General features: G+C 46.4%; 1 protein-coding gene, 1 long non-coding RNA gene and 1 other non-coding gene across 5 annotated transcripts; 2 read left to right on the plus strand and 1 right to left on the minus strand.

Moving 5' to 3' along the window:
* Positions 1–18,543: 18,543 nt before the first annotated feature.
* Positions 18,544–20,345, minus strand: JUN (Jun proto-oncogene, AP-1 transcription factor subunit). Its single transcript, XM_059374909.1, has one exon. The coding sequence runs from the start codon at positions 20,307–20,309 to the stop codon at positions 19,305–19,307; it is 1,005 nt and encodes a 334-aa protein (XP_059230892.1). The 5' UTR covers positions 20,310–20,345; the 3' UTR covers positions 18,544–19,304.
* A 2,222-nt stretch (positions 20,346–22,567) lies between these two features.
* Positions 22,568–53,915, plus strand: LOC132001810 (uncharacterized). 3 transcript variants are annotated; one of them, XR_009399686.1, is made up of 4 exons: positions 22,568–22,923; positions 28,830–28,903; positions 46,126–46,350; positions 53,751–53,915. It is a non-coding gene; the product is annotated as an uncharacterized LOC132001810 (long non-coding RNA). The 3 variants fall into 3 exon arrangements; XR_009399684.1 differs by lacking the exon at positions 53,751–53,915 and adding an exon at positions 47,113–47,374; XR_009399685.1 differs by lacking the exons at positions 22,568–22,923; positions 28,830–28,903; positions 53,751–53,915 and adding exons at positions 45,289–45,401; positions 47,113–47,374.
* Positions 38,782–38,890, plus strand: LOC132002341 (U6 spliceosomal RNA). Its single transcript, XR_009399833.1, has one exon. It is a non-coding gene; the product is annotated as a U6 spliceosomal RNA (small nuclear RNA).
* Positions 53,916–71,313: the final 17,398 nt, after the last annotated feature.

A 71,313-nucleotide genomic window follows, 5' to 3' on the forward strand; every position in this document is an offset into this window, starting at 1 on the left:
CACAGGTGCCACTAGATTTTCTGTTTTAATGCATGTATTTGACTGGTACAAATAAGAGACTCATTGAAAGTGCTGGCAGTGATTAAATAGCATGAGGCCATATACCTAAATGATCCTAAGATTGGTACTTCGATCTCCAAAGCTGGATTTTGAAACTCTGGCGTGCTTGGGGCACATTTGTGGTACTGGAAGTTCTCTGATTCGAATTAGAAAGCTGTTGAGATCATCCAGACTGAAAATGCTTGATGGGAGGAAGGGGACAACAACCTGGCTTCCCACAATGGAGACTTACTAAATGATAGATGATTGATTAATTTAAAGTGGCTGAAAGTATCCCAAGTAATCCTTTCCCCCAGGTTTTTTGAAGAGAATGTAGGATCAGGAAAGTCAGAAATACGCTCAAACTAATAGTTTGTACCTCTGAGAGAGAGAGCAAGCAAAACAAGCATGATTTATCACCCATTTGTGCCTTCATTCTCTTGCTGAACCTTATTTGAACACTATTACAGATAGCCATTGTGCTGGATGTTGGGGGATGGAAGATCAGAGCAGGAATCAATTGGGTAATTCCAAGGTTCTCTATGAGATGAGACATATACCCAAATAATTCTAACAGAAGATAAAAACTATCAACAGAGAGGGAATGATGAAATGCTTTGCACACGTATGGGACAGAGAGATTACTTCTGCATCTTTCTAGCATATGTGGCATCTAATCTGGGCCTTGAATGATTAGATTTTATTCACTGATTCACCAAATGTTTGCCCGGAACCAGTTAACCACAATGCCTCATAGAAGATGCATTCGGAGTTGATTAGTTATGACGGAATGGTTTGCCAGTTGTTATCTTCTAAGATTTGCTCTTCTTCCTCTTCCTTTGACACTCCCCAGTTTGGGGACACTAAACTAGTAGATCACTGGGGGGATGATCCAAAGTGGTCATTGCTAAATGTTGGTGTCTCCAAGCCAGACAAATCCGCCTTCATTCAACATACATTTATCAGGGAGGTACTGTATGCTTGACATTATATAGTGACAAGCCCAGGCACCGTGTGACATAGCTTAGAGGTCAGTTGGAGAGAGAGTGTCAGATGATTTCACAGATACGCGTGGAAATGTAACTGATGAGTGCTGCAAAGGGAAGAAGGCTCTTGTCTCTGAGGGACTTATCTTAAGGAGAGCTGGCCAGTCAGGGGGATCAGGGAAGACCTTCTGAGGTGTAATGCTTGACCCTTCACACACTCAAAGTGTGATTAGGAATTAACAGGCAAAGAAGGAGGACCAGTGTTCAAGGTAGAGAGAAGACTGTGCTCTTGGGGGACATTTCTGAGGCACGGGGGAGAGGAGAGCTGAAAAGAAGACAATGTGAAGTGATTCTGGAAGTGTAGGGAGGGGCCCGAGTCAAGAGTTTCATCATTAATCTAAAAGTCATCAGAAGTCACTGAAAGTTCAAGCAAGACAGAGGTATGGCCATATTTATTTATATTTTGAAAAGATCCTCCAATTTGTTAGCTCTCAGTCTTAAACTCACTGAGTTCCTATACCTTCTGGCTGGGACAACAGGAATAAACACAAGGCAGGACAGAATAGATGGAAGGAAGCCGGTTAGAATGTTAGTGCTAGGGTTCAGAAGAAAGATGTTCTTTTGATCAGGGTGGTGGTAGCCATGGAGAGCACTGGGAACTCTGAGAGGTAAATAGGAACTAAATCAATAGTGTAGTGGGTAGAACATGAGAGATGAAGGTGAGAAAAGGGTCAAGATATAGTCCTGGTTTCTCTCTGCCATGTGTAATTGGATGAAAGGAGTACAATTTACTGAAATGAATCAGCAGTTGGCCTCATCCCAGGGCTGCCACATACAGTTGTTTGAGTTGTGCACTGCATCGGGCATCTGGAGGAATGGGGAAGGCAGGAGCTGAAAGTCAGTCCATGCTCTGTTTGCCAACCATACATCCTGAGTCAGGGCTATCCCTACCCAAGTCTGAGAAGCACCTTCTTATAATTTGCAAAAAGGAACCATCCAGTTGGCCAGATAAAAAACAATTAGGCCTTTTAACTCAGCACTGCAGGAATCCAGGCAAGCCTAGGTGGGGTGCTACACGTTGAGGCCGACTGGAGGTGGTAAGGCCAGGAGCACAGTGCCCGGATGGTGGAGGCAGGGGCTGTAAAGATTGATGAAAAAATGGGAGAGTGCAAAGAACACCAAGTTCGTTTATTTATCCTGCAGTGGCTGTCTCTGGCCTTTCCTGCACTCCTGACCCACAGGGAGGGATCCTGCCTGTGGCTCACCCTTCCTGTTATTTCTATGCTTTTGTTGGATGCCTTTGATGGGAGTAGATATGGAAGTGCAGACTGTCAGAGAGCAGAAACCGTTGAAGAACACTTCTACTTTCTTGTTCTGTAGGTAAGAGCATGGAGACCCAGGCGAAGTGGAAGGATTTGTGTCATGTCCCTGTGCTGGAACTATATCCTCAGTTTCCTGACTTCCCACATCTTGCTCATCTTCCCTCTGATAGGAAATAGATTGAGCTCTGGCAGGCAGCGAAGCACACTTGCAAGAGCATTGGTATCGGGTCGGGTCAACCTGGATTTGGGTCCCCACTTGTTATTTCTTTGCTGTGTGATCTTGGGCGAATTACTTAATCTCTCTGACTTGTTTCTTTCTACCTGTAAGACAGAGATAAAAGCATTCTCTTTGAAGGAGGATGGCGTGAGAATTAGTGTGAAGGCTCTTCACAAGCCATGACCCAGACCCATTCTCCACTTCTATTAGCTTCTCCAGCCCCTGTTCCCTCACCTACTTTTTCTCTGTTCCTGAGAGTTTGGCAGAGATCTACAGAACACGTATTTCTTTGGAAGGTTTTTGTCTAGCCCTGCGTAAATTCAGCGTGTCAAATAAACCCACACTTGAGAAATGACTCTACGTGTCCCTCTAAACTTGATTGAGGGGTTCTGATCCCTAAGATGTCAATGGCAACTGAACTCTGGCCCCAAACCAGCCCTCCCCCCACCCCACTATGATGACCGTCTATGGGTTTCAGGAAGCGTCATGTGAAAATAACACCCTGAAACCAGAAGCAAAAGGAACTGGAAAGGCTTCTGCAGGAAGCAGAATATAAAGAAGACGGAGGGAAGGAGCTCAAAGAAAAATAAGCGATCACAAGGACGTTTTGTTTTTTCTTTCAAAATGATTTTCGATGGCACATAGTTACTATTATTTGTTCCCTGACTTTGAGAGGCTGACAAGTAGCCGTCTTAGATTGAATATCTATTGTTACTCCTGAGGTTTCTATGCAGAATAGAAAGGATTGTTTTGAACAGTTTCTCATGGACAAGTGGAAGCTGTACTCTTGCTACGAATGATTCATCCAGGAGAAGCGATGTATAAACAAGGCTGCCTGCTTGGAAAGCGGATAGGAGGGTGAGGTATTTCAGAAGGGCTTTTCACTCCCGTGCCAGCTAATGAGAAAAGCGAGCTCGGAAAATAGCAGGGGTGCTATGGAATGCAGACACCAGAAAGTTTTAAAATGCTGCATCTCACAGTTAATATCAAAGCAGGCGTTTCTCAGATCTCAGATGAAGACTAGTTGCTTTCTTGCAGTCACAGTGTGTCGGCAGCGCAGGGGCTCTGGGAGCTGATGCAGTGGAGCAGGCTATAAGGCAAGGCTAGCAGCCAGGGCTCAAAATTTTAGGAGGCACCTACACTGACAGTCCTACAGGAGCATGGTCAGCACCTGCGTGACCCTGAGCGTGAGTGCCTCCTTAAATTTTGTACCCTGGGTGCTTCCCTTGCCTCATCTAGCCCAGGTTCTGGAACTGAGTTAGAATCAGGGCTCTGTCCCTTGCTGGTGGCATAACCTCAGAGAGGCAATTGGAATTAGGCTTGACTAATTTTCACAGGTAGGAGCTTATTTCTCTATTACAGAAAAATATAGAGCAATACAGAGCAGGGCTAAAATCATGTCTCTGTTCCATAAAGTCACCAGAATCTAGGTTTCTTCTAGCGTGCTGTCCTGCCCTGTCGGTGTTTTAGTCCTCATGATCCAAAAGGACAGCCTCCAAGTTTCAAGATGGAGACAACCGTGTTCCAGGTGGCGGGAGGGAAGAAGGTGCAAAAAAGATGTGAACACATGACCTAATTTTAAATGCAATAGAATCCCAATTACAAAAATATAGACCAGACTTTTAAAAAAAAAGTAATACAAAAATAAAATCTTTCATTTTTTTGGATTGTTAAACCACTTGTAATCGGTATTTTTTTTTTAAGATTTTATTCATTTATTTGATAGACAGAGATCACAAGTAGGCAGAGAGGCAGGCAGAGGGAGAGGGGAAGCAGGCTCCCTGCTGAGCAGAGAGCCCGATGCGGGGCTCGATCCCAGGACCCTGAAATCATGACCTGAGCCAAAGGCAGAGGCTCAACCCACTGAACCACCCAGGCACCCTGTAATTGGTATTTCTATCAACATCACTCCAAATTCCCAACCTGAGCATCACCTTTATTGTAATTAGAGCATGGTCTTGCTCCCTGCAACTGAAAACATTTCCAGGAGGACACATTCTTATGCATCTTCATGAAATATTCCTAATGCCATAGCCTTGGGAATAGGAACATTACCCAGACTGGGGAGGTAGACATCTGTGTATTTTCCTACCCAGCATTCATTCCCCATTCTGGTAGTCACACCCTAATTTTTCTTTGCAGAACTACCAGTTCCTATTACTGAGTACTTGCCATGGCCAGACATAGCTTTTAGTACTAGAGATAGAGTAGATTTGGTAGAAGCTATTAATTGGGCTTTGGGTGGGAAGGGGTAGAAATGTAACTCAAGCCAGAACAACAGCCTCCCCCTCTCTCAGAAATTTGCCTCTTGAGTAGAGAGAAAGTGCAGAAATATGATTAGAGGCCATTCTTTCCAACAGAGGCATGGATTTCCAACAAAGTCCATGAGCTGCCCCAGACTCTGTCCCATCTGATGTTTGACCCTTCAGCTATTCCTTTAAGTCTTGTTCACGGTGCCCCATACCCTTCCAGTAAATCTCTTTTATTCAAGTTACTTGGAGTCTGTTTCTGCTGCTTGCAACCCAAGAACCTTAATTGACACAAGAAGTTATTCATTGTTCTACCTGAAGATGTGGAATTGCATAGGCTGATGGGACTATTATTAATGCTAGCTCTTTCTTCTCTAGCATCTTCTGATGAAGCCACTAATGCCTCCAACCACAGACTTAGGCCTGCCCTACCTCTGAGCCAACATCGAAGTGAGATACGAAGGTGGGATGAAGATTTAAGTCATCCCTCTTATATCTGGGCTTTAGTGACTAGTAGGACTGTTAAGACCGAGACCAACAAGGGGGTAAATGATATGTAGCATACCAGAGAGGAAATCCCAGGGACCAGGCTGAAGAATTACCTAGAAGGCACCAATCCGAGGAAGGAAAAGACCAACATATTATTTAGATTTCACAGAACAAGGAGTGTTGCCTGTCTTCTTCCCCACTCTATCCCTAGTACTAAAAGCTATGTCTGGCCATGACAAGTACTCAGTAAACATATACTGAAGAAAAGGATGCAAAAGCAGTAGTGTTCAGATTTGTGGTGGCAGAAACCAAGTGAAGGAGTGAGGCGACCTCACAGAGGTGGAAAGAGGTCAGTGAGGAAGGGAGTACATACATGGAGCTGAGGGTCCGGAAAGATTGAATTCTAAAGGTACCAAGGCAGTCACTGTGATGCTTTCTGGTTTTCCACCGTGTTTTCTTGGGTTCTTTTCTCAGCTAATTACATCTCTTAACCAGAGTCAGCCTCAGAAAAACCAAGGGCTACCACATTGAGCTTCTTCCTTCCTGTACCCCCAGCTGCCTTATGATTGGGCCCAGCCCATCAGAATGACATTCTGTCTTGGTCCCTCCCCTTGAGTGTTAATGCTTTCCCTTTTCCTAATTCCTAACCCAGGGCCTGGGGCTCTCATACCCTGCCTTGCTCTCCCAACTCTTCCTCACTAAGACCAAAGACTTGCGCTACTTTCTTGACATGTCCCTAAGGTGTTGTCCCTAAGATCAGGCTTCCCAAATGATGATATGGTAAAACACATACACAAACAAACAAACAAAAATGTAATGACAATATCTAACATTTATTGGACACAGATAATGGTAGGCTCCTAGGCAAAGCCTTTTTATTTTTGTAATGTGCTCACCATAACTCCACGAATTGAGCATTGTTACTTTGGCATGGATGGTTAGTAGCCTTCCCAACATTCACTGTCCCATTCACAAAGGTTAAAGACTACACATCGCATGCTGCCTTGTAGCTAGAAATGGCCAACAAAATATACATGGAAGTTGCTAGGTGAGCGTCTGTGAGAGCTCCTTAAAGCAGGTAGGGTGCCTTTTAACACCCTGATCTTTTTCTCTTTCATCTTGGCTGAAAGGTGGCCATGGCTCCTAGAGGGCCCCTTGTAACCTTTGAAGGGACTTTCAGACGAGGTAGAAGGGGCTTATGCTCCCGTTGACTGTGGAGCTGCCCACCTCTTTTATAATAGAGGAAATAAACTTCTAGCTTTTTAAAGCCACTGTTAATTGGCTGTTCTATTTCATGCAGCAGAGGCTAATCCTGATCGATTAAATTATTTTAATTAAATATTAAAATACAGTGGGACAGACAAATCTATAGTGCTCCCCAAATATCTCTATGCCCCTCCCCATTTCTCAGTGTCCCTTGCAGTTAGGCTGGGATCGTGTCTTGTTTTGCACAATGGGCTCTGAGCAGAAATCACCTACATCACTTTTTTACTAAGGCACTTCAGAGCTGGTGTGCCTTCCCCAGCTCTCTCTTCCCTGCTGCAGTAACAACAAACGAGGCTGTACAATGAGAGAGCGGTGTCACAAGCTAGAAGGAAATGGATTCCCTGAGTCCCGGGGTAAAGAAGGGCTCCCACTAACCTGCCTTTGGGCGAGACAGCTGGGTGAGTGAGACATTGACTTCTGTTTTGCTAAGTCACAGAGAGTTCAGGGTTGATATATGGCTATAGCATGGGTTAACCTATTCTGACTAACAATACCTTCTTTTATAAACAAAGAGATTGAGTCTTTCAGCAATTAAGTAACTTGCTCCAGTCAAAGGGGCTACTTAGTAACTGAGTCTATCTGACCCCTGTAGCCAAGCTCTGTGGTCTCCAATTCCCTCCTTAGTATTGGTCTCACTGGCATCCCTGGTTCTGTTGGCCTCCCTTTATATGTTTCCATCCGGGTCATTCTTCTTTCCTTCAGAATCTCTCTCTCTCTGGCCTGCATAGATGGGAATGCCACATGCCCAAATATTCACCTATGACACCAAGATCATAGAATTAGATCTTATACTGCAATTCTGTCTTGGAATGTATTCAGAATCTTGGCTGGGTGAGTTGGCCGATACTGAAAATGGCTGCCTAGCATCTGGCTCCTATTTGGTCTTTGGCTAAAACAAAAAATTCAAAGTTGATTTTCATCACCGGGTATGTAGTATTTTCTGTTTCTTTCCTGAGCACAGAAAAAGAAAGTAAGATGTGGACATAATTCTGTATCTGAATCACTTAGCTTGGTAGGTTGGAACAACTTGTTCACAAGAAAAGCTCATGTATTCAAACAGATGTTATACTTCAGAGGCCCTGATAGATTCTGGGAATTCAGGGAGAATTTTACTGCACATCCCTGATTTAAAGGAGCCCCCAGTCTCATTACCTGAATAGGTAAATGAAATGCAAAATAGCATGGTAAGCCCAGAGAGAATCAAGCAAGGTGTATCAGATGCGGTGGTGACACAGATGAAAAAGTTGTCTTTTTGAATTGTCCCCGTTCCCATAGGAAGGGGTTTTAGTGTCCCAGCTGGCAGAGTTTTTCAGAGGTTGGTGAATGTTCAGTGTTGTACTAAGCATTTTCTAGAAATCAGATTTTGTCTCTCATTTACAACTATTGCATCTACCCCAGGGATGAGTCAACCGTTGCTCCATTCAAGGTCACCCATATAGGATCGTAACCCAGTTCTGGCCAACTCTAGCTCCGCCTATATTCCCCAGCATACCCAGCCGGCCCCTCGGTGGAGGCAGATGGGTTTATTTTGACAATGTAAGGCTCCCTCATCTTATCCAGTGAGCTTCCTGAGCCCAGCCCTCCACAGTTCCATCTCAGCGTGGGCTTCTGGAAAATAGGTTCTTCTTCTCAAGGCCTTCCTACCTGCTGAGCCTTATTCTTCACTCTGAAATTGGAGTGGCCCCGGAAACAGTGTCCGGCTCTCACTTCCTGGCCTCCGGCTGGTAGAGCAAGAACATTTCCAGCGCATATGTTTCCCTATTCCGTGGAAAAAAAGAAAAAATGTTTTTATACTTGGTCCCCTCTGACGGAGGGCGACGCCCATGCTCTCGTCCCAGCCCAAGTTATTGGCTGGGCTTTTCCGAATCCTTCATCCTCCGAGAAGCCCGGAGCGCCGTGTCTGCCCTCTGGCGCCATCTACCGGCACTGCTCCAGCCTCTGACGGAGCCCCCAATTAACTGGGTGAATCTTGCCATATCATTAGCTGATTGTTTTTTGTTTTTCTGGTTTTTTGTCTTCCCAGAGGAGAGGGTGACCAAGGAATAAAGAAAGTAGATAGCAAATCTACGCTACTTTAAAGAGACCAGAGCCTCCTTCCTCTCACTTTTCCTACTGCACCAGTTGTGACATTCCTTCATCTCCAATTCTTTCTTTCTTTTAAAAATATTTATTTTGTTCTTATATAGAGATCCGGGCATGGGGCACAGAGCCACGCACCTGGGCAAACAGAGGGGCTGGCTGGTGTGCTGGCATAATGAAAACCATTAGTTTTGAGCTCATTACTGTGATTCCACAATGGGTACCAAATCCCACTTAAGACCCACTAAGGAAGTCTTCAAAGGGACACTGTTCCAGGTCTGTGCCTGGCGAGCGAGCTGCCTCTCTGAGTCTTTGCAAAGGAATAACCCACGGTTGGAGACCCAGGCCTGTCAGATCAAAACCAGGCCTGGCCTCCAGACCATGAAACAAGTCGAAACAGTGAACCTTACTCATCCATTTTCAAAATGTGGCCTGTTCTCTACAAAATGGAGCGAAGCCTCTCCGACTGGCTCTGCCTGCCCTGTTTGATATACCAAGGAGAGTCGTGACTCCTTCCAGGTTTCTGCCAGTCTGTTTTAAAGCCAAATGTCTTGGCCAAGAGTAGTTTTTGGTTATTTTTTTCATTTGAAATGGAATTCAAAATAGCAGGGGCATAAAACCCAGATATGGACGGGAAAGAAAATTAAAAGATAACTGGAGTTCCCTCATTCACCTTTCACGGTAGGGAAAAGGAATTAGCATTTCTTGTAATCCTACTGTCTGCTGAAGTAACCTTCAGGGAGAGTCCTACTGCTGAGCCATTGAAATTTTCAAGATTTCTAAAGATGTGGATTTCTTTGGAGGAAGCTTGATGGGATGGTCAAAAGCTTGACTTTGGAACCAAACCCAGCTCCTGACTCTTACGGTCATGCCGACACAGCCATTTTCTAGGAGCCGTTTGATTCCAGCTTCCTGCCCGGGGAGCAAGCCTGTGATAGCTCGCAGATAGGGCTGTTGTGAGGCTGAAACAAGGTAGCCCAGAAGGCAATCTCCCCCCCACTCCCCACCCAGCCCCCTTGATGGGCACATCTCAAGACCTTCACAAACAGCTAATGGCATGATCAGTCTCTTGCAGCCAGGAATCAGAGCTTCTGCCCCTAAGATGAGGTATGTGACTTTTAGAAAATGCCTCCGTTCTTTTTGCTGTCATCTAAGCTCTCAGGTTGTTTGAGACTTGAGGGTCAAGGAACCATATTTAGATTTGCTACATTAAACTGCACACCATCTGGATCCACCTGCCCCATGGCCTCTGCCCCTTTCCATCCTCTCCCTTGATTCCTCTGGAGGGAACCTTACATTCTAACCACACGGGTGTTCTGGCTCCTTCTAACACGTGCTTTTGCCCAAGACAGGAATGCTTTCCCTACCCACTCCCGTATGCCTGACTAATTGATCAGGTCTCAGTTTAAAGGTCGTTCAATCAAATCAAGAGATACCGTCCTGGGAGGGGGTGAGTAGCTACTGTTGCCCTCTTACTTATTCCTGTGGACATAGAGTGGGGTCTGCTGGATACTATCATATGGAGCCTGGGCATGAAGCTAACACTTCCATAGCAAGCTGAGTGATGGAGGGAAATCAGAGCCTGATGATTCTTTTTGAGCCCAACATATAGCCAGGTCTAGGCTACTTCTACTGATGCTTTTCAATGATTTATTCCAATAAAATTGCTTTTGACTTAAATTGATTTAAAATATAAGTTGATTTAAAATTTTCTGTCACTTGCAACCATAGAATTCTAACGGGTGCATTTCTGATTTGCCAGCCCTAAGCTTAGCCCTTGTACATATATCAGCTTATTTAATCCTTAATGTTCTAGTTAGCACTAGGGTTCATGAAGGACTCAGTCACCATACTGTTCCTGGGACATGGCTGGAGAATGGTTGTGTGTTCCTTCTCAAGGGCCTGCATACTGTCAGACACCATTCATTTTTCTCTCTTCCCTCTCCAGCACTCTTAACCTATTTGTTTTGCTCTCCTCCCCTTCTCCTTCATTCCCTTTCCAAAACTTGAGTTCAGGTCTCCAGGGAGATAAACATGAGCCCCTCAACCCAGCAAGCTCTGGGAGTCCGGCTGTAGTCATCCTGCTGCCCAGGACACGGGACTGGCTGAGATGAGCCTGGCGTAGCCCTGCTGGGCTGCTTTGCTCTGGGAGTCACAGCCCATCTCTGGGTGCCAGAGATTGCTTCTTCCTTTCGTGGCCCCGAGCCATCCTCAGAGGTTTCTTGGACAGCACCCAGGGTGACCCGGGCTGATAGGCTTCCTGCCTAGGTAAGGCATGTCGCTGCCTGGGCATTCGTGTACAGCTGGCTCTGTTGGAAATTGGGCCTCTCTCTGACTTCACTTCCTGAATGTGCTGACAGGCCTCTGAGCCAAGTCAAACAGGTTCCCGATGCTGTGCCTGCAGAGCATTCCCCTGTGAGTGCAGCTGGGGAAACAAAACTTGTCTCCAGCCCGTGGAGAGGACCTGCCGGCCCTTATATGACCAAGAAGCAGGCCCGGTGAGACCTTGTTGAATCTTACCAGGAAACGTTTGCATTTCAGGGAGGGTGGTTTGTGCATGTGTGCGTGCACACACACCAGCTTGGAGCATAGCGTGGGGGAGTCTTGATTGCTTCTTTTTAAATGAACAAGTCTACAGTGAAAAGTGGCTAATTCTTGCTTGTCTGCTCCATACAAGGGCTGTACATACACGATCCTCCTGACCGGCTTCTGAGGGAGCCCTGGCTGGCCTCATTTTTACAAAGGAAGGGATTGAGGCTTAGCGATATTAGGGTACTCGCCCCTTGCTCCCCCAAATACAACTGCAGAGCCCAGATTAACCTGTAGGCACTCAGTTCCAAAATCCATGTGCCTCCTCTAACTTGTAATACCTTGATTCTTTATGGAGTCAGAAGGATAGGGAGGAAGAGTGGAAAGGGGAGAGGCTCTGGGTAGAATGACAGCGGGGTCTGTGGCAGGGAAATTGTAAAGCTCCGCTGAGATATGTGGCACCAGTACTCAGGAATAAGGATATGTGTGTACAGTGCAAGCTCTCTGGCGTCAGAAAGACCTAGACTCAACTTGCATTTCCACCAGCCACTTACCCCATGAACCTGAACAAGACCTGAACCTCCATTTTCTCATGTATAAAACACAGCCCTGTCATTTACTTGTGAGACCTAGTACAGTGCCTGCTACATAGTAGAAGTTTGGGAAATGAGATCTATCATGAATATTATACACGTGTTTTTATTACACTTGTAGAAGATGCAGTTGGTTTCTCCTGGAGTTGGGAAAGGCTAGGTAATGTCCTCATGGAAACAAGTAGCTCTCAAATCTCTGTGTCCTAAAACAACAAAGGTTTTGTTCTTGCTCGTGTTCAATGTCTATTGTAAATTTGCTGGGCCTGGAGAGAGACTTTGATCTACATCATTATTATTTAAAGACCCAGGTTAATGGACACCCCATTTCTATGCTTCCATATTTGCCAAAGCTGAAGTGTGTTGAATCTCTCTCACTTGCTCTTGGGCTTCCACCTGATTGTGAGAGATGTCACCCCTGCTCACATTGCATTGGCTGACACAAGTCACGTGGTTTCTTACCCACCTTCAAGGAGGTAGGAGATGGGAAAGTATTACCCTACCCTGTACCCAAGAGGAGAGCTGGAAATGTTTGGCATAGAGCATTAGTGACCCTCCACCAACCCAAAAGCCATCTTCTTTCTCACTTTTTTCTTGCTATCAGAGCCCTGAGTTTTTACTTATTTTAAAAATAACTTTGTGTGTTCACTTTCCCATGTGGTTAGAAAAAGGGGATCCCAAAAGGCAAAGCATGACTGTCAGCCAATTATGGAGCCTCATCCCCTGTTTGGGTATATGTATGTGACCAACTCCTAACCAAAGGGATCTGAGAGGAAGTTGACAGGGATGGAGGTGGGGAGCATCCAGGAAAGATTTCTTTTGCTAATAAAAAGAGAAAAATTAGAGTAAATGTCCTTGCATTGTGTTTACCTATGATGTCAGGAGTTGCCAGAGCTATCTTGAGACCACACAAGGATGTTCCTTGACATACTAAGAATGGTGACACAGAAAGATAGAAAGCCACTAAACCCATGATGATGTCCATGAATGAGCCCTGGACTTGGGTCATGCCTGGACCTCTTTAAATTGGGTCTTCTGTTACTGGTCCCTATAAGCATCCTAACTGTTAGTATGGCCAATTACATAACAGCCCAGGTTCTTGCCCACCTTTTTCCAGGACTTGTGATAAGGCCAGGGAAAATTCCTCCCATTGAACATGAACCTAGATGAATCACCACTCTGGAAGAGATTAGCCAGCAGCAGAAGCTGATACACTGACAGTCCCGAGGAGATCTGGGAAATACGCAAATTCTGCGCAAATAACCAGTGAGGAGCAGTAACCTGAGAAGGCAGTAACGTGGTGATCTGGGAATCCAGTGTTCTAAAGCAACAAGGAGGCAACCATCAGACACTATTTTTCAGTGGATGTACATGGGAGAAGTCTGTATGGCAAGAAAGTGCCAGGGATTCTTGGCACTAAGTGTTCTGGCCCCTCCAGAGAGGATGAGTTTGTAGCAGGACAAGGGGAGTTCAGCACTCGCTGCTGGGGCATGGATGGCATATCCCAGGATACTATCTGATTACCTTTGCTCAGATGGTGTGCACATCAAAGAACTTTCTGATGACTAATTCAGTTCCTTGGGGTCCTTGATGTGGAAGCGGGGACGTGCCCTGGATAAGGAACCCAGGATCACCCGGGCATCTGGTTCCTAGAACAACATAGGAGAATATGGTTCTTGAAGCCTAACAGTGGCCCCATCAGCCAGTGGATGAGAAGAGCCTGAACAAAACTCTTAAGACTCACTGGGAGCAACAGTTGCTGAGTCAGTGAGATCCAGCTAGTACCAATGACATAGCCAGGGTAGAGGTACCAGTGGAAGGAGACAGAAGAGAGAAGAGCCCTGTGGAAATGACAGAGGTGTGAACTGGGGAGCGCACATCACATTGCTCATCACACTTCCTTTGCTCACTCCGCCAGCAAAGCAGGCTGTCTCTCAACCCCTGGGATGCCCAGAACTCTTCCCCAAGCTTTCCCTCCTAGGGCACCTGCAGCTGCTGCCCTTCTCATCTGCTCTTCCCCTGAGGAACTCTAGTCATGGAGGAAGTCTCAGTTTAGGTGTTTTTTGCAGAAAGGCCTTTCCCCCTGGCCCTGCTCAGAAGATTTTTCTCTTTACTTTCCTTCTTTACTGTCTTTGTCGAGGTGTAGAATCATACATTAATCGCTGTGTTTTCTATTTACCGGCGTCTCTTACCAGAATAAAAACTCCATGAGGGGAGGCATCCTGTGGATTTCACTCCCTGTTGCCTTCCGAGTGCCTGGCACAAAATAGAAATTCAGTGTTGCTTGATAAATCAAATGAGTGTCATACGGATGCTAGGTGTTATGATTCAATTCTCCCAGCCTAAGTAAAAACATCGGTCTCTTGGCTTACATCAGAAGGTTTGCATAGTTTGGGTCAATCAGTCCCACTGAGCTTAGTCAGTTCTGGCAGATGACGTAAAATTAGGTTTGGGTCCTGCAGTGGTGAGATCACAAGCCTTTTTTTCTTTTACATCTGTTTATTTGAGCATCCTGACACTGAGCAGGGAGAAGCGACCATTTTATAAGATGACTTCCCTTTGGATGTCAAGTTGACACAGGAAAACTGAAGTTCGGGACAAGCTGTCGAGGCAAAGTGCGAACTTGCAGATTTCCCTCCTTAGGCCCAGCTTGCCAGGAAGTTGTGTAGGAACAAATGTGGGATAATGGGGGTCCAGCCTAAGCCATCTTCTTCCCACTTCTCCCCCAGCTCCAGGACAGCTTTGGAGACCACAGGCATTCCAAATTAAACTAAATCCTGTCTTTGGTATCACCCTTCCTTCCTGGCATCTTCCCCACCAGTCCATCACCCAAACTGTTACCAGCATGAATCTCTCTCGAGTTGAGAGTCCGTTTCTCTGTGTCCTTCTACATTTCCCTATCATTTCCCTATCACCTGCAAGATAACTACCAAACTCTTAGCATGGAACAGATCCTACTTCACAACCTCACCCCTAAACTTTCCTGCTTCCATTTCTCTTCTCATACCTTCATTCCCAGCTTCTCCAAGCAGCTCACAGTTCTCTGAATGCACCGTGCTCTCCTATTCCACTGTGCCCTTGCATGCAGGTTCCTCTTCCAACCTTTCCTTCCTGGTGAGTCCCACTGGCTCAGCTTACATGTCACCTCTCCCATGAAGTCTCTCCTGATAATGGTTCCTCCTCCCCAGATCTGGCATTTCTTTGTGCTTTATCTGTATGCTCTTCCCCACCAGACTGTGAGCTCCTTGAGAATAGGGATTGTGTCTTGCTCATCACTGAATCCCATGCTTAGCATAGGTCCTCAATGAGACCGAGGCCCAGGGGCATGCCCTTCTCTGGGATGTCAGACGTCCAAAACCAAATAAATGGGGCCAGGTTCCAGAGTTAGGAAGAAACAATTTCACTTTCTGGGGCCATCCCATATTCTAACATTTTCCCATTTTCCATGACCTTCCACTTGACCCATATAGAAGACCCATGGAGGCAAGAGTAGGGCAGAGTCTTTTTTGGAATGGTCTTTTTCGGTTAGTTCCACCAATGCACATCTTCTCTAACAATCAAAGGACATGGGGAATAGATACTTCAGCATGATCCTTATCTCTATCCAGAAGATGCTAAGCACTAACTTCTAGATGCCTGAGATATATTAACTTTATAAAAAGAAAGTCCTCTCTGCGATTACCAATGAAGTAGGTTTTTTTTTTTTTTTTTAAGATTTTATATATTTATTTGACAGAGATCACATATAAGCAGAGAGGCAGGCAGAGGTGGGGGGGGGGGAAGCAGGCTCCCTGCCAAGCAGAGAGACCGATGCGGGGCTCGATCCCAGGATGCTGGGATCATGACCTGAGCCAAAGGCTTAAACCACAGAGCCACCCAGGTGCCCCGAAGTAGTTGTTTTTAATAAAGCCACATCTGGAACTATTTTTTATGCTTGCCTAATGGTCATACATTATCCTTTCCCATCCCCACCTCCAAGCCCAATCTTTCAGGCAGACCCATTTTATATAAGGAGGTGCCCACTTGCATTAGTGGAAGGGAGAAGGGACACTTTATGGCTGGAAGAACGTGCTGACAGCTTATTTTAAGAACACTCATTGAAAACTGGGCTTTAGAACACTCACTGAAAATTGACTAGGCTTGAATTTTCTTGGGGTCTTCAATCCATCTGGACTTGTATACCCGAAAATGGATGAAGTATACTTCACTAGAAGAAATTAAGACCTGAAGTTATTTTGGAGGAGGGTTTAAGTTCAATTGCTTCTTCAATCATCACACATTTTAATATATCCTAGTGCCAGGCACTGTACTAGGAGTCTGGGGTCCACAGATGAGTAGGATAGGGTTCTAGCCAAGAGTCACAGAGGTTCACAATGATAATACTTTGATAAGTGCTACCATATTAGTTTTGATAAAATGTTATGCTCAATGGGAATGTTCATTCCTCCTGAAGACAGAGTTAGTAAGGAAGGCTTCATAGTGAAGGCACTATGTATGCCAAGCCTTGAGGAATGGATGGGATTCATCCACGGGACCAGAAGGAAAGGCATTCCAGGTAAATGGATGAGCACAAATAGAAGCCTAGAAGGGGGGAAAGGCATGAGACTCAGATTCACACAAAAGCAAATTTCTCATAATGAGTGTGTAGCCATTAAGCTTGGGAATTATTAACCATTTTTGAGTCATGGAACTCTGTGAAAACCAAATAAAAGCTAATGATTTCTTTCCCCAGGGGAGCGTGTATGTGCCCGTGTATGCATGCACGTACACATACATAGAATTTTGTAGACTTTTTCATTGAGTTCATGAACCCTCTGCCTCAATTGACACAAAGGGTTACAAATCTGTTTGAAATACCCATACATAACACAAATTAGAAGAGAATTAATGGTTTTATGTGGCACTAGCTTCATCTTCTCCAAATACTAGTGCTACCCAAGTAACTTATTGAATGGCAAAATAAAATTAACTTGTGTGTCTACAAAATTAGCTGATTTTCTGTGTCCCAAGGTCATTGGTTAATGTCCTCTACCACAATGACTTTTCTATCCCTCTTGTTAGAATGATTAGAATTTCAGGGATATACATTTAGAATGTTAGTTGAAATAAACAAAAAGCAAACAAGAGTGGCAATAGGCCTGAGACTCAGGCTCTTTTTTTTTTTTAAACACTTGGAGTCTAAAGCGGGGGAGTGGTGTGGCTTTTTCTGTGCTGCTCTGTTGTCTGGCTTAGTCTACCTTTGCAGGTAATTAATTCCCCAGCCTGCTTATTTTTTCTAGTTGGCTCTTGTTTAGCTTCCATAGAGCCCCACCCCAAAGTGCTTTATTGTCCCTCTGCTGACTATTCCTACATATGGTCAAAATCAACTCACCTTCCGGGTTGCTGACATCGGCAAATTCACTGTTTGGCAAACTCTGCTCTGCTCCCAGTAACCCTTTGTTAAAGAAGTGTTATTACAACGGAGTGGATCTGATAGCTAACAAGTCTGTCCAATCTCTTGCACTCTGAGATACACTCTGAAGGAGCAACTCTGTCTGTCTTTGGATTTACAGCCACAGGCAGGATATTAGCACTCTCAGACCTGTTGGGTACTAGAGCACTGCTAATGAGCAAACAGCCCTGCCTCAATTAGTGGTTTGTGAAATATTCCTGGATATCAAATTGCTTTTGCTGCTTGATAATCACACCGGCTCTTGGGATGAAAAGCAACCAAGCAAAAATTGTTCCCTTGTTGCATACTGCCTTGTTGATCTCCCAAGTTGTATCTGTAGACAGAATTTAAGTTTGCCATTTCCCCAGAGCTAAGGTTTGACTTACATAGGTAATCACTGTGTTGGTGTTCATGGTTTCTCTTACGAATCTTTTCGGGTATATAGATTACCATCTTTTAAGGCTATTTCTGTAATAAGGACTTAAATAAGGCTGAATATTTTAGAAACAAATTAAGAAATAAACTCTAGAAAAACCCCAAATGGTAAACTGCTATTGTAGTAACTTGTCTAAGTATAGGTGTTTGTTTCAGAAAGGGAGAAAAAGAGAGAGAGAGAGAGAGAGAGGCAGTGGAGGAGAAAGAATATTTATGAAGCTGGGAGAATGTTTCATCCAGATTGCAAATCGTGTCGACTCTTCCTAAATTCTTAGCTTCTTAATTACCCAGTAACTTCAGATGGCAGTAACGTTAACCCCAGCAACTGAAAAGAAAAGCTTCAGTGTAGAGCTTGGGAAGAGAAAAGTAGTAAAGGGAAAGGAATTCAAGATCTGTTATTGGTATTTGAATACGTTTATTGTGACAAGAATGCTGTTATAAATATTCATAAGCAAAGACCATCTTTTTTATCGAGGGATTGTTAAGGATTCCAAATTGGAAGGATACATCTTCTGTGAAAATCTGCCACTGTTCCTGATTTGAGAGTAAGCAACTACTCTTAAGTTTCTGCTAACATCACAAATGGTCACAGCACATGCCACTTGGTATAATCCAGATTTGAAAATGGGACTTCCCAGGGGACTGCCTGTCCCTCTTCACCACAACCTCCCTTCCCTCAGTCTCCAGAAGGACCACACTATCCTCTGTAAGCAACCCTATAGATTGCTGGGGGAGGGAAGAGGGTAAGTTGACAAGGGCATCAGCTACAGTTATCTCAAGTCCAGTAGAGAACAGTTTTCACTGCTTGATAGTAAGAAGCACTGAGAGTGAGGTTAGTTGACTCTCCACTTTTTCAACTTCACCTAGATAGGTAATCCATAGATGATGCAGAAAAGAGGTTGTGGGAGGGGTACTTTTCCAATATTTTATTGCATTTTCTTAAATATCCTTTCTGGAATTTTCAGGAACAAAACATAAAAAAATTATATACTTTATTACAAATGGTAAACTCAGAGTGCTCCAAATCTCTTATTTACAAACAACACTGGGCAGGATACCCAAACAAACAAACATGAAATAACTTACAAAGGCATGAAGCTGTTTATTGACAGTAATCAGCTTTCATCAAATTAAAAAATATATATATGTACATACAGTTAAGGAAGGCAGGCCAGAAAGAGTTCATCTGCAGGCTCAGCCTCGCTCTCACAAACCTCCCTCCCGCCTCCCCTCCCCCCACCCCCTCCCCTTTGTGTTCTTAAGGAGTACTACAGAAGCAATCTACAGTCTCTATTGCAGTTTGGAACCCCTCCCCCTCCCCCCCCTTTAATACTGAATGAGATCGAATGTTAGGTCCATGCAGTTCTTGGTCAATGTTAAAGAAAAGTCTAACGTTCTGTTCGTGCGGGGACAGCCCGTCCGCAAAGCGGGGCAGCCCGCAGGCAGCCGCTCCCTGGCCCCATGCCAAGGGAGGGCGCGCCAAGTCCTTCCCACTCGTGCACACTGGGGGCGCCGTCAGGACGCCGCCCAGTCCAACTTGGATACCCTTGGCTTTAGTCCTTGGACACTTCTTTTCTGTCTCTCTCGCTCTCTCAACTTGTCAAGTTCTCAAGTCTGTCTCTCTGTGTAATTTTTTTTTTTCTGTTGTCCCTCAGCCCCCGACAGTCTCTCTTCAAAACGTTTGCAACTGCTGCGTTAGCATGAGTTGGCACCCACTGTTAACGTGGTTCATGACTTTCTGTTTAAGCTGTGCCACCTGTTCCCTGAGCATGTTGGCCGTGGACGCCAGCTCCGAGTTCTGCGCTTTCAAGGTTTTCACTTTTTCCTCCAGGCGGGCGATCCTCTCCAGCTTCCTTTTCCGGCACTTGGAGGCAGCTATGCGGTTCCTCATGCGCTTCCTCTCTGCCTTGATCCTCTCCTGCGACTCCATGTCGATGGGGGACAGGGGCGGCGTTTCCCCGGGCATCTCGGGCACTGTCTGCGGCTCCTCCTTCAAGGCCTGCAGCCGCGGGTGCTGCACGGGGAGCTGCTGGGGCAGGTGGTGCGGCGGCTGCGGGGGCTGCTGCTGCTGCTGGGGTTGCGCGGGAAAGGCCAGGCCGGCAGCGCCGTAGGAGGGCGCCCCGCCGCCGCCGCTCAGCGCGCCCGGGTTGAAGTTGCTGAGGTTGGCGTAGACCGGCGGCTCGCTGTGCAGGCTGGCACTGAAGCCGCCGCTGCCGCTGCCACCCGCCGCCGAGGCCACCGCCGGAGCCACCATGCCCGCCCCGCTGACCGGCTGCGCTGCCGACGTGACGCTGGGCAGCGTGTTCTGGCTGTGCAGTTCGGCCAGGGCGCGCACGAAACCCTCGGCGAAGCCCTCCTGCTCGTCTGTCACGTTCTTGGGGCACAAGAACTGCGTGGGGGTCGGCGTGGTGGTGATGTGCCCGTTGCTGGACTGGATTATCAGGCGCTCCAGCTCGGGCGAGGCTAGCTTGAGCAGCCCCACGTCGGGCGAGGTGAGGAGGTCCGAGTTCTTTGCCCGGAGGTGCGGCTTCAGGCTACCCACCGGGTCGGCCAGATTCAGGGTCATACTCTGTTTCAGGATCTTGGGGTTACTGTAGCCGTAGGCGCCGCTCTCAGACTGGAGGAACGAGGCATTCAGGGCATCGTCGTAGAAGGTCGTTTCCATCTTTGCAGTCATAGAACAGTCCGTCACTTCACGTGGGGTTAGTTTGGGCTGCGCGCAGAAGTTTCGGGGCCGCAACAGCGCGCTGGCGAGCGGGGGACACCCGCGCCTCCCGGGGCCCTGGGCAAGGAAAGTTTCTCGAGAGGCGCGCGCACCCGCCGGCTGTCCTCCCCCCTGCGCCCTGCTCACCAGCTCGCTCCCCAGGCGCTCAGGTTTCAGGTGCCGCCCGCACTCTTGTCAGCTCGCGCGCGCAGCCCGGCTTTGAAAAGTCGCGGTCACTCACGGAGCGCTCTCGGGCGCAGCGGTTCCTGGCAGCCGGCGGACGAATGCGCTTCCCGGCGACAGCGGCCTTCCCGGCGGCAGCAGTCAGCACCGATCCCGCTGTGGCCGGGCCGGCGGCGGGTCTCCGCCGCCCCAACGCCGACGACTGTCCCCTCCTCCGCTGCGAGGGGGAGGCGGCACCTGGCAGCCGCGGCTCGCGCTCGCCCAAGTTCAGCAACCGGTGCGAGAGAAGCTGAGCGCACGTCCCTCCTCGGTCTCCTCTCTCCGCCGCCTTCTCGCCTTCACCGCCGCCGCCACAGCTTCACGCGCAGCGAAGCTTTGCAAAAGTTCGCTCCGGGACCCGGGCCACTTGTCCCCTGTCCTCCTGGCCAGGAAAGTTCTTGGCCGCTGCAGCCGCTCTCCGGACTTCCCCGGACGGACTGCCGCCTCGCTCCGCGCTGTCAGCAGCTCCCGGGCAGCGGGGCTCTCCTCCTGGGGGCGGCTGGAGAAGGGGCTCTCCGGACGCTCCCCAAAACACCAGCCCCGGAGCCACAGGCGCTAGCTCTGGGCAGTTGGTGAGAAAACAGAAAAGAAAATAGGATTTGCAGCTCGGACTCCACTGCTGTCTTGCCTGCCTGTGTCTGCCTGTCTCCCTGAGTCCGCGCACCTCCACTCCCGCCTCGGTGGTTCAGCCACACTCCGTGCAACTCTGAACCCTTATCCAGCCCCAGCTCAACACTTATCTGCTACCAGTCAACCCCTAAAAATAGCCCATGATGTCACCCCAAGGCCTTCCCATTGGCTCGCGTCGCTCGCAAGGGGGCGGGCCCGCCCGTCGCCATGGAGACCCCACCCTAGAAGATTCTTCTCTAGACCCGCGGAGGCTCACGGGATGAGGTAATGCTCCGCTGCCCTCCTACAGTTGGGCCCTTCTTTCTCCTCCTCCCCCTCCCCCTCCCGCGCGATTCGCGCGGGGCTCTTTCCCCTCCCCTCCCCGGCGCGTCTTTCCCGGCCCGCCCGGTGCATTGTGGGCTGACGTCTTGGGGTTTGACTGTCTAGTGACGGTGGCTACAGCGAGTCGGGTGGACGCGGGCTCTCGCAGCCTCTGACCCAGGCGGGCTCAAGTTCAGGGCTTGGGCGGGAATGCAGGGGACTCAGGCACCCGGAAGGCTCGGAAACCGGGCCAGGTGTCTGGGGCTGAGAGCGCTGAGTGTGGGGTATTTCCCCACTTGGGGTGCTCGCTATTATCCACCGGCACTTCGCCGCCTTGTGGGGCAGGAGGCTGTTCGCTCGGGTGTGTGCCCCCCCGCACTTCCGGGGGGCGGGAGCACCGCCCTTAAGGTGGTTCTGTTAAGTCCCCTGTGGGGGCGAGTGAAAGTGGGCTTAAGTTTAGGGGCGGTCTTGGGAGAGCGGGCCCCCCAAGTTGAGGACGCTGCAAAGTTTGTCTCCTGGTCAAGTTCACGAGCGATCGTCCGCGCTGCTGTTTGGCTGAGCCCAGAAGCCAAGTGATTTGCATTGCTCGAAACTCGGTGCTCAGCGAAGTCTGCGTTGCACCCCCACTGCACCTTCCAGACCATGGGAGAAAGGGTGCGCGCGCTCAGTTTTGCCTTGATGGGGAAGTTTTTCTATAGGGGGTAGAATTAGGCGGCAACTCAGCTTCCAGTTGTGAATGCGCGTTTAGGGAATCCGAAACTTGGGGAACCCCGGTGATCGTCTGCTACCCGCCCCCGCACAACATGCAACCATAGTTCACAAACACACGCGCGCGCGCGCGCGCGCGCACACACACACACACACACACACACACACACACACACACACCACCTCCCGTCCTGATTTGTTTACAGGAAAACAAGTCCGAGAGCGTCAGATAACTCAGAAAAAAGTCACGCAGCGAGTCAGGGGTAGTGACCAGGATTTAAGATCTCTCCGCTCCGGGCCAGGTGGTGGGCCCATATCCTGGGTAGCCTCTAGGAAGCGCTAGACCCATATAAGTGGTTCCTTTTCTGCGGTTATTTTCTCCTCCTCCTACCCCGCAGCCCTTAGGGACAAAAGTGTATGGCGGAAGGAATATCCAAATCGGGGATCGTGGGTTCTCGCGTGCCCAGCGCTGCCACGGTGTGAAGTGACCGAATTGCCGAACTTCTCTTGAATTCGTTCAGGTCTGCAAGTGTGGCCGGTGAGACCCAACTCACTGGGCTGAGCTAGTGGAACATCGTCGCCTCCAGGGCCAGGAGGTGGTCACCGAACAAACCCCTTTTCTACCCTCCTTCGGAGTTTCCCAGAACCTCGATGAAATGCGGAATATAAGTGTGACTTGGCAGAACCAGGTGTCCTTACCCCTGTGAGGAGCGGTGAGGAGAGGAAGGTGAGGGAGCAAAGGGTCAGAAGTCAGCACTTTCCCGGACCTCCTGTGGAGGACTGGGGTTTGAAGTCAGACTTGCTGCAATTTGTGTTCCCAGATTCTAATTTTGGCTTTTCAGCTTCTGAACTTAGGGGGAATTCAGCCTTGGGTTTATAGCCCAGAGCTTTATGGTATTTGTGGCTTTGAGAGTTTAGATTCAAGGGCCCAACAGCAGCTGGTGTCAGAAATCTTGACAACTTTTCTTCACCCCACGCACTCACCTCTTCTTCCCTCCTGCAGCAGAGGGAAACTGAGCAGCTCCTGTGAGCCAGGCACTGAGCTGCGGTGGGGGGATAGAGTGATGACAAGACCCAGTTATTTCCCTTGAGGAGGGAACATTCTCTATTCTGTTGCCCTGAATCATTTTCTTTTGTAATCACGGAGCTGACGTTCTTAATAATTTTTTATGTTAACGGCAATAAAAATAAATGTAATGTATTAAACACCTACCACCAGCCAGGCATTTACCTGAGCTATTTAAATATGCTGTTTCTCCTCACAACCATCTCTAGGTACGTGTATTTTTATTTGGATCTAACATATGAGGAACTAGGTTCAGAGAGGTTAAGGCTCTTGCTTAGGTCACACAGCTGGAAATTAACCTCAGGTCTTTGTTCCATTCCCTTGGATCTGTTCTGCTCTGGAAGACTTTCTTAAGTATTGGGTGTCTGTAGGGGAATGGCACTTGGACGGTGGGATAGAACTAATTACCATGTCTGATCCTCTGGAACTCCTTTCAGAGCTCCTGTATTTGGAAACTTTAAGACTTAGGACTTTGTGTGTGTAAGTATATATATACACACATCTTTTGCCCAAGGGTTCTGTGTGTTTCTCTCTGCCTTATGTGGTTTAGTAGGCTTATTTTCTTCTTATGTTGAGAAATAGAATATTTTATCCAAAAAATAGCAGATCTGTTCATGTTAACACCACTGCTTGGAAACCTTCATGGCTTTCCCTTATGACCAGGAAAGAGTTCAGAGACCTTGGCTTGAGAGGGGGGGCTCCTTTCCTACGCTCACTCCTGCTCTCCTGCCTCCTCTCTCACTTCCAGAATCAGTCAGGACAGGCTGGGCTATGCTGCTCTAACGAACAAGCCAGACATCTCAGTGGCTTACCCCAGGGGAAGTTTATTTCTTGTTCATGCTACATGTCCCCGCTCAAGGTCTGCAGGGGAGTTCTGCTCACCATGGACACTTGAGGACTTGGACTGAAGAAGGCTTTGTCTTGACACGTACTTCTCATTACTCTCTTGGCTGGAGGAGACAAGGCAGCAGACCATTCACTAGCTCTCGAAGCATCCACCTGAAAGTGACACACTGAGTTTTTGCTTGGGTATCACTGGTCAAAGCAAGTCATGTGGCTACCGCCTAATTTTAAATCTCTGCAATTCTGCCGAGTATCTTAAAGGGAGAGAGCCAGGACTATTTGGAGAACAACACTAATGACTCTAACAGTCTCTTTTCTGCTCACCAAATGTTTGGCTTACTGTCTTCCCACAGACAGAATTTTCTCATTCTTTCCTCAGGGGGGACAATCCTAAAGATTTATCAAGTCACAGTGTGTCAAGCTCACTTTCCAGGTTCTGGGTGATTCGTAGTAGACTCTGTATCAGCTCCAGATGTGACCTTTTTTCTAAATGCAAGACGTCTCTCCTGTGTACCCTCAAGATGGACCAGTGACAGGCTAACTGCCATGGGCACGCTGTTTGGAAAATGAAGGAATGGGAAACCACAGTAGACACCAGTCCACTAAGCAGACATGTTGAGGATGCCCCCCCCCCCAATCCAACACCCTTATTAGACACTGGGGTAGCTGCCTTATCCACTGCTTTCTGTGACCTCTGGCTTTGCTCTCTGAGAAAGTCTTCCTTTTCTATATCTGAAGAGGGCATAGGGAAATATGTTTTAAAATATGCCTTTAAAAATTGGGGAAGGTACAGAGTGATATTAAGTTTTGAATAAGGTCTCCTATTTTATCCAGGCTGATGTGCTTTTGGCAGTATAACTCTCACAAAAATGTGGGCTTCTTATCTGTTCGATTCCAGGCGTTCCATGAGCTAATAACCACAACTGATTCTTTCCCAGACCTACTTCCATGTTTTGCTGTATATCTTTGCTTTCTTGCTTTCTTGCCTGCTGGTATCTCTCTCTCATTCATTGTCCCTCACTTGTCCTCTCTCTCCTGACTTGGTTTTGTGCACTTTGGGTTTTCTGGACTTTGGTGGGAGAATGATACTTTTCCTCCCTTTTCCAAAGCCATTTGTTCAATTGTGAACATATGCTGCATAATATCTTCATTCATCCAGAAATTATAACAATAGGTTTGAGGCCATACCCTTGACTTGAGACATACTTCAAGGCTGATTTTAATTGGCTTTTTTTTTTTAATTTTTTATTTTTGCTGAAAACATGCCATAATTTTATATTTTACTGGTTGAAACTGAGAAACAGTAACCTCTTTGAACCCTACAAATCTTTGAATTTATAGATTGTCCCTACTTGAATGTCTCTTTACAAACTGGGCAAATCTTCTCTGAGCTCATCTCTTTTTTGTAATAAGTTTACAAATGTATCCAACAACTACCAACACAAGCTATTAACATTCTGTTTTACAGTCTCTTGGTTTATTCATTAGGTTCATCATATGTCTTCTGCATTATCACAGGTAATATGCTCACCAAATAGATCACCATCCTTTTAGCTTTGAATAGGTGTTCTTAGTTATTGCCTTCTAAATGAATGTTTACTTTTATTTGTTGTTGTTATTACATGACTGTGTATTTCAGTTCTAATTTTTAGATCAGTCAGGATGGGCTAGGTTTGCCATCATGTTGAACAATTTTAAAATCTCAGTGGTTTGGAGCACCTGGGTGGCTCAGTCAATTAAGCCTCCAACTCTTGATTTCAGTTCAAGTCATGATCTCAGGGTTGGGAGATCAGGCCCCTGTGAGGTTGAGCCCTGTGTCAAGCCTGGTGTGAAGCCCCATGTGGAACCTCATGTTGAGCCTCATGTTGGGCTCCATGCTCAATGGGGAGTCTGGTTCTCTCCCTCTTTCTCTTTCTTCTTCTGCCCTTCCATCCAATGGTGTTCTCTCTCTCTCTCTCTCAAAAAATAAATAAATAAACAAAATCTTTAAAATCTCAGTGGCTTAACAAAAAAACTTTGTTTCTGGCTCATACTCCATGTTTAAGGTCAGAAGCCTTTTGCTCAATGTACTCATTTAGAGGCTGAATCTGAAGAAGGTTTCTTCTTGATAAATGCCTCCACAATCCTCCCAATCACCTCAACAGAGGAAAGAAAGCATGATGATTTCACATTGGCAATGAAGGTCCCTCCCAGAAATGACACACATTATTTGCATGTCCATATTATTGGCCAAAAACAAGTCACATGACCCCGTTTTACTTGAAGGGTGCAAGAAAATGCAATCCTACCATGTGTCTGGAAGTCAAGAGCTGGAAATGGACAACCACGTGTAGCCTAGGTTACACTATGGTAACAATCCAAAAATCTTACGGGATGACAACCAAATAATTATTTTTCATTCATACTGTGTGTGCATTATGAGTTGGCTGTGTCTCTGTTTCACATAATATCACCATTTCTCTAGGAAACTTTCTCAAACATTGCTGATTGTCATGGCAAAGAGAAAAGAGCCCAGTACTTAAAGCTTCTGCTGAGAGCAGTTTGCATTGTCAAGCCTGACGTCAGTGGGGCTGGGCAGCAAGTATTTGCAAAGAGTAATTCAGTCTACCATACCTACTACACGGGGTCTCAGCTACCCTAAACTTTTTCAATTCCTCTAATGTTTTTATGTCTTTCCATTTCATTTTATCCTTAATCAAAATGCCACCTAGCAAACTCCTACTTCCCCCTCAAGACCCTGCTCCAGTAATTGTTCCCTCTGAAGCTTTCTGTTACCCCCTCTCCCACCCTGCACTCAAATAGTTATTATTTTCTTTGGCTCTCACCCTACTGGGTACACCCCTGAAGCAGAGAATGTCTATCATGTAGATGTCTTCTTACATTCCTGACTCCAAATCCAGGAACTGTGTCTAATTCATTTAATAAAGTATTAAATTATTATTAATAGAGTATTAAATTAAATTATTGTTATTTTTTTCTAAATCATTTTTGTATCTCTGATGCTTAATGCAGTACCTGGCATGTGGGAGATTAGGAGGTGCTCAATAAATGCGTATTAGTGAATTTTTTAAAAAGTAGCCTTTTCTATAATGGAATTAAGGGTGTATTTTAATAGATAGTAATAATACTTTGTTTTAATACATAAAAATTGAGACATATCAAACTCCCCTGCTGAAACCTCCTTAAATGCATCCTACTGGATTTGGGATGACAAATTCTTAACCTTACCTTTTAAGATCTCACCTTATCTGGGCTATACCACCTTTCCAACTATTTTGTAGGCATACTGGGTGTGACTTTATCAGTCAAGGTAGCCTGGGTTCTACTACAGTAACAAAACAAACAAAAATCTTGGTGACTTAAGACAAAATATATATATATATATATATATATATATATATATATATATATTTCTTGCTCCTGCTCCATATCCATCAAGGGTTGGCAGGGCTTCTGATCACATTGCCTTTTCTGGGACCCAGCCTAATGTAGCACCTACTTTCAGGAACATTACAGATCTCGTGGTAGACAGAAAGAAGCTTTGAAGGGTCTTGGCCAGGCAGTTAAATTCCTTTGCCAGAGAATGTACCAGGTCTCTTCTCGAAATTCACTGGTTAAAACTAGTCTCATGCCCACTCCCTCATCCCCCTTAACCCTCCACCCCTAGCCACTGGGAGACCAGGAAGTACAGTCCAATTGGCCTGGAAGACAGAGAGCTATCCATACTTGGTAACCAGCCCTGATGACAGCCGCACTGGACTTCTTCAGTTCCTCAAACAAGATAAACTATTTCTTGCCTAAGAACCTTTATATTAGCCCTCCCACTTCTTCCCTGTTGTTTGGTCAATTTCTATTTCCTTTGGATGTTGGCTTTAATGACACTTGAAGAGGCTTGCTTTCATACTGCGCCCTTCCCCCATCTAAATTACATTCCCCTCTTACACTTTCTCGTAAGTCTGTTTTTTCTTTATAGCGGTTGGGAACTCAGGAATGTAATAAATAACACTCTTTCCCTCTTGAGCTCAGAACCAGCTGGAAGTTAGATATAGGAGTCAGATGAATGGAGATCACAGTGTTATTCTGATAGAGGAGAGATCGCAGGGCTTGGCAGGCACAACGAGTTTCCCAGCGCTTTACTCGGAATTAAACTTATCTGCGGGTCCCTGGCGGAGGTGGGCACTTGCAAGCCACTTCCAGATAGACAGTGTGCGTACATTCTGTGGACAAATTCATTCTGAAAAGACAGAGCAGTGGCTGGGGTGGGCATTCTGGGTCTTTCTTCTGACTTCAGCAATCAGATAATCCACACCTTTCTCATGGGAAGGAAATATGGGATGGAGAAAGTGGGTAAGAAATTACTCTAGCGAATATCCCCTCATGGAAAGCTGAAGCCAGGGAACCGGAGATTTCTTTGTAACAACAGAATTTACCTACATGGGTTATTCCATATTTCTTTATGTGTTATTTTAAGATCTGTTTTGCCTAAAAGAGGCAGGATAGGCATTCCTTGTCTTCACTGAACCCACAGCATTTAGTACAGTGCTTGGCACAGAGGGTGCTCATTAAGTCTTTGTCATATGTCAGAGCCCCTGTGGAAGTCCTTCTCTTGGATCAACTCTCCGCAAAATTCATTCTTATGTGCTTGAGACTGATTTCCAATTTTGGAATGTTTCACTCTCTTCCTCACCCTCCACCTGCTTTTTTTTTTTTTTTTTTCTCCCCAGATTGTCAGCTTGGAAATATGCATTCATGTCACAATTGGAGTAAGGAGGCAGAAATGAAGAAAATTGAAATACAAGTAAGTGAACTGAGTCATTGGAGAGCATGCACAGACTAGGTTTTGATCAAGGAGGAATGCGTAATGGCTGTGCACACCGTCGTCCTTCTGGTGACTTAATTTCAGCATTCAGAACTTCCACAAAACTTTTGGGATCATAAAGTGGAAGTCATCCCTTTCCCAGTGCAGGAATCCCTTTGGCAGCATCTTCACTTGCTTACGTACTTCTGGTGATACTCAGGGCTGGGCAGTGGTAATTTTGCTGAATGCTGGTCGTTGGACCTCATTGGGAGCACTGTGGGCATGAAACTGTGGAAGGCACTTTTGGCCAAACAGAGCTGAGAGACGGTCAAATGGTGAGAAGCCCCAAGCTATGTCCCATGGAGAAGAGTTGAAGGAACGGAGCATTTATTTTTTTATTTTTTTTTTACCCGGCGGGGAGAATAAGTGACTGTGAGAGCGTAATAGAGGTCTTCAAGTAGTTGTGCAAATGTCTCATGGGAAGGTTGACTTAGTCTGTAATGAAGGCAATGGTTAGAGATTAGAGAGGAAAACTCTCAATATTTAAAGGAGAAATTTCTGAAGTCATAGTTAATTATCAATGGGATAGTTGCCTTAAAAGTGGAATTAAAGGGGTGTCTGGGTGGCTCAGTGGGTTAAAGCCTCTGCCTTTGGCTCAGGTCATGATCCCAGGGTCCTGGAATTGAGCCCCGCATCAGAGTCTCTGCTTAGCTGGGAGCCTGCTTCTTCCTCTCTCTCTGCCTGTCTCTCTGCCTACTTGTGATCTCTGTCTGTCAAATAAATAAAATCTTAAAAAAAAAAAAAAAAGTGGAATCGAGGGCTATCCATTCAATACAAATTTGTTGTCTACTCTGTGCCAGATGCTATGCTGGCTTAGTTTATGATAATTCCTACAGAGCACATAGTAGCTTGTAGTAATCATAACTTTATTTTCAAGTTCATAAAAACTACCTCTAAGTATTCTCTTTAAGAATTTGGCCGGAAGTTGGTCACCAAGTTAGTGGCTTATCAGTTCTGGAATTGACCCTTTATTTGCAAAATCTGAAAGTCTAAGATGATGTTTTCTTAGATCGGTGGTAGTTAGATGGATAGTCTTCTGTCAAGACAACAAGAGTTTTTGGTATTCATAAACTAGAGTTATCTGCACTTGGGATCACTTAAAATACTCTCTGTAATCTGATGGGTGACAAACACTTGTGGCAGAAAAACTGCAAAGTATCCACCAAACTCCTTTTCCTCCTCTGCGCACAGCTGAACTACAGTTCCCGGCCTCCTTTGTAATTAGGAGCGGCCACATGGTTGAGTTTTAGCCAATGCAGAGGGGGTGAAGGGAATGTGTGCTAGGTATAGGCCTGGCTCTGAAAACCATCTCTCCCCATCTCCTGGTTAAGTGTAAGGGACTTACACTTAGAGAAGGACAGAGCCACAGATGGAAGGAGCCTGGGTCTCTGAATGACCACATGGGAGATTGGACACTGACCAGGAGTATTTGCATTCAGTTTTGCCTGAATGGGAAATCAACTGTATTGTGTCGAACCACCGAGATTCGAGAGTACATATGTTAAACTTGCTAGCATCTTCTTCCAACTGGCGCTGCAGGATCTGCTCCGTGGGAGAATAAACGGGAAACTGAAGTTAGGGACTTTGTTCTGCCCTTTCCTGTTTGAAGAGAATTAGTGAGGGAGGCAGAAGTAAAGGACTTAGCCCTTAAATTACATACTGATGCTTCCTGTTGGTAATATTTTCTTCTCATATAATTTATAAACTTCACGAGACATGTGACCGTGTCCTACATCTTCTTCTATATTTAACCTTTTGCAGGATATTTATTGAGAAGTGCCAGGTAGCTTGGGGATTTCAAAAGAAATATAGGTAGCACATTTTGTTAACTGTGTTGTTTATTTATTCAACAATTGTTGAGCATTTACCATGGGCCAGGCACTGGTAAACATTAGCGATCAAAAGCGGCAGTATGTGCTCCCAAGCTGGGGGATAACAAGGGAAATATAATATGGAGGCAAGACGAGTTAAGTATGATGATGCTCTGAGAAAGGGCACAGGATGTTCTGGACTCACACAGAAGAGACATCTCACAAAGGTAGTGGCCAGAGGCTTGTCTTCTAAGGAGGTGATGAATAAATTGAAATGTGAAGGCTGAGGAGGAGTAGCTAGGGGGAGAGGAGTCAGTGGGGAGGGAAAGAGCATTGTAGGATGAGGGAGTGCATGAACAAAGGTCTGACTATGGGGCATGACGATGGGACACGTTTGGAGGGACCTAAGGGTAACCTGGAAAGGGAGAATGGAGAGGATAAGCATGAGAGGAAGGACTTGTAATAAATGCATGCACACATGTATTAAATGCATACAGAAGGCCTTGTACTCTAGGTGTATACATTTACCTAGGAGGACATATGGCTGATAACCCATCAAGATATCAACAGTTGTGAAGTTTGGATAATTTCCATTTTCCTCCTTATGTTTCTCTTTTTGTTTTAAAACTTCCTACTATGCACATGTATTATATGTGTAATTAAAAAAAAAAGTAAATGTTCTTTCTCATCAGTTGTAACTGCTCCTGCTGTCCCTCACTGGATCCTCACGGTGGTTCTCTGAGCAGACAGAGGTCCAGAGCTGATACCCAGGGAAGCTGGAATTAGCTTTCCTAAATTCCTGTTGACTCTACTTTCTCTCCTTTGCACCTGCATTCCCTGCAGTTTTCCAGGTAGTTATGATGGCTTTTCTTGGAAACAGTGACACGAGTGCCGTGTTGCGTGTCTGTGTGTTGGTAGCTGGCAACTTGGTGAAAATGGGTCAACATTCTCATGATTCTGACCTACCTAAGAACCTTCCCACATACAGAGGATGTCCTCAATCTACCGGACAACATCATTAGACTTGTTTTTTTTCTGTGATACCATTGGGTTCCTTGTCCAGTGATTTGGCAGTAAGGGAGAAAGCTACTGATAATTTTAAAAAATGAAGTTAGGGAGGAGATTGTTTTCCCATTATTCTGTCAACCCATGTCTTGATTGATGAGCATGTTGTTGCTTGGTCAGACCAGTGGATGATGAATATTTACAATGAACATCCAAACACTTGAAAGTCTTAAAACACTGTATTAACATTCTCTAAATTAGGTTGTGGTAACAAACCACCACCCAAATCTCAGTCTTTGAACAAATAAGTTTATTTCTTGTGCATGCTACATTTCAGTCATGATTATTTTCTTTTCTTTTCTTTTTTTTTTTTATAATGTTATGTTAGTCACCATATAGTACATCATTAGTTTTTGGTGTAGCATTTCATGATTCATTGCTTGCATATAATACCCAGCGCTCCATGTAATACGTGCCCTCCTTAATGTCCATCACTGGGCTCATCCATCCCCCCAACCCCCTCCCCTCTAAAACCCTCTGTTTGTTTCTCGGAGTCTGCAGTCTCTCACGGTTTGGGCTCTGACTCTGATTCCCCCCACACCTTCATTTTTCCCTTCCTTCTCCCAATGTCCTCCATGTTTTCTTTATGCTCCACAAGTGAGTGAAACCATATGATAATTGACTCTCACTGCTTGACTTCTTTCACTCAGCATAATGTCCTCCAGTCCCGTCCATGTTGATGCAAAAGCTGGGTACTCATGTTTCCCGATGGCTGCGTAATATTCCATTTTCATCATGATTGAGGCCTTAGCTCTTTCTCTGAAACTCAGGCTGAAGTGGTAGCCCCCTGTCTGAAATATTGTCGTGTGTCCTAGAGGGGAGAGAGAGGTAACATCACTAGATAGCTCTAAAGTTTTGCACACTTCCACTCATATCTGATTGGCTAGAGTGAGTCCCATGACTTGACAAGGAAGACTGGCAAATATTTCCATGAACATCTCAACTCTCTGTCAGTTTCTTTATCTACAACAATGGAAATAGGTAAAATAGATTATGGTATATTTAAACCATGGAATATCATGCAGCTAATGAAAAAGTGAGAGAAATGCTTTTAAAAAGTTGAGTTGACCTGGGTCCCTGGGTGCCTTAGTTGCTCAGGTGTCTGCTTCAGGCTCCGGTCATGATCTCAGGGTTCTCCCTGCCGAGTAGAGAGTCTACTTCTCCTGTTCCCTCTGTGCTCTCTCTCTGTCTCACTCTTGCTCTCTCTTTTTTTCTCTAACAAATAAATAAGTAAAATCTTAAAAAAAAAAAAAAAAAGAAAAGAAAAAGGATGAGTTGACCTAAAGAAAAACCTATGATACTCCATTACATGAAGAAAGCAAGCCAAGAGTAATGTGTAAAGCATTGTCACATTTGGCCATACATTAAAAAACAAAAACAAAAACAAAAAAACCCTACACCTGAGATATTTGTTTGCATGAGAATATAAGGAGAAGAGCTAACATTTATTGAGTGTCTACATCATAGGCTCATCACTTTGCTAAGTTTTTTACATGCATTTGCTCATTTAATCCTTGGAAAATCCAAAGAAAGGAATAGAAAGTTCCCATGAAATGATGGCCATCAGCTACTTTCATTGGGGGTGGGATAAAGAGATTGCACTTATATTTAAAAGTGTATGATTTCTGTACATTTTTCCTGGTCACAATAGGTGGATTAATTGACTTTTGTCATGAAACAAATGACCACAAAATGCGAGTGCTATCTAAGGTTAAGTATATTTTTTTCCTGCCTATGGGTCTGCAGGTTAGTTGAGGGGGCTTACACTTCCTAAGGTCCGGGTGGGTGGTCTCTTCTCCCTACTGCACAGGGCTCCCTGGCGGTTTTTGGAGTAGTGATGCCGGCTTCTCCTGGAACTGCTGATCCGAGTACCATACCACGTGTGTTTGTGTGCACCCCGAAGAGTTAGGGTGGGGGACCCAATGCAGGGCCGCTTGATGTGTCTCATTCTGGAACGCATCCTAGAGAGGCAGGTCCTACCAGGGATCTGTTCTTCTCATGGCAGAGGTTGGGGCAAATGGAAACATGGGAAGCTTTTTCAGACCGAGGCTTGAAACCAGTATACTCTCCTTTTGCCCACTTTCTGTTAGCTGAAGCAAGCCACATGGCTAAGTCCAATATTAGTGAACCTGGGAGGTCATGGAGGATATGGAAGGAGGTAGTGAATGTGTGCTGTATAGTCATCTGTGACAATCCACATTCATTGCTTTGTTAGTTACAAAAACAATAACGTGAGGAAAAGAGAATACTTAGCCAGGATGGTTTAAATTGTGTTCAATATATTACAAAGTTGCATTAAGCATTTCTTAAGAATACAAACTCCATATTTACAATTATAATGAGCTTAGTGATGGTCACATGGATGTTTAATTAACCAGGGTACTCATTGCCTAGAAGGGCAGGTAGGCGTTTATACCAGCTTGGCTTATACGGCCTGTGGTGTGATGTTCTAAGCATAATTCAGGGACTTTAATGGCCCTCTGTATGCATCTCTGCTAATTGTGTGGCCATCTGCAGTGCAAGGAGCTTAAATCATGAAATCATAGATTCTTAGAGCAGGAAGGGCTCTGGTGCCCATGGTAGGCAGGTGCCTTCTAACTTACATGGACAGCTGCTTTTGCCAATTATAGTTATTCTTGATTGGGTGTGTCTCACATTGCTGGGAAGTGGTTATGGAAATCAAAATTCCTTCATTTAGCCAGTGGGGACGGTGAACCTCCCAGCTGTCACTTACCTGAGTGACACATTAAATTAGTGGCTAAGATGGGATTGAAACCCAGGTGTCTAGAGGGGGCTAGGGCCTTTTACTTTTCTCTCTGTGTAACACAAACATCAAATGTGTGGATCATTTGGGAATATTCACTAGGCCCTGAACCTTCCATTACTCTCTTTAAAATATATATTGTCTTCTTTCTCTGTTGCTTCCTCTGTCTTGTGAGAACCCAAGCATTTCTTAGACTAACGACCTGAATCCTGCAAAGAAAACACCAGTTGGCACAGACACTGAAATAAAGAGTGCCACATTAAATTCCTGAAGACACTGGCCAGGGAATCATGCCTATTTTAATTTCCTTTCTAGTCAAGCTAATTTAGACAATATCTGCTGATCTAGCTCATGGGAATCAACCGCATAAAGAAAATATTTTATTAAGGGCTTTGTAAGGGCTAAGAGGTGTATTCCTCAATTTTCAGAGATTTACCCACCGCTTTTTCCATTTTGTTATGTCCACTTACAGATCTAAAATTAATTTTCTTGATATTTTTCTTTAAAGAGATTTACTTTCTTAAAACCTAAGGATATTTTTGTAGGAGAAGATGTCTTACAATTTTAAGCGGATAACAAATATTACTTGCCAGAAACATTTAGACCACCGTAAAAATAAATGCATGGTCATTAAAATAGATAGATTTGTCCTTGTGCCACTGAAAGTATTCTCCTACTCTACAGAAGGTAGGTGTTCTCCACTGATATAGTAGAAAAGCATGGGCTTTGGAATCAGGAAGACGTGGGTTCAAATCTCAATGCATTTCCTTTCCAGTATAATGATTTTGGGTAATTTCCTTAAATTAGACAGTTTCTTGTCTATAAAATGAAATGACAGCAGCTATCTCATAGTATGCGTGTGCGTGCATGTGTGTGTGTGTGTGTGTGTTCATGTTAAAAAAGCATCAAATGTCATTCCTGACTCATAGTCGGAGTTCAAAAAAGTTTAGCTACCTTCTTTCCCTCATCCCCCCCGCCCAATGGCATTTATGGACCTTGTTGTTGGATAAAGGAATGATCTGTGGGCAGAATTAAGTGTTCCTTGAATAATTTGCTGATCAGTGGCTTACCATATATCTAGAAAATGTGCTAAATATTGTGGGTACGGTGAAAACTGGGTAAATGGACTTGAAGACTTGGATTCCAGTAGTATTTCATCACCTTTGGATAAGTCACTAAACGTCTCTGAGCCTCAGTTCCCTCGTCTGAAGGTGATAATTGCCATTTCCCCAGATTTCTTGGAACTTGGATAAGGAATGGCATAGTAGCAGGTGGAAAAGCCATTGATGCACTGCCACCGGCATTTCTGCTATAATGTGACATGGAAGTCCCTGCAAAGCTTGGTGTTCTGCAGAGTTGCACATTAAAAAGTAACAGAAATGAGATTGAGGCAGACCACTGAAAACCTGTGCAATATCGTAACCGTAATGCTAAAATAAAACTCTAAGCATCCTAATAGAAATAATAGAACTAGAAAGACCCGTTAAATACATACACACACACACTAGCAAATATAGGACTTGACCTTAAAACTGGTGACGCTTACTTGATGGAAGGCACAAGGGAGAAATGAGACTGCTGAGTTATGGGGTGGAGGGCAGGTGCTTGAAGACTGGTGGGGGGGGGCACACCAAGCAATAAGCTCTTTTAAGAAAGGCAGTGTAGGCAGACAGCCCAGTGGGAGGATGGGGGGTGAACGGGCACTATGCCCAGTCCCCCAGTTCTTTTTTTTTTTTTTTTAAAGATTTTATTTATTCACTTGACAGAGAGAGATCACAAGTAGGCAGAGAGGCAGGCGGAGAGAGAGAGGAGGAAGCAGGCTCCCCGCTGAGCAGAGAGCCCAATGCGGGACTCAATCCCAGGACCCTGAGATCATGACCTGAGCCGAAGGCTGCAGCTTAACCCACTGAGCCACCCAGGTGCCCCCAGTCCCCCAGTTCTGTATGACTCTGAGGTGATTGCATTTCCCTGAGTAGGACAGTTTCTGTTCCGCTGCTGTTCCTCAGTGGAACAAAATGCTAACATCCTGAGAAAAATCAGTGTGAAAGAACGAGGCTCTCATTCCTCTTGTGATCCATCTTAGCGTGTCTTCAAGTCACACGTGTCACAATATTGTGTAGTAGAGCAGGGCAGCCACATAGGCTGATATGGAGAGTGAGGGGTTCAGTTCTCAACCACGAGCTTGCCCTTGTCCCGGGCTTCATGAGCTGAGCAAGCAGAGACTCCCAGGGGCAGAAGACACTCAGTGCCTTCCCTCTGTTCCCCGTTTGGCTGGGCCACAACCCCTCCTCTCCTTGGTTCCAGGGTTCCTCTTCCTCACTAGTCTGTGTCTTCTAGGGAGAGAGGGCTCTGTCATAGTTACTGGTGTGCTCTGAGGGCCTCCACAGGGGCCTGGAGGAGAATGCTTGCATTACAGCTGAACCCCCTTTGCTAGCAGGGAAGGGCCCTGGGCTCTCCTGAGAGCATCGGAAGCAATGGACCACCTTGAGATGAGGATGCAGCACTCTGCCAGGACAGGGACACTGTCTCATTCAGCTCTATCTCCAGCATCTCTGTCGCTCCCAAGTGAGGCAGGGACTCCTCAGTGGGCCCCAGCCCTACTTTACCGACAGGAGAGCATGAAGGGGCTAGTGGCGTGTCTTCCTCCTCAGTCCTCCTTCTTCCCTCCCGTCCTCACCCTGCCCTCCCTTAATGTCATTCTTCTGACAGATACTGATTGAGGACCTATCCCATATCACACATTATACACGGTCCTGGGAATGAAGTGACGGGCAAGAAAAGACATGGAATCTGCCCTCATGGTGCTTCTATGTCACCTAGAGGTCAAGCCCTTAACCTCTGGAGCCAGATCGTCTGACTCTGATATCCGGTTCTGTCCTTGACGCACAATATGCATTGGGTCAAATTCCCGTCTCTGAATCTATCTCCTCATCTATAAAATAAGGATCACAAGGGAATCTGTTTCAGAGGGATGTTATGGACAGTAAATGATTTGATGACTACTGAACCCAGTAAGTGTCCTGTAAATGTCAACTGTAATCACTAGTATTATAGTGGCTATATAGAGTTAATAAATAAATTAATATGAAATCATAATAAGCGGCATGTGTTAGGAGTGAAAAAAAGCCAGGTGGGAATTGCCTGTGATCTGGAACTTTGTTTTCCTTGTGGTGTACCTAGCAGGATATTGGACGTTACCTGATGGGGAGTCGGGAGACAGTTGAGCTACTGACCTAGAAGATTTCCAAACACTTCTGGCTTTAAGGAAGTGGAAGATCTTCTTCTTTTTTTTTTTTTAAACATTTTAGTTATTTATCAGAGAGAGAGAGGGAGGGAGCAAGCACAGGCAGACAGAATGGCAGGCAGAGGCAGAGGGAGAAGCAGGCTCCCTGCTGAGCAAGGAGCCCGATGTGGGACTCCATCCCAGGACGCTGGGATCATGACCTGAGCCAAAGGCAGCTGCTTAACCAACTGAGCCACCCAGGCGTCCCCAAAAATGGAAGATCTTCTTAAAGGGGATGATCCAAAAGGGCCTTTCTACAGAGGGGCTAAAATATAAAGGATATAAATGTCAACCCTGGGAGAGGAGAGTGGTTTGGGAAGGGCATTCTGGGAAAAGGAAAAGGCAGGGAAGAGCCATCACCAGTGATCAGCAAACTGAGGACTTTTTCTATGGGTTCTGCACTAGGTCAATTCTGTTAAAAGATCATCTCTTCTCCATGGGTCAGTTAAAGAGTCTACTGTGGTGGGGGGGGAATCTCTGTTGTGGCTTTTAAGCACTGGACATGGGACATTGGAGAGTGGGGAGATGGGGCAGAGAGAGAGGGAGGGAAAGAGAACCTCAGTCAGATTCCCTGCTGAGTGGGGACCCCCCCGCCACTGAGTGGGGAACCCCCTCCTACCCAGCATGGGCGGGGCTTGATTCCAGGTCCCTGAGATCACGATCTGAGCCAAAAACCAAAGAGTCCGTTGCATAAATGACTAAGCCACCCAGGTGCCCCTGGTATTATCCATATCTTGAAGATTCTGGAACTCCGTGTCTTTTCAGGCTCTTCCTATGGCTCCGTCTACACTGCCATGTCTGTTGGATAGTTGCTGTATTTCCCAGACTACCCTTGAGCAAAATAAAGAAAGGAAATACAATGATCATGCACTTCCACATTCCAAATTCACGCCCAGGGCTCACCTCAGCAGCACATATACTTAAATTGGAACACACTACAGAGGAGATCACCTTGGCCCTTGAACAAGGATGACGTGCAAATTTGTGAAGCATTCCATATAATAAGCAAACAAACAAACAACTTCACTCCCAATCCCTAAGTTTCAAACAGTATGTGTTACTAGCCACATACAGCTTGGGTAACCTGGGTCATGTCATCTCATTTGCCTGTTCATTCACGAATCCTCGTTCGGCAAATACCGATTGGGCAAGAAGTATGTGCTAGCATGACAGGTTAGATGGGTCACTTGGGGCCTTGGCTTCTCCACCAATTGCATGAAGGCCTGGGCCAGATCACTGACTCTCCACTGCAGTGTTGACTCCCAACCTCCATTTTATTAAACAAATTAGAGTGGATTCAAGGTTATCCCTTTAATAGCTTCAGCTTACACCCTGGGATACTGAAAAGCTGTCTCTAGTGGGAGAGAAAACAGTGGAGTGACAACTAGCAGCTGGAAATGTTTATTATTATTAGCCCATAAATTGTTTTCTCTGCCTAGGCTGTTAAGGCTATGTGAGTCTTACCTGTCCAAGACACCATGGGAAGGGTTGAGAACTGCTGGACTTGGTGTTCTCTGAGGCCCTTCCTGGTTTTGACATTCTCTGAGTCCTATGATTATTTCTGTTTTTCCTTTGCTCTTTCATTTTTTAAAAAAAGATTTTATTTATTTATTCGACAGAAAGAGATAACAAGTAGGCAGAGAGACAGGCAGAAAGAGTGGGGGTGGGGGAAGCGGGCTCCCTGTTGAGTAGAGAGCCCGATGCGGGGCTCGATCCCAGGACCCTGGGGTCATGACCTGAGCTGAAGGCAGATGCTTTAACCCACTGAGCCACCCAGGCGCCCCAACTTTGCTCTTTCATTTAACAGCAATTCACATGCGTGTTTCCAAGAATCCATGTGGCTCTCAGGGATTATGCTTCAGTTTTGCTTGTAGTTTCCCTATAGATTCCTCCCTCTTGATTTACTCTGTTTACAGACCTTTTCAGAACCTTCATTTCAATGAATCCTGAGTGTGTGTGTGTCCCCACACTCAAAGTCTTTATCTCTGGTAGCAGTAGGCACTTAGTAACTGTTGGACAAATTAGCGAATTCTTTTTCTTTTTTAAAAGATTTTATTTATTTATTTGACAGAGAGAGATCACAAGTAGGCAGAGAGGCAGACAAAGAGAAGGGGGGAAGCAGGCTCCCTGCTGAGCAGGAGCCTGGTTGCAGGACTCAATCCCAGGACCCTGAGATCATGACCTGAGCCAAAGGCAGAGTCACCCAGGCATCCCAAATTAGCGAATTCTTAACGATCATCAAGAACCTTACCATATGCTTACTTATACATAACCACCTTTGGATTTTTTAACTTCTTTTTTAAGGGTATTAATTCTGAAGATGGAATGGCTAGATACAAAGATAGAAGCAGGTTTTGTGCTTTTATTACCAACTGCCAGATTGCCATGGTGCTTTTGTTCTACGTAAGTGGTGGTATTGCTGATAATGCTAGTGGTAATTATTTATAACATTATCTTAAATGTTCAAATCAAGGGGTACTTTCTCTCCCTTTTTATTCTAGGTATCAATATGCTTTGCATTCCAAACTCCAATAGTTTCCCTAAAGCCAGTCAGATCAGTGCTGCCTGCTCTGACTTTGGCCAGAGAAATATGGGGCTGCTCCAGCACTAGGTACGAGCAATGTTGGCAGTTGGCCACCCTTTGCCACTTCAGTACCAGCCCAGTTTGGAGATTTCCATGGTGATGTTGGTGATGGTAGAAGTAACTCTAAGAATCGTGTGAAAATATTATTAGCCGCATATTATAGATGAGGAGACGAAGACTCAGAGAGGGGACACAGCTTGCCTTCAGACACATGGTTAGGAACTAGCAAAGACAGGATTTACTTCTGGTTCCATCTGACTCCAAGCCTGTCTCTTTCCTCTAAACCGTACTACACCACTCCCCAAGTGGACGCTCAAGGTCAGGAGCCCCATGGGACCAGCAGGTCTGTCAAGTTCTGCAGGACCGAGCTGTTTATCGTTGCAGAGGACACTCATCACTGTGCTAATTACATTAATTGCTGCCCACTCTGGGGCTAGGTGGGTGGCTTAACACTACCTAGCAACATGGTAATGATGCCTGGGCCTGCCTTTCTGTGTGAAAACATCTGCCTGCCTCCCCCCATCCGCCTCATTTAAACTTCTTCCCATGGTGGCCAGAGATAGTAATTGTAGGTTCTATGGGTTGGAAGTTAGTGACTCTCCACCTTGTAGGGGAAAGGTCAAGACTCCGAACTTTGCCCTCTATCACCGTCAGCTGTGTGCTTGACACTTGATCTAAGGGATCTTTATAATTCTCGTGATGGCTCAGAAGTAGGTATTATATTATTGCTGCTTTGTTTATAGGGGAACCCACTCACCTCTTTGGGATCACATAGGCAGGAAGGGCTGGAAACCAGCTTAGAACTCAGGACCGTTGGAGGACAAAGTGAGTTTCCACTCATTTTCCCTAAACCACAGCACCCCTTGACAGGAGTCTTTTGCCTCCTGATGCTCCAAATTGAATTACCAGAGTAGTTGAGTCTGCATTTCCGGAGAAGAAGCAGGACACTGGGAATTGATGTTTTCAGGAGTCCTCTACTGCCGAGGGATGAATATTTGACATTTCAACCTTTCTGCTACCACCCCTTCCCTGAGCTTCTCAAGGAAATGGTAACAGAGCGTTCCAGTTGACTTTTTAAGAAGTAATCTGAAGACTACATCCATGTACTTCCTGGGAATGGACAAGATGGCTTTGGCAGCTCATCATAATTGGGCAAATGACTTAACTTCCCCAGAGACCCAGATAACAGAGGTTAATTTAGGAAGTAATTGACTTTGGAATGTTGTGTATGCATGCACTGTATGGGTGTGTCCATATCCGTATATGTACGTATACATGTCAATAAATGTGTGTGCGCATGCGCCCATGTGCACACTTATGTGCGTTCTTCAAGAAGTCTTGCAGTACTGGTCTGCTTAGATAACTTGGTGCTTTTCTTGCCTACTGCCTATTTGTAAATGAAGTTTAAAAATATATTTTACTAAAGTTCAAAACAATGGTGTTATGTAATAACACAGAGCTGTGGGTAAGATATGAGGAGGTAGACCAGTACTGAATCTTGGCTCTGCCACCTACCAGCTGTTGTGACTTGGGCAAGTCACTGAACCTCTCTGGGCATCCATTTTCTCATTCTTAAAAATAGAGACAGTAACAGTTCTGACCTCATGGGGCTGTTGTAAGTCAGGGACATTTTTAAGGTCACAGACTATGTTGATAATCTTCTCTGCACCCACTCAGATTCAGGTTTGGAAAGAATAGGCTTTGGACTTAGACAATCTCTCGACTCTGATTCCAGCACTCCCATATTGACTGTGTGACATTGGAGAAATTACTTAACTTCTCTGGGCTTCAGATTCCTCCCATGAATAGAGGCTCCAGCCTCAGACCATTACTGGAACTTTTTAAGCACATTCTACCTTTGGGTCTTTCATAGTTGCAGTTCCCTCCACCTCCAAGGATCCGCAGACCTCACTCTCCCCTCCTCAGGCCTCTGCCCACCTGTCACTTTATCAGGAAGGCACTCCTTAATGACCTTCATGACATGGCACCCCCAGTCTCTCCCAATCCCCCATTCGACTGTCCTTCTCACTTCTCAGTGAAATAGTATGTATTTATGTATTTACTTTTATTTTCTCTCTCCTCCTGCCCCCAGTAGAATGTTAAGCTTTATAGGAATAGATTTCGTTTTGATCCTCCCCTTTTTTCTTTCTTTTTTTTTTTAATTGAATGATAGCTGATATACAATGTTATATTAGTGTCAGGCACAGAACCTAGCAAATCCACAGGTACCCATATCATGACATGTTCACCAGGATACGTGTCGTTGCTGTCACCGTACAATGTTATTACCGTACGATCTCTTTCTGCTGTGTCCCCAGAGCCCAACATATAGTCGGCACTCCATAAATAGTTCCTGTGTGCCTGGAAGTGTGTGGCCTCTCTCCAAAATGCCCGGGAAGAGCCCGCTTCAATGCTCCAAGTGACTCCAGGCCTGGATGGCTCACTGACCAGCATGTATGTTACCCAGACCAAGGCAACGAGCAGCGAGGAGGAGCGTCAGGGACCCACTCCCTTCACGCTTGCGCCCCTGGGACCAGTGTTGTTGCGTGAGTGGCGGTGATGTGCCCCTGCTCATACTCGTCCTTCCTGCCGTGGTCTCAGGGCTGTCTGGAATTCCCATGGCAGCTTTACAGTATGATTAATTCCGCTCATACAGATGCATACCGATCATAGATAAGGATCACTCAAGGTTTACATCTGACACCACCACAACACATGGAAAGTTAGAAGCAGGATACCTAATTATTCCCAACCTGGGAAAGCAAAAACACAAAGTTGGCTAGCTGAACCCCTTTCCTCCACTGGCCTCTCCCTCCCCTTCCTTCTCCCTGTCCTGATTCTGTTCCTGTCACAAAGTGTGGTAGCTTAGTGAGGTGAGGGACAGCCCTGGGAGCCCAGGGCTCGAGACCCAACACCCGCAGTGGGAGCTCTGTGAGACCTCAAGTGGGTTGCCCCACCCCCCCGAGCCTCAGTTCCCTCTTCTTGAAGATGGACCTGGAGAACATACTCAAGAATACGTCTTGGGGGGCGCCTGGGTGGCTTAGTTGGTTGGGCAAGTACCTTCGGCTCAGGTCATGGTCCTGGAGTCCTGGGATTGAGTCCCGCATTGGGCTCCTGCTCGGCAGAGGGTCTGCTTCTCCCTCTGACCTCTCCCCTCTTATGCTCTCTTTCATTCTCTCTCTCAAATAAATAAGTAATTAAAAAAAAAAAAAAACAAAAGAATACGTCTTGAGCAGAAGACGACCGAATGTGACACGTAGAGCATAGAGTGGCTACCTCACAGGCAGCATGCTAGTGCCTCCCATGCTGACTGACTTACCTGACTGTGGGGTTGGGATAACCTTGCATTGGCTTCAGTCAACTTTTAGAATAGGCAACCCAGCTGCAAATCCAGACAAGGCCTTCGGGACTCAGTACCTCATAAGGCTTTCACAGAGGCCCGACCATTTGCCTGGCGAGGTTTCTGAAGAGCCTGGGGAAGGGGGGACTGGGACATCACAGCCATGAGAGACACAGTTGCTGCTAATACGGGTTTCCTAGGGCCGCTGGAACAAATGCCACAAGCTTGGTGGCTTCAAACAATAGAAATTTATGTTCACACAGGTCTAGAGGCCCAGAACCCTATGCTCCCATGGAAGGCTCCAAGGGAGTAGCCATTCTTTGCCACCCCCAGCTTATGGTAGCATTGCTCCGACCCCTGCCTCCCCCTTCACATGGCTGACTTAGGGCCCACTCTAACCCCAAAATGATCTCATCCTGAGATCCGTAGTGATGTCTGCAAAGACCCTATTTCCAAATAGGGTCACATTTCCAAGTACAGAGGGTTAGATATATCTTTTTGGAGGACATAATTCAACCTAACCCACTACAGCATCCCCACTCCCCACCTACCCTTGCCCCAGAATTTCGGATTCGGCAAAGGGACGGAGTGTACAGCTCAAAAAGCAGGGTTTCCAGTCAAGAGGGAGGCAAGCACTACTGGAAGGTGGGCAGGGAGTTCATTCATTCGTCCTTTGATCCGGAAACACTTGCTGGGCCTCTGCTGAGCTTGCTGCCGGGAATTAGGGAGTACAGGCCCTGCCTTCAAGGAGTTCACAGACGGGTAGCGGCAGACAGAGAAACAGGCGTTTCCAGCTCAGAACGGCAGGGCTGTGCAGGGGGCCCTGGTGCTGGGAGGCTGAGCAGGTCTGGGTCCCAACTGTGCAGGAGGGGCGGTCAGAGAAGACTCCTGGAGGCAGGACTGCCTCACCCGAGGCTGGAGGGATGAGGCCGTAGCAGCCCGCCTGCTGAAGGAGGGAAGAGCACTGGGAAGAGAGGAAGGAGAGCCTGGCCTCTGTGGGTTCTACACAAAGTGGGGGTGGTGGGCTGGAGAGGCAGGCAAGGGGTCCAATTGTATAGGGGGCTTTTACAAATAAAAAGTAGAAAAAGCCTTTGGTGAAGTGATGTCCCAATGGATTTTAAGATCGTATTTGTCATGTCGTGTCTTTTTAAAAGAACCAGTTCACATACACAGGGAAGTGCATGAATCCCGAGTGTAAGCTGGTGAAGCAGTGAGTAGCTTCACGTGCACCCCACCGAGGTTGCTTGGGTGTATGGATGGTCAGTGGGGGGGGGCTGGATAGAGGCGAGTCTGAGATGGACCCAGGACTCAGAATTCCTTTTTGGTCCTATGGAAAAATGACCCCGATTACAGCAAGAGCCTGGGATCTAGAGAAGGCAGACTCAGGTTTGAGCCCCATAGCTGGTATTTCCTTGCTGTGTGATCTCGGGCAAATGACTTTGCTTCTTTTATTCTCAGTCTTACCATCCACAGAATGGGCCAAGAGGATCTGCCTCCCCAAGACGTTGTGAAGGTTGAAATGAGACAAAGCTGGGGAAAGCATTATGCAAAACAGTTGCCAATAGGATTCTCAAGTTCTAACCGGTCTCAGGTCTGGACTGCTTCATTTCACTTTCTTCCTTTTCCACCTGACAGTTTTTCCAGTAAAAAAAGAGGAGAGGAGGGAGAGAATTTCCGTTTTTTGCAGTGCTTTTTTTTGTTTGTGTGTTTGGTTCCCATTCCCAGATAATCTGCTGAGGATCCGGATCCAGGTCCATACCCAGAGGGTCACTCTCATGCCCTTCCTTGTCCCTGCCCTCCCACTCCCTGCGGGTCGTCCCACCCAACCAGGCCCCGGTGAGGCAGAGGAAGGAGGGAGAGAGTTGGGGAAGAGGTTTGAGGCTGAAGATGAATTTGATTCTTTCGCAGCTTTCTCGGAGGACCCGCCATCCCCAGGCTGCACTGGGCAATGGGGAGTGTCGGTGGTGGGTGGAGAGAACCGTAGGCGGGAAACACGGCATTCCCACTCAGATGCTGGGCTGGCTCATTTACTGAGGCAAAACAAAAAGAGGTCCAGAGCAGAGCAAAGCCAGCTAGGGTCTAAGTCTTCCCACTCAGAGGCAAAAGCCCCAAAGGAGTTGAGTAACAGAGGAGGCCACTTTATTGGGTAAAACACTATAAAGAAGGTGAGCTCAGCAGGGGACTCCCGTCCCCTGTCAGATTCTTGGCGGTTCTGCAATAACTCTCTTGAAGTGTTCTAGAGCATTCTTTGACAGACATTGTCTCCTAGGATCCTCACAACAAGACCCATCACTAAGTATCGTAATACTTTTCAGACTGACCCTTCCACTGACTTGCCCCGGATCACACTGTCAAAAGGAAGGAAACAGCTCTGGGCCCACCCGGATCCAGCTGCGAAGTTCCTGCTCTCTCCACGCAGCCCTGCCGTCTGGCTGAAGGTCCGTGGACAGGAGCCACACGTATTATCAGGCTGCCTCACATTGCGTGCATTTTTCGTATGTGTACGCACATGTCAGCCAGCGCGTTGCTGTGCCTGCTGGGTGAGTCGTAATGATTGCATTTTGAGTAGCTAAGTGCGTTTTTGCTGACAAGGCCCCATGCAAGGAGAACAGGAAGGGAAGCATACAAGCCCTCTGTGTGGGAAGCCAGTCACATGGGTGAGGGCTGGTCCTTGAACAAATGACTGGGAAATGGCTCTGTTTAGTCCTGGTGGAACTTTACTTCACTGGGGGGCCCTTGGGTTTTTCCATGACTATTCTATTTCCAAAGCACAATTCATTCCCTATTCTTAAAAAAAAAAAAAAAAAAAAAAAGGAACTAATATTTGTTTAGCACCCACTCTGTGCCAATCATGGTGCTGGGTGCCTTACAACAATGACCTTGCTTAATGCCCGCAAACCCTGCGGAGGAGGCACCATGAGCATCTCTGCTCAGCCCCTGAGAGACAAATGTAGGAAGGTGGCACCATTTGTTCAAGACCTTTCTGCTGCTGTGGAGCAGAGCCGGGGCTCCTGCCCAGTGCTGGCCAAACGGCAGGCCATTCAAGTCATTGGTAAGATATTTTATTTTTCAATTCACGTTGTGAATTCCCTCTAGTTCCGGACCCAGGATGCCGTGAATGGACTCTGCCCCTGCTCTTTTAGAAAAAGAAATGCTTTATCTCTTCATTCCTGAGTAACTGCAGTGTTTTGTCCCAGAGATAAAAATCTTCGCTTCAGGTCCCTTGAGTGTGATGTTAGGAGGGTAGTGCATGGCTGTTCTCACTTATTTGGCTTTTTTTTTCTCTTGGTGTTTTTCCCAAGGCATCTGGCCTCCTTTGGAGACTTTTCTCTGCTGTAACGATAGTTCTTTGCTGCTGGGGTGCCACCAGCCATGACAGTGAAGGTTGGACCAGGGGTGTGGATGAGCCTATCACCAAGAAGGCCTGCTGTGCTCAGAGTCCAGAAGGACTTCTGAGATTGGACATGGACTCTAATAGTCTCCCAAAGACTCCGAGTCCCCACTTACAGTGTCACCGAAGCAAGGAGATGTCCTCAGCGCCATTTGAGACCATCTGGCCTCTGAGACAAGCATTTGGGCCACTAGCCCTTTGAAGAGGTGGCAGTTTTGCATACCTGAATGGTCTTAGTTTTTGCACTGGGCAGGCAGATTGACCAAACCTTCCGGAAGTGGAGGGAATAATAAAGATGAAGGTCTTTGTAACTTTAGGGCCTGTTCTTTCCAAATCTCTTTTAAGGCTCATGAAAGCAGAGAGCAACGGGCAGAGAGACTGGGGGAGAATGAGCTCTTGGCATGGCTGTCGTGGAGGAAGCCCCAGACTATGGCTGTGTGACCTTGGGTATTCTATACTTCTCCTCTGAGCCCCAGTGTTTTCTTGTAGTGTTTGGCAGTGGTACTGCACTTTCTTCCTTTCTCCTGTCCCCAGATGGTGGCTGTGACGATTAAATGGGACTATGTTTATGACATTTGAGCAGGGTCCCAACACAGAGAAGGGACTGGGCAAAAGTCAGGAAGCTTGGGTTGTACTTTAGATTCTTCCCAGAACTCTGAATCTCCTTTCTCTGGGTCTCCCCTTCTGTAAAATGAGGGGATTCAAGTAGGTAATTTTTTCCTTTAGGGTCTCTTTTGACTCAACATGCTCTAATCCTATCTCTAAGTGGAGCACTAGAAGAAAATTTTAAGAGATGAATGGATTTTTTGGTATTTAGCTACTTAGCTGTTCAACAAATACTTACTAAGGGCTTACCATGTGTCAGGTGATGGAGGTAGCACTTGCCTCATGGACCTTCTAGTCTAGAACAGATTTTCAGGGCAGCCCCTCCTCTCAGAGAGTTGAAAAAGTGTCAGGGCTCCACGGGGAGCGCTGTTCACTAAAAGAGACACATTGAGCAAATAAATTAATGCAGACACTTTAAGGAAGCTCTTGGAGTGACCCTAGAGTTGGGGAACAGTTCCTAGGAGTCAGGAAAGTTTGTGGGAGCTCTGGCCAAGGGTGTGTATAATTGCAAAAGAGTTTGTTAATTGAGACATCTGAGAATGTGAGGATCTGCCCCTACCTGCCTGGTTCTCAAGGGGGTCATTTACTGGAACAAGGAACAATGACCGCTTCCCATGCCTTGTCTTTTCCCTAGAGGTAGAGCCAGGGAAGATGCTGGAACCCAAAGGGAGAAGAGAAGGGTGACCAGAGAAAAATGCCAGCCTTAATATGACACTTGGGCTAAGCCCAGAGGACCATGAATAGTTACAGAATCTCATCTGTATCCCATCAAGAGAGAAAAGGGCCCAGTTGGAGCACAAGGGCCACTTGAGAGTTGGTCTCAGGGTCATGGTCAGGAGGCTGCCTGGGGAGGTGGAAAGAACTTGGACTTTAGAGTTGGAGACTGACTTGGATTTGAAGGCATGGAACCTTGGGCAAAGGACTGAACCTCTCTGAAACAGCTTTTTAATCTGTTAAATACTTCACAGTGTTGACTTCTGGAAGATGTTATGAGGTATAATATGTCTTAGGCACCTGGGACTACCTATCGATTTGATGATTAGTGTTTATAATTATCACATCACATGTTAACAGGACCTGGGTCCTGTTTCTGTGCAATATTGAAAACCAGTGGTAGAAGCAACTTTGATGAGAAATCTTAGAAGCAGTTTGCATTATCTTCTTCTTCTTTTTTTTTTTTTTAAGACTTATCTATTTATTTGGGGAGAGCTCACCAAAGGACACACAGGAGCGGTGGAGGGAGTAGGTGGAGGTGGGGGAGATGGAAAGGGAAAGAGAATCTCCATCAAACTCTGTGCTGAGCCTAGAGCCCAACACAGGACTTGATCTCAAGACCCTGTGGTCATGACCTGAGCTGAAACTAAGAGATGCTTAATTGACTGAGCCACACTGGTGCCCCTGTATTATCATTAATATAAGTGAAATGGTGACTGAACACTGAGTGAATTGGCAGGGATTTATCTCTAGCTTAACTCACCCCTTAACCAGCTATCTGACCTTAGATAGGCATTTTTGCCCTCTTTGAGACTTGGCTTTCTCCTCTGTTAAATGGGAATAATTTTCATGCTCAACCTTTTCTCATCCATCCATGCAACATTTACTGAGTGTATTTAATGAGCCACACCATGTTTGGTGCTGAGGACGCCAGAACAAAGCATCGTCCCTGTCCCTAAGTAGCTCACCATCTAGTGGGACAGGCCATTAAGGAAGCACTTACAATACAGTAGAGACAGGCCTAGCCTTGTCTGGATGGACAAGAAGGCTTCTTGGAGGAGGTGCCATCTAAAGCTGAGAGCTGAAGGATGAATCTTTTTTAATCAAGGAAAAAATAGGAAAGGAAAGCGAGGAGCTAGGAAGAACATTCTAGGAAGCGGGAATTGCATGTGCGGAGGTTAGAAGATAAATGGGCACAGCAGATGCGATCACGTGGCTGGCTGAGCATGCCTTTCTGCAGCGTGGACTTTGTGTAAAGGCAGTGGGTGACCCCTAAGATATCTGAAGTGGGGGAGTTGGAGTAACATCACTGTATTTGCATTTTTAGAAGGAACATTCAGGGTTATAGGTACATATGTCAAGTTATATTATAGAGAGCAGTGGGGGCAAGTTGATTCTTACCTCCTCCTCTTCCTGATCCCCTTCCTCCTCCTCTCCCTCCCCACAGGAAGTGAAATAACCCGCAGGAGCATGCCCGGTATGGTGTCTGGCACATAGTAGGTGTCCAGTTAGCATTTATCATTCCCCTTTTTAAAGTAGTCCTTGAAAGAGAAATCCCCTGGCATGGAGTGCCTTTTGGGGTAAAAGTGCTGTGGGCAGGGCTCTTTGTATTTCTGGCTGCTGTTCCGAGATAGCTGACGGGATTTAGGTCAAAGGAAGTTCCCCAGACAGTTCCGTTTCAGCCAGTCATCTGGAGTTTCAGGGCGGGCAGGTGGAGGTCAAAATATCTCCCCGAATTCCATGAGGAGCCCATTCGTCCCCCAGGGTCCTGGTCTTGAAAACTTACCAGGCATGGGCAATCCTGCTGATTTGTTCAAGCTAGCTTCCTCATCTGTAAAATGGGTTTGAACTTACCTGTGCTGTAGGGTGTCGTCGGGCGATCAGAAGAAACATGTGAACCACAACGAAATAATACAATAGATTCTACTCACTGATGCCTACCTTAGGCCAGGCCTTATTCTTATGAAGCCGGTATTATCACTAACCCTGTTTTACAGATGAAGAAATTGAAATTCAGAGAAATTATGCAAATCACCCAGCACAAAGTAAGTGGCTACAGCCAGAGCTCTAGAGTTTTAACCCCTACACCATGACAACCATGATGTGCTGTCCCTTGAAAACTACCAGCTGCTCCCTGAGCTCTTAGCATGATTCAGGTAATCCAGAAATGCATGCAGAAAGGTGGAAGAAGGAAGGAAAAGGGTAGTGTCTGCAATCTGAGAAAGTCTCTTCTAATGCCTCCCACCTCTCCCTCCCAGCCAGTTTAGGGTTTTCTCCCAGAAGCACTCTGAGAAATGGTTCCCTGCCCCAGATGAAAGTGACCTGTTCCTTGCCTGATGCCTCACTAGTCTGGGACAGGGTGAAGGTAGGAACCGGGTCTGGGTCATGGTGGTATCCCCAGGGCCTAGTACAGTGCCTAGTACTAGAAAAATATCTGTGAGTCAGTTCCTTCTGTCACTTGACTGGCTTTTCTGCTCAAGCCTTCCTCTTGGCCAAGAGGTCTAAAGCAAAGGAACTGAGGCTTCAGGGGAAGTTCTTGGAGATATTGGGCATTTGCTGATGGAGGGCCACGAAGAGGAGAGTGAACCAGCCTTAGGCCAAGCCCCAAACCAGCCTCCCACACTCCCCCTTGGCTGGATGGACCTAGAGGGCTAAGGCTGCCTTGGACATCCTACCCACTTTCTCCATTGGATTTGACTCTGGAGGGCCATGCACAAGGCCAAGATGTCACACCAGGAACCCCAAGGGCTTGCTCAGTGGACCTGGGTGTGCAAGCCTCAGTACCTGCTGGGTGGCTTGAGCTGCACCCCGCCCCTCCGCCACCCCCCCCCCCCAGTCCCCCGGCCCCCTGTGGTTGGTCGACAAATCGCATGAGAACCAGAACAATCCTCAGGCACATTGAGCAACCAGCTTCCATTCCTCGCCCCCGGCAGGAGAGCTGGGCCAGGGAAAGTGAAGAAAGCTGTTCTGAGCCTCCGCAGGGTGGGCGTGGGCGGGGCCCTGTCGGGAAAGGGGCGGCTGGACCAGTTTCAATTGCTCCCGGACCGGATGCAGCGTGGTAACTCGGGCAGTAACTCGGGCGGGGACCGGAGAAATGCGCGCCCTGGGCGCACCTGTGTGTCTTCCAGCCAGGACATTAGCTCTGGCAATGAAACGACTAGGGGCTCTGGGTCAGCGGTCACCGGGAGTGCAACTTCCGGCTGCTAAATCAGGCGATCGGGTGGGGCAGCGGCGAATCAGCTGACAGGTACAACTGGAGGAGGCTTTGGACACCCAGTTTGCCTGGGAAAGAAAACCAGGGAAGGGGCGGCTCCCCGAAACAGCCGGGTGATCGTGCGGCTCTCCTGACGTCGCAGCCCCGCATTTTGTGCTTTACCCTGGGGCCTCCCCCGCAGCACGTTTGGGTGGGAAGAGCCTGGGACAGAGTTGTGCTTGAATCCCAGCTGTTCCCCCTACAGGCTTTTTGTGTTCTTAGGCAAGTGACCCCTTTTCTGAGCCAGTTTCCCCAGATGAAAAATAGGAGGACCTTCCTCAAAGCGTGGTGTGAGAGGTCGACAAAATAACACATGAACAGTGCCTAGCACGTCGTTGGTGCTCATAAAGCGGGGTGTGTGTGGGGGGGGGGGGTGGTGGGGGCCTTCCTCCCCTCCTTGGCTTAGGGTCTAGATCCTACTGCCTGTTCAACCCGAAGTCGTGCCACACAGGAGACCCGAGGACAGTGCGGTCTGGGAGGCAGGAGGCCTGGCTGGCAGTAACTCGCGAATCATTCGAGCCTCAGTAGGCCAAACTATCAAATGGGACGGGGCCTGTGGGCTGATTCCGAAGGCCGCCTGTGGGTCGTGTTTCTGTGATGGCTTTCAACGCATTCTTTCATTCGCCTGTTGATTTATTCAGATTCCTATCAGGAGAAGGCCTCCCCCGGCGCTGGTGCCAGCCCGCCAGCGTTTCGTCCATACATGGCCAGCCTCCACCGGCTGCTTTCCGTGTAAATAAAGCCACGGCCTTCCGCCTGCAGGTCGCCGCGGGTCCCGCGGGCAGAGTGGGCGGGCGGAGGAGGCGGCACCGGTGCCACCCGCAGCCCTGGAAGCCTGGGAGCCTGGGAGCCTGGGAGCCGGCGCGCCCAGCACTGGGGCTGGGCGGGTGGCTCGCGGGGCAGCCAGGAGGAGCCCACGAGGGCAGAAGTCCAGGCTTAGACCCTCAGAACCCGGACCCCTTAGCATCCCCATCCCTTGACCACCAGGCAAGCCCTTGACAAATAACCAAACCTGCCAGGAGTATTCTCCCCATTTTAAAGACGCGAGAATGAGGCTCAGGAGGTTTAATTGGCTTGATGAGGGTCCACAGGCAAAAAAAAAAAAAAAAAAATGGCAGAACAAGAAATTCTAACCGAACATATCTGGTTGCAAAACGCAGTCTTTCCCCACCCCACCTGTCATCAGTGAGCTCATAAAAGGTCTTAACGGTAAAGAAAAACAATAAAAAATAACCACAACGAATCAGATTAACAGCGGGAGTTGAAAGGGCCTTCCAGAGCTTCCTTGAAGATTTCAAACAGGGGGCCGGGAACCACAGGATAAACCAAAGATTATTTTTCCTGGGTGGCAATTTTACTCCTTTTCAAATTAAAAAGTATAGATTCGTAGTAAAACAAGTAATGGTGGAAAAGAATCTAAAACCCTAATATATCATTTTCGGTGAAAAGAGGGGACTTCAAAGAAATTCAGGCTGTTTCCAAACCCTTCACCTTTCGATCTTTGGGGCAGAAGCACTGTTGACACCATTTACACAGATGGGCAAACTGAGGCTGGAACCTAGCCACAAGGGGAGCAGAAACGGGGGAGGGGGAGGGGTGGGGGCGGGAGAACAGCGATTTCCGGACTCCCTGCCCTGGGGTGCTTTCTGCTGGAGGGGAGCCCTGTTTGCAAATAGGTTTCATCAGGACAATTACTGCTGCGTTTTGTCACTCAGCCAGCCAAGTGGGGGCTATTCTGTGTAATCCGCAGGCTACCGGAGAGCTGCTGGGGCTAAAAGCGAAAGGGACACACTGGCGACCCGCTGGGAGGGTGGGTGGACAGCCCAGCCCCGCCGACGGAGGCGGGGCCACCGCCGGGTCCAGCAGTGGGAACGCATGGGATGCTTCCTTCCTTGGAGGGGAGAGGGGACATGCGCAGGACCCCAGCGCCAGGACAGTGCCCTGCGAAAGGCTCATTAGAACTATCCCCTGCTCAGGAGCCGCCGCCCGGACCCCTAGTCCCAGCAGGGGCGAGGAAGACATGCCAGCGCTTGCCCCAGGCACCTGGGACCAGAGGCCCTCTCCTTCTGTTGGGACGGACAGTGTGTCAGGCAAACCACCCGGCCTTGAGAAAATGACTTGAGCTCTCACTCTCAGTTTCTGCGTCCGTAAAATGGGGGTAAGCAACCCTTATGTCATGTAATTGCTATGAGAAGTAAATGCCTTCCTATCTGTGAAGGCCTAGAATATTAAAAACAAAACAAAACAAAACAAAAAAACAATTAAATGGTATGTTTTCCCCTTAATGTTAGGCGGGCCTGGGTAGGAATTTAAGTTGGGCCAATTAGGAACTAGCTGACCTGGCAGGTGTACTTTCTTCAGTTACCCCACCTGGAAAAGGGAACTTTATTATACTTTACATCACAGGGTGGGGGTGAGGACAGATGAGCTCCCCAGTATCTGGCAAGTCCACAAGTGTTTATGTGTGCAACTTTTATTGTTTGCCAGCAATGTCTTAAGCACTTTGCACTTATTAGCTTATTTAATGCTACAATTACAGTATGAGGGAGGTATCACTGTTCTCCTATTTCACAAGTAGGAAACCAAGGCACAGAGAGGTTGAGTTACTTACTGAAGGTCACACAGCTACTGAGTAGGGTATGCATCCACAAAATCTGGCTCCACCCTCCATGTTCCTGACTCCTACTGGATGTACCACACATTATGCTAGACCATGGAGGTACATTCAGGAAGAACAACAAGCAGTCACTTCCTTAACAAAGGTCAGGGAGTCCTTTCTGAGATTACTAGCCTTCGTTAGGTATGCTTAAGCCCCAAACACATTTCATTATATTTTATGTATGTACACATGTATACATATGTACACATGTATACATACATGTGTATGTATGTATCATGTGTTCCTGGTACACAGGAAGTACTCAACATTGTTTGTTTCCTTCTTCCTGTCTGTTTGGGGTTCTAGCTACAACTACTTCCATGAAATGTAGACGTTAGGTATTTTAGGTGATAGTCCTTGGTGTCCGTAGGTGCTTCCCACACCTGAGTTCCTCCTTATCTGCATTTAGTGATCTTCCAATTAAATAGACTGAAACAGCCACCCTTAAGGTTCAGACCTTTTAACAATAATTGCTTCTGCCTCTGAGAATTACTGTCTGCACTGTGGGGTTCCCAGAACTGAGGGTGAATTTACTGTATTTATCACTTAATCATTTCCCAGCTAGCTTATGACTACAACACCTTTGGTCAGAGCTGCAGAATTCTCCCTCTCCTCCCCTCCCTCTGTGGGGTCCCTGTGCTAGCTCTTGCTGTAAATGGCTCAAGCCATTAAATAGAGAATGTAGATCTTCCTACGAGGAGGCGAGTATAAGCTGTCGTTACATTAATCGCTTAAATGTTATGATCACTTCAAGCTTGGCTTTTGCATTTGAAGCCTTGAGTTAAAATGTGGAAAGTGGGGAGAGGGGGACATGATGGTTAGAAATAAGAGCGTGCAGTGGGTAGGTTTCCAGAGTAATAAAAAACAGCTTTAAATTTTAGAAAGGTTTTAAGCCTGCTTTGATTCCAGGCAGCGTACCCTAAGTTCCCATCATTCATCCTGGAAGCATTCTAAAGGGTCAAAACCACCTTTAGACAAATTCAGGGAACTCGATTGATGACATAGTATTCAATCTTGATCTCCTTGTAAATGAGATGGCCTTCGGGGAGCATTCAGAGTGTAGTAGGCACTCAAGGGGCCTCTGTTTAAATTGAAGACTGGGCTGCAGTTAAAGACTTTACCCTCAGCTGATGTGGGCACCTACTATGTGCCAGTTGCTTGGAATTCAGTGGTTTCAAATAAACCTCCCAATAAGCCTGTGGGGAAAAATATGCTGTGGAAGAAGTTGACACTTGCCTATCTCACCAGAGAATAAGGGGGAAGAGTCTGAGTTGGAATTTGGGTCTGACTCCAAGTTCAGTGTCTGAGTCATGGCACCACTCTGCTTTTTCCTGTGTGCCTAGTTGTCGGTCATCTTCGGACTGGAGGCTAGAGGCAGAGGGGTCTTTAAGATCAGCCCCGCTAGGGTTTCTCTGCCTCTTTTATAACCCAGGTCACCCTCAATAAACAACATGCTCACATCCTTTTAATGATAATTTCAGATTAAAAATAATTTAAGTATAATGATTCAAAACAAATCAAAGCAAAAGGACAAAGTTTTCAGCATTTTGTTTTTAGGCAAAATTAGCTTCCTTGGAGCTTCTGGTTCTAGCTCCTCACCTCTGTCTCCAGTGCAGAGTTGCTGATCTGACCCCCACCCCCAGCTCATTTACTTCTGGGAACTTGAGCCCAGAGAGGAGTGACTCCCTCATGACACAGCCAGCACTTGAACTCAGGTCTGTCTGACTCCAAGTGCTGTGTCTTTTGTCTAAACACCCTGCTTACCACCTCTCAGTTGGGTCTGTCATGGTCCACACTTCTAGTCAACTTTGTCCTCTATAGTTCCCAAATGTGTCATCCCTCCTGGATTTTGCTCAGACTGTTCCTCTGCCTGAAAGCCCTCACTCCCCATCCTCTCCCGTTTGGTGGGTGAGCTCCCATCATTAGGATTCAGCTGAAATGCAGCTCCCTCAGGGAAGTCTTTTGGACCCCTCCTATAACCAGACAAATGTAATTGACTCCTTTTCCCTGCCTGCCTATGTAGAAGTATCTCCTGGTATTATTAACACTTAAGTGTTGTTCGCAAGCCTCTCTCTCTCTCTGGCTCTGTCATTCTCTCTTACCATTTTTGGCCTCCTTGGGCATCCACCACCACTACTATCAAAATTATGGTGGTTGGGGTTGAACCACATCTTTATATTCTTTCAGCGGAGTGCCTGGCATACAGCAAGCATTTAGTAAATGTATATGAACTAAATATATACACATATACACACAGGTCACTGTCAGGTTATTTTACTGTAATAGTCTTAAGACTTCACCCATGGTATAAGCTCTTATGGACAACTGTCCCCTGTTGAAGCAATAGGGAGCCACTGCAGGTTCTTGAGGTAGAGAATAGAGACTTCCTCATGGGATTGAAGGTGTAGATGTCCCAGATTCCAGACCTTTCCTTTTGTAATCTAACCCTGACAAGGTTTTATTTTATAAACAAGAGGCTAGGGAGAAAAAAGTTTGTTTGTTTTTCATTAATTCTTTCTTTATTCCAAAAATGTTGGTTCCTGTCCCCCAAGTGCTAGTTGGACATCATGGATATAGCAGTGAGCAAGGTAGACAAAAGATCTCCTCTCAGGACATGTACATTGTCCTGGGGGAGAAAGACAATAAATAAGTAATTAATAAATATATCAGTTCAACTGGTAATAAATATTATGAAGAAGGACCAAGACCATAACAGTTGGGTGGAGTGGGGGATGGGCAGATGAGTTTTAGGTGGTGAGGTCAAGAAAGGCTCTTTGAAGAAGCAACATTTCGTAGAAGCCAGAATGTCATGAGGGAGAGAGCCAGGTAGAGATTTGTGGGAAGTTCATTCCAGGCAGAGCTGGCAGCAAGAGAAGATGCCCTGAGGCAGAAACAACTGGGTACATTGAGGAACCATGGCTGAAGTGACAGCAGGGACAATGTCTGGGGGTAGGTCTTGGGTTGTTCTCAGTGACAGCTGCTGGGGTCAGGTGATAATTTGGTAGGTGAGATAGGATGAGCCATGGTAGCTTGTTTTGAGTTCAGCTCTGCTGTGGGTGAGTGAACGAGTGAATGAATGGAACGTGGTTGATCAGCCAGGAAACTAGACTGCACACCTTGGTCATATTTTGATTGATAGCTTTTGGTTGGCAACAAATGGAGGTCTATGGAGCGAAATATAAGAACAATTTGATTTTTAAAATGAGTTTCAGTGATCAAAAAACAACGAAGAATGATTTTCAGTGTCAAATAGATGACATTTTAGTGTTTATTCTTTATAAAGGAATCTGTCTAATCCATCCTACAGTTGTTTTAACTGAAATCTAAGTTACTTTCACTGGAAGTTTGAGGATGACACTGAGATGCCACCTGCAGGGGGAGGGAGGTTCAGCTTACTCTCCTGGGGGGTGGGGGGTCTCTGGAGTGTGGGATACATCCCAGAGTCATCCCCACCCAAGGCCAGGGAGCTGTGGCACCTGGTGGTTTCCCCAGGAGTAGCTGCTGGCACTGGTCAGTGGAGGCGCACAGAGGTGGGGGCACCCCCCCCCCACCCTGGGAAACAATTCAAAAGAATCCCAAGGGAATGTGGTTGGAACAGTGACATTATCTGATACAATAAGGCAGAATAAAAGAGGGTGATCTGGAAGCTCTTTTGTCTCAGGGCTGCCTCACACGTGCAACATTCCGACTATAGGGATTATGGGATCCAGGACAGTTAAGGGAGAACCAGGGGCCCAAGCTGCCCAGGCAGTCTGCGGTCTTGGGCATTGCTTTTACTCAGTCTGGAGGGGCAGATAAATACACACTTTACTCCAAAAGAGCAGGGAAACAACATCAAGGCAGATTCCATCTTCATTTTCAACCCTGCGGAGCACCAGGTGACCTTCAGCATGTTAATTAATTAACCTCTCTGAGCCTTGATTTTTCTCTTTTAGTACACTTACTCAGCTTAGACACTTACCACCACATTGCCTTGTCTTTGGGGGTCCCTGACTGCCTACGATGTCTCTGAAAGCACAAACATGCTAACTTTTGTTTTTCAGGAACCAAATGAATTCTGGCCCAAGATAGTGCATACCTGATATTCTTGCTTTGTAAATTATTCAGCCTTTACTTTCCTTGTTTTATTTCTTATAATTATAGTATCTTGGTCAAGAAACCTTGAAATGTGTTTGTAGAGGAGCAATTTTATACCTTTCTTTAGAACCCAAGGAGAACTTTTTAAAAGGGCAGTTCTGAGAGAATTGCTTTTTAAAAAATTTTTAATTTTTTATTTTTTTTTAAGAGACAGAGCACAAGTCAGTGCATGGGGGAGTGGGGGGGGGGGGAATAGGGGGAGGAGGAAGGAGAGGGAGTGGGGAGGGGAGGGAGGAGCAGAGGTAAAAAAAGAGAGAGAATCTTTTAAGTATGCTCCAGGCCCAGCGTGGAGCCCTGTGTCACAACCCTGAGATCATGACCTGAGCCAAAACCAAGAGTCAGATGCTCAACCAACGGAGCCACTCAGGCTCCCCAAGAATTGCCTTTTACTGTCAAAACTAGGAGGTAGCACCAGTGGGGGATCTAAGAGCTTCTAGAGGGAGGGGTAACCTGGATATCCAATATGCTAGTGGGGCTTCTTAGAGACAGGCTCACTCCCAAGCGACGGGAACCCTGCTTAAGTTTGGTGCACAAGGAGTAAATAAACGGTCTGTTCCACGTGGGCTGATAGGAAAGGTAGGCTTCTCTAAGGACCTGTGCTCTGGCTCCCGTTGCAGCTCTTGGGTATGTCCCTCAGCCTCTCTGAATTTTTTTTTTTTAAAGATTTTATTTATTTATTTGACAGTAGATGGAGAGGCAGGCAGAGAGAGAGAGAGAGAGGGAAGCAGGCTCCTTGCTGAGTAGAGAGCCCGATGCGGGACTCAATCCCAGGACCCTGAGATCATGACCTGAGCCGAAGGCAGTGGCTTAAACCACTGAGCCACCCAGGTGCCCCAGCCTCTCTGAATTCTACTTCTTCTTCTGTTAACTGCAGAGCTTCAGACTTGCCTGACCTACCTCCTTGGGGTGTTTCAAGTATCACATGATACAAGGTGCAAAAGCACCTGTTTGTGAATAAATGCACGGAACAAATGTGATAAAGTCCCTCTGCACTCTTTTGGCAACGAACTAATATGAGCTCCAGAAAATTCTGGGTGGCTCAGTCGGTTAGGCATCTGCCTTCCGCTCAGGTCATGATCTGAGGGTCCTGGGATATAGTCCCACTTTGGTCTCCCCGCCTGGTGGGGAGTTTACTTCTCCCTCTGCCCCTCCACTCACGCTCACTCTCATTCTGTCTCTTGCTCTCAAAAACAAATAAATAAAATCTTAAAAAAAAGAAAGAAAATCATACAGCTTTATTAAAGTCTCCATTTTTTTCAAATGTGAAATGGAGGTAATACCCAATTGCCAAATCCATGGGGATTCAATGAGACTCTGCGTGGGAAAGCATCTTATAAATGGTAGAGTCCCCAGAGAAAGCTAACGAACTGTTATTTCCTCTTCCTTAATCCTTTCTGTCGTTACTACATTGCCTCCTCCCTGAGAAGACCTTGATTGTGGCTCTTCCTCACTCCTTCCCCATCAGGGTGCTGCTGTGCCCAGAGCACAGGCTTCTCAGTCAGAGAGCCTTCTGCTTCAGTCTGGGCCCTGCTGGCTACTAGCTGGTGTGTGACCCTGAATTAGTCACTTAACTCCTCTGAGAATCCTCAAAGAACTCAGGACAATGAGACCCACCTCACAGGTATTTGTGCTAAGACTCCAGCGGGAGAACAAGGGTGTGCTTCCAGGAGAGCGTCTGGTAGAAGTCCAATCGGTGGCTAATTACTTCTCTGGCCAACCCTCTTCCTCCTCTTGGATCTTGAGATTTAAATCAACAAAGAGGTGGCCGCAGTGAGGGGTTGGTCTGGCTTATTCCTAAAGCTATTTGTCACATGCTAAGCTGAATCATGAGTTGCACAAGTTCCTTTCTCCGTTAAGCTATGAAGTCCCCAAGAAGAGGTTGTGTGGCTGGGAGTTCTAGCCCCTGGTGTGGGGTGCGTATGCTCTTCTAGGCACTGGCGAGAGAGCAGGGATGTCGGGCCGCACAGATCTGGTCCGGATTTCTCTCTCCTACTTCCCTGTGGTAGAACCCTCGACAAATCACTTAACCGCTTTGAGCCTCAGTTTCTTCATCTACAAACAACCAAAGATAGGTGCATATATTTTGGGATCAGTGGGAAGATTGGGTAAAATAGGTGTAAAGTGATACCTGGCCCACAGCATAACGTACTGGGTAACTGGTGACTGACGAGAGGCTCTGCCCCACATCACTTTCCATCACTGACAGCAGGCTCTCTCCCTGGACAGCAGGAACTGGAAAGTTTTCCCATGAGTGATAGACCAAGGGAGATGTGCCCTTTGCCGCATACTTTTTGCCCCAGAGAGGAAGAACATTTTGTCTTTGACATAGTTCAGAATTGCCTGCACATGGTGACAATTAAAACAGTGGGTTTATTGGGGCGCCTGGGTGGCTCAGTGCATTAAGCCTCTGCTTTCTGCTCAGGTTATGATCTCAGGGTCTGGGACTGAGCCCCGCATTGGGCTCTCTGCTCAGCAGGGAGCCTGCTTCTCTCTCTCTCTCTCTCTGTCTCTGCCTACTGGTGATCTCTCTGTCAATTAAATAATTTAAAAAATCTTAAAAAAAAAAAACCAAACCAGTGGACTTCTTAAAAATAATTTTAAAATTATTTACTTGTTAAAGTTTGCTACAAATATTGTACCCCTTATCATCTGCACCCAGGGCGGACTGCTCCTACCTTCTGTGTCTGGTCCATCACTGGCTCACAAAATTAACAAAAGATGGGGTAGGAGTGGTTAGCGGGGAAGATGTGCTATACTTTCAGGGCAGTGGCATGACTGCCGGCAGAGGCAGAGGTGGCTCCATGGGTCTGTATCAGCACTGAAGTCAAGGCCATCCACTCACCCACCCACTGACCCTGGTGTAGGGACAAGAATCTGGGGGATGTTGTCAGGGAAGGCTGATGGAGGAGGAATCTTTAGGCTGGCCTCATCTAAAGGGAAGAGGAGGAAGGACTGTCAGTGTAAGTGACGGTGACTGCCAAAGCATAGACTTTTCACACTGCATGCAGTATTCTGGGAACTTCAAGTAGGAGGGTTTGGTTGGGGCAGAACCAACAGGACATATTACTTATATTTAAAAATCTCCCGGGGAATGACTTCGAAGTCCCATTTTCTTGTAGGCGCTGAAGAAGATTCCAGCCTCTTGCTCTATTGTTCTCGGAGTGCAACGCTTGGTGGAACCCTTTCTTGGCCTGCAGCCATTAGGATATTTCTCAGGGAAAGCCCTTGGACCAAGAAGTCTGTTTTTTCTTTTCTTTGGAAACTATGGTGCTCTTTGTGAAAACAAAGGAATTTGGATTCTGTTCAGGAAAAATGTAACCTACAAACAAATAGCCTTGGAAAATCTGGGCCTCACCCTCAGTGCCTGGGTCAGGCACAGGGAGAGCCCCACCCTCTGCTGCTTTCTAGCTGGAAACCACCTCCTTTTCCTCTTCTGTATGTTGTCTCTGGCTGCCCAAAGGGCAATGCCTCCTCTCCTTGCCTCTCCCTTCCCTCTGTTCCGGGCCCAGGTCTTTGCAAGTGCTCCTGCCCTGTCTGGAATGTTCCTCCCTTCCCTGTCTGCAAGTCCTCAATTATTCCTGAAGACTCCACTCCAACATCTCCCCCTCAGTTCCCAGTTCCCCAGATGGCTAGTTGCTCCTCTACTCTACTGTGTTGCTCTGGATAATATAAAATTTAAATATTCTGCCCCCCTGATTTTTCTTTTTTTTTCAGATAACAACCCCGGATCTTATTTTTAAAAATCATAGTAAAAATAATGGTTGCCGACTTAAACTCTTGTTACACACTGGGCAATATGGTACATAATGTTACTCACCCCAGATGCAATGTGCTTAGAACAGAAACAGAAACAGAGACATGAGTTCTCAATAAATGTGACTTATTATCAACTTTATTATTTATCTTCACTTTCTTGGCACTTGTGGCAAATATAAGTTGTCATGCACATTATAATAATCAGGTTACTTTTCTGTGAGCTCTTTAGGGGTAGGGACTCCATCTTCATGTGTATCTCCAAGCATGTGGGTACACAAAGGATGTGTGGTGAGTGAATATCTAGCCTTTGAAACTGATGAATGAGTGCAGAGATTTCTATCATGAGTACCCAAATCAGTTTAGAGTAACTGTAGCCTAAAAAAAAATTAGAATGGGGAGTCAGAAACTTGGGATTAATTCTGTTCCAACTATCTACTAGATTTTTTTTTTGACCTTGGGTAAATTAGAATGTCTTTTGAACCCTAAGCACCTATTTTGCAAAATGGGGATAATAGTCCCTAATTTGCTTTCTTCACAGATCTGCCCTGAGCATCAAGAGAGCTCACACACAGGAGAGTTTTGTGAATTGTAAAGTATTTTACACATGTGACACATTATTGTTTGAATAATTTTGGACTCCATTGCCTTCACTGCCATACTTAGAAGAAAAACAAGACAATTAAAAAAAGACAAGGATAATAAGTAAACTCAAAAATCAACAAAATAGTAGAATTCATAAATATATTCATGAGCTTTTTTGTTTGTTTGTTTTGTTTTGTTTTGTTTTGTTTTGTTTTTGGTGGGGGAAAGTAAAATAGGCAGATCTATAGAGAAACCTACTTAAGAAAAAATAAAGGGGGAGGGGCGCCTGGGTGGCTCAGTGGGTTAAAGCCTCTGCCTTCAGCTCAGGTCATGGCTGCTCGGCATGGAGCCTGCTGCCTCCTCTCTCTGCCTGCTTCTCTGCCTGCTTGTGATCTCTGTCTGTCAAATAAATAAATAAAAATCTTTTTTAAAAAAGGCGGGAGGGCGGGCGCCTGGGTGGCTCAGTGGGTTAAGCCGCTGCCTTCGGCTCAGGTCATGATCTCAGGGTCCTGGGATCGAGTCCCACTTCGGGCTCTCTGCTCAGCAGGGAGCCTGCTTCCCTCTCTCTCTCTCTGCCTGCCTCTCTGCCTGCGTCTCTGTCTACTGTGATCTCTCTGTCAAATAAATAAATAAAATCTTTAAAAAAAAAAGGTGTGGGGGGGGGGAATAACTGATACCTGAAAAGTTTCTATAGTTTGTAAGGCACTTTCCTATTCTTTATCACTCTTGGTCCCTAAACTAATTTTGCATGCTGTATATTTGTGTCTCTGTTTTGCTAGTGATCAAACTGAGGATCAAAGAAGTGAGATTACTTTTTAGGGTCACACGATAAAACCATGATTTGAACCCTCTCCTAACTTTGTTAAATATTCTTCAATATGCTTATAGAATCCTCCCAGGTTGAATACAAGAAAGGAAGAGTGAAACATTTATTCTATCTGTGTTCAGTTCCTGCAGCTGCTATAACAAATTGCCACAAACTGGGTGGTTTAGAACAGCAAAAATGTATTCTGTTGGTTCTGGAGGCTAGAGATATGAAATCAAGGTGTCAGCAGGATCATGCTCTTTCTGAAGGTTCCAAGGGGTTATCATCCGCGGTCTCTTCCTAGCTTCTGGTGGTGGCTGGCGGTCCTTGGCCTTCCTGACTCGCCACTGCAGTCCTCCAGTCTCTTCACAGGGTGTTCTCCCTGAGCACCTTCACATCATCTCCCCTCGGCGTATATGCCTCTTCTGTTTCCTCTTCTTATAAGATGCAGTGTTTGTTTTCCAAATAGAGAATTTTCCTTTCAGTATGATCGCATCTTAACTGGTTTAATTTTATCTTCAATGGCCCTATTTCCAAATAAAGTCACATTCTGAGGTTCTAGGTGGACATGAATTTTGGAACCCCAAACTGGGAATTATAACTGGGGATTATACAACCCAGTACAATGTCCTTGTTTCTTATGATTGTACTTTCAAGAATATCATGCTCTGGGCTCCTGGGTGGCTCAGTGGGTTAAAGCCTCTGCCTTCAGCTCAGGTCACGGTCCTAGGGTCCTGGGATCGAGCCCCGCATCGGGCTCTCTGCTCAGCAGGGAGCCTGCTTTCCCCTCTCTCTCTGCCTGCCTCTCTGCCTACTTGTTAACTCTGTCTGTCAAATAAATAAATAAATAAAATATTAAAAAAAAAAGAATATCATGCTCCACCCCGCATAACAGATCTGTATATGCATGCATCTGGTCAGCCAGTGAGAGTTTACTGAAAGCCTAAAATGTGCCAGGTACCTAAGTAGATGACCCATAATACACAAGCACAAAAGACCGCTTGAGATCTTGTACCATATTATTAAGAGTTTACTAAGGTAGGGACAGGTGGGAATGATTATCCTACTCTGGTCAGACCCGTTAGAGCACTGTTCAGAATTAGGCACTTCATGAAGAAGGAAAAGTAGAACAAATTCAGATGACTCCGACCTGGATCCTAAAGTCTTAGCAGTCTGGCTATAGTTGGAGGAACTATAAGAATGTCTAAGGAGATCTCAGGTATATTTGCCAGTGGAGGATGGGGAGTGGGGGAGGAAGGAAAAAGCATGAAATGCATTGCTTCTACATGAGGGGCTACCAGCTATAGGAGTCTGGGATTATTTTATGTCTTGGACAAGAAGGACCACAACCAGTGGGTGGAAGGTACAGAGATTTCTCTTGCAAGTCAGTTTACAGAAAACTAGGATCCTTTAAAGATGTATCTGGGACTGGATGATATTGATACCTATATAGGAGGGGCTGGATGGAGACGAGGAGTAGAGGGGCTGCTTAATGGATCCTATCACTTGCTGAACATTCCAAGCAAGCTAGTACATAGAGATCTATGTTTAAAATTCGTCCAGCGTTTGAAAAATGCCGTTGGTATTTGGATCCGGATGGCATTGAAAGTGTAGATTGCTCTGGGCAGCATAGACATTTTAACAATGTTTATTCTTCTGATCCAGGAGCATGGAAAATTTTTTTGTCTTTTTGTGTCTTCTTCAATTTCTTTCATGAGTGTTTTGTAGTTCCTAGAGTATAGATCTTTACTCCTTTGGTTAGGTTTATTCCAAGGTATCTTATGGGTTTTGGTGCTATAGTAAATGGAATCGATCCTCTAATTTCTCTTTCTATAGTTACATTGTTAGTGCATAAGAAAGTAACTGATTACTGTGCATTATTTTGTATCCTGCCATATTATTGAATTGCTGTATGACTTCTGGTAATTTGGGGATGGAGTCTTTTGGGAACATCATGTTGCCTGATTTCAAGCTATATTACAAAGCTGTGATCACCAAGACGGTGTGGTATTGGCACAAAAACAGACACATAGATCAATGGAACAGAATAGAGAGCCCAGAAATAGACTCTCAACTCTATGGTCAACTAATTTTTGACAAAGCAGGAAAAAATATGCGACGGAAACAAAGACAGTCTCTTCAATAAATGGTGCTGGGAAAATTGGAGAGCTATCTACAGAAGAATGAAACTCGACCATTCTCTTACACCGTACACAAAGGTAAACTCTAAATGGATGAAAGATCTCAATGTGAGACAGGAATCCATCAAAATTTTAGAGGAGAATATAGGTAGTAACCTATTTTCTTCCCCGATCCCGCAGACCCTCCTCTGCCTTTCTTTGCTGCTTCCTTTCATTTTCTCTGTTGGATGAGGGGCTACCCTGCAGAAGGGAGACTACTAGAAGCTTTTCCAGGGCAAGACTCATTGGCAAATAAATCAGCCAGGAAAACATTCTGTTTGGAATACAGTGAGATACAGGTAGAGTAGAGAGGATAAGATTTGGCCCATGGACAATCTGTCTGGAGGGTTGGAATGACATATGAGAGAAGAAAGAGCATAAGGGGCATCATGGCCATGGAAGGTGGTGGGGGCCACATGGGGAAAGGTCCGGTTGCAGAATCAGAGTGCAACATGTACTATCCTGCCTTGGGTCACGCATGTGTATCCTCCTGGCTTGTTGCTTACTGAGGATAAAGTATGAACATTACTCCTATAAGGGAACGAGAAACAGTTTGAGCATCCACTATGTGCCAGATACTGGTGGGTGTGTTTTATATGCATGGTCCATACATGTGCACTTTGAAAGAAGGAATTATTATCTCCATTTTACAAATGAAGAGGCAGAGACTGAAAGAGATTCATTGACTTGCATAAGGTATTAACTGGGAATTGGTAGAAGACAGACTGGGACTCGGGTCGCCGGCTTTACAGCAGTGTTTCCAACTTCCCATGTTCTTCTTACATCTCAGTGAATGAAAGCAGAGCTTTCCCAGCCTCCTCCCTCTCACCTCCTGCCTCTTCTAACACCATTTGGACGCTTCCTCACTAGATATATCCACTATCTCCTTCCAATGGGGTCTGTTCTCCTAAGAAGCAAGTCAGGATCTTGGTATCTCTTTTCAACCTGGAAAGGCCCCCTAGGACCCTGTGATTGTCTTCAACTTCCATGACTTCGCAGGAATAATTTGAGCAAGTGTTTTTGTACCATGAAAATATGCTTCTTAAAGGGGGATAATTACCCATAGTAAGAATTTTCCCACTATTACCCATAGTGGGAATTTTTTGGATCCAAGCAGCCAAATTTTCTCTCTCTTTTAGCACTCATAGCCACAACTTATTAACAAAAAGGAGAGGAAAAATAACAAAACCTAAAATGAATGAATTATACTTGCTTTGCTTATCCTACAAAGTTATACTGAGTGATTACCTTGAGTAAAGTAATCATTGATCAGAAAATGTGAGATGAAGGAATGATGTTAGCTTTAAATTCTTTGTGGAACAATGCGGCATAAATAAAATATGAAGTATTATTTTAATTTCTTGGTGGTTAGTCAGTTAAGGGAAAAGAAATCTGAAATCAATCTAGCTTAAGCCAAAAAGGGGACTTCATTTTCTCAGATAAGTCAAATGCAAGTGTGGATCCAGCCTCAGGAATGGCTAGATCTGGATGTCCCATGCTGCCAGAACATCCCTCTGTCTTCTACCTCTCTGACCTATTGCCTACTTGTCTTATTCTCTCCTGCTGTTCATGAGGTTCCAGTATGATCACCAAAGCTTCAGGCTTGTCTTCCAACTTTTGTAAAGTTTTTTTAAACTTGTGAAATATGATATCTACAGAAAAATATGTAATGATCTATGTATATGTTAGCCTTCCAGTTTTTTCAGCTTGTTATCAGAGATGGAAGACAGTTTTTTCCTAGAGTGTGAAATGTAAAAATCCCACAGAAGCCCCGTGATTGGTCTGATGTAGGTCATGTATATGCCATGGACCTATCGCTGGCCAAGTGTGAGCAGGTCTCGGGCTTTCCCTGTGTGGCCAAGGAGTGGAGAAAGCACAGACATGGCCATGCCCTTTGTTGCTCAAATAATTAGAATTTAAATAATAAAAAGATATGGAAAGGGGATACTTCTGCAGGCTTCTGGCTCCTCCAGGATGCTTCAGATCTGGGAGTGTAAACCTGCCTGGAGGTGTAAGGTAGATATTTTGCACTGATGACACTCGGATATCTTACCACTCCTTGCTTAATATAAGTCGGTCAGCTGTCACTACAGAAAAGGCACCTGCTTACGTTGTCAAACTTAGTGTAGAAAATGGAGTGAAATAACCTGACTCACGGGTGAGCTCTGACCTGTGCTTGTATGCATGCAAATGTAGCAGGGAAGGCAGACATTAAGAATCTGTGCCACAAAAGAGAAATACAGAGCACCCAGCAGCACAGAAGAGAGACTGGAGGACGCACTGATATCAGCTCAGTGAAGTGTTGTGAGGGAGAGGAAGGCCTTCTGGGTAGAGGGACGAGCATGTGCCATAGTCCTGGGGTTGGACAGAGCACATGAGAGGAAGTAAGAGGGCCAGAGTACTGTGGTGTAGAGAATGGCTCAAGGTGAGGGAGATAGGGGCCCGATTAGGGATCTCAAGAGATACTAAATTCTAGGCCCATACTGAGTGCTTACGAGTGCTCTCTCCATCTTTAGTCAGGGTTGGCTTCTGATTCTTACAGGAACAACAACCAAGCTCACCCATCCTGTCATGGCATCTTCTTTAAGAGCAAAACAAGCAACGGAGGGAGCATCAGCAACTGGGAATTAGTTGCAGGGCCATTTCCTCCTTTTAAGAGAGCTAAGCTCTGCTGGTAATAATACTTACTGTTAATGCTAATCATCATATTTGACACCTCTGCTGCCACACAGCATGCTGACCGTCAAAGCTTGCAGGAGCGATAATTACACTTCCCAGGTCCCCTGTGAAAGAGGTAAATCAGGGTCTGAGGACAGGATGAGGAGCCATAAGGTCCCCCAAATCAGATCCCTTCTCTACAGCCTGGAGCAGGGAAGGGAATAGACCCCAGAAAGCCCCCGTTGGCTCCCAACTGTAAAAAGGGAAGACAGAAGAGAGCAGGGAAGTAATCGTGGCCTCCCAGGTATGCTGAGACATTTAATTAGAAGGATGTGAGGTGTGCTTTCATGAGGGAAAGGGCTGCTGAGCACAGTTTTTCCAGGCTTTAAATTCCCCTTTAGACAGATAGAACATTGGGCTTCTGGCACCGAGCTGGTCTGAAGGAAGGGAATGGGGAGAGCCAACACTTGCCCTGAGATGGCACTCATCTGGCCTGAAGAAGGCCAAACGAGGCCAAACCACTTGGCTGTTTCAAAGCAGGGAGGACCGAACCCTGATTTCATTCAGGTCCTTTCTCCTCCTGAGCTGAAATGCTCCAGGGGGCCAGGATCTTTCAGGTTCCTTGTGGTTCAGAAGTATCTCCCCAGGGTTTGGCTTGGGCTTAAACATGACTTTGAGTTTGGTCCTATGCCCATCCCCGCCCAACCCCTTCCAGCCCTCCCTCAAATGCATCTCTCCAGCTTTCACTGTGTCATGGGTCCTACACAAAGCGGTAGGGGCTTGATGGTAGGGAAGCACACTCCTGGTCTCTCGGTTTGGGTGGGGAAATGGAAGCACAAATGGACAATTTGAATTTAGGGTAAGGAGCTATGAGAGGGAAGTGCAGGGAATTTGGGATCCTGGAGGAAGGGTACGGAAAAGGAGCCTTTCCCAGCAGCCCTAGCCCATGGGTTGCCGTGGTGCCTGCTCCTGGAAACCCACAGCTCTACCTGCTCCAATCCTGTGACACTTCTGACCAACTCCTGTTTTTGAACATTGCTTTTGGTGAAGTTTTATGTTCTGAATGATGGAATGAAGACCTAGAGCTACAATGGCTTGGGTTTGGATAGAACTTGGCAGTTCCCTGAGCACTTACACAGCCATCTCCTTGCTGCCTTCCTCCAGAAAGTCCTGTTTCATGAGAGGGAAGCCGGGCTCAGAGATCGGTTGCCTCTGTCTTATACCCTCTCAGATGCCTGCTGCAAGCGAACAAGGGGAGTGAATTAACATCCAGGGTGTGCCTGCTAATTAGCTTCTAAATGCTTAGTGTGCGTGGTTCCATTTCACCTCTGCACCAGTTCAGCGAAGGTGTTGTCATAGGAACCACTTATAGAGGAGGAAACTACAGCCTCAGGAGCTCAGGTCACTGGCCAGTGTCCCACAGCTGTCCCACAGCTCATAGGGCATGGAGTTGGGATTTCTCCTGACATGGACTTCCCACCCAGCCTCTTCACTTGGCTACACCGTGCTCCTTGCTATTTATTTTGGTATTCATCTCTCACTGCCAGGCACATAGTAGGAGCTTTGTGAAGGTTTGGAGGTCTGATTCATTCATCTGTGTCCCTTTTCTGCCACGCCTTCTTGTTCTGAGCAAGGAGAGGCGAGGGGAGGGAATTTTGTCCTTGACGCACCAGCCCCGTGGGCTCAAAAGCAAACCCTGACCGTGGGGCACCTGTTCCTTTTCACTGTCTGGAATGTGTCCTGTGAGGACAGGATGTGAAGATGTTTGAACACTGACTGCCCAAGGATGATGGTTCCTTCCTGTTCCCCCCAACCCAGGCCTGAGTGTTGCTGGGGGCCGTTGCCCAACATGAGGGAGTCATTCCGTGAACCAGAATATCCTCTCCCTCTGCCAGCGCTAGTTACTCATGTCCAGTCCTTTCTCTTGGGCCTCTTTCCCCAGACTCTGCAGATCGGCACTTTTGGATCCATTTCATGGCCTCCACGTCTCTTAGGAATCATGCCTTTCATTTTTTATTTTCCAGGGCATCTTTGGGTTATCTGCAGTCAGTACCTGTCTTTTGGGATAGGCCTCTGGGAGCGTAGAGTTGAACACAGCCACTAGGCATTCCCAGGCTGGGGTTTCTTGAACACTCCACCCAAGGTTAAAAGGTGGTTGGAAGCAAGACTGGGGCCTTGCAGGTTCATGGAGCAGGCCACGGAGTCCTTGGGGTGACTGGTGCTCAGGCTTGGTCTAAAAAGACGCACACCAATTTTCCATGCAGAGCACTAGAAGAAAGGGATTGGACAAGGGGGGATTTTATCTATTCACGAGTCTTGGTGACCCTGAGGAACCACAGATACGTACATGGATTCTGTAGGATTGCCCCTAGATATGGGAACAGCTCACAGGCCCTGCTTTGTGTATGGCTTGGCTCCCCATTCATGGACATCTATCCTCCTTGACTAGTGTCATAGTTCCTAGTTCCCTTGACATCTCTGAGTGCTTGTCATGGATCTGTTCCATTTTGACACTGTCCTTCTGAAAGTGGCAGCTGGTGTGGGGCTAAAGAGTACAGTCTTCATGGTGACATGAGGCCTAAGCATGAACCATGGCATTGCCACTTATTAGCTGGGAGAGCCTGGGCAATTTTCACTGAGCCTTAGTGTCCCTCTATGTGAAACAAGAAGGTTGTAATGCCCTGTCAGTCTGCTGGGGGCTTTATGTGGGATCATGAAAGCAAAGAGCTGCCACAGAGCTGGACACAAGACAAGGGCTTGAT

Source organism: Mustela nigripes, chromosome 14 (genome assembly GCF_022355385.1).
Source record: "Mustela nigripes isolate SB6536 chromosome 14, MUSNIG.SB6536, whole genome shotgun sequence".
In the NCBI taxonomy this organism is placed as follows: domain Eukaryota; kingdom Metazoa; phylum Chordata; class Mammalia; order Carnivora; family Mustelidae; genus Mustela; species Mustela nigripes.

Coding starts and splice junctions, on each gene's coding strand:
- JUN (XM_059374909.1), bottom strand. CDS start 20,309: ATGACTGCAAAGATGGAAACGACCTTCTACGACGATGCCCTGAATGCC.